The sequence below is a fragment of the Heterocephalus glaber genome, unplaced genomic scaffold (assembly GCF_053883595.1).
Source record: "Heterocephalus glaber isolate CG9 unplaced genomic scaffold, H.glaber_assembly_v1.0 deba00001504, whole genome shotgun sequence".
In the NCBI taxonomy this organism is placed as follows: Eukaryota; Metazoa; Chordata; class Mammalia; order Rodentia; family Bathyergidae; genus Heterocephalus; species Heterocephalus glaber.
The window spans coordinates 22,929,142-22,987,025 of record NW_028258324.1 but is presented as its reverse complement, the minus strand read 5'-3'; the positions used below and the strand labels follow the sequence as shown (position 1 = coordinate 22,987,025).

The 57,884-nt window shown below is 36.0% G+C and overlaps 2 pseudogenes; both read left to right on the top strand.

Moving 5' to 3' along the window:
• The first annotated feature begins 10,684 nt into the window (after window positions 1-10,684).
• LOC101701747 (phospholipid scramblase 2-like) lies at window positions 10,685-30,462 on the top strand (annotated as a pseudogene).
• Window positions 30,463-37,903: 7,441 nt separating this feature from the next.
• Window positions 37,904-42,818, top strand: LOC101701399 (terminal uridylyltransferase 7 pseudogene; annotated as a pseudogene).
• The last annotated feature ends 15,066 nt before the right edge of the window (window positions 42,819-57,884 follow it).

Below are 57,884 nucleotides of genomic sequence, written 5' to 3'. Positions count from 1 at the left end.
CTAACTCCTTACTTTACCCACACGGAGTTTTAGGATCTTCTCTTAATTACTGCTTCTAAAATATAAGTTTATATACAATTAAGCTGTTTTATATATTAGAAACTTTCAGTTACTTCCATTCTATTTAGAAAAATTCATTTGATCATGATCATATGACTTCAGTTTTGAATATAAAATTATATGTGTATATATACATATATGCTCATAAATAGAAATAAAATATGTAGATATATGAATGAATATGCCTAGAACGTAATATTATATATTTATACATTTGAAATGTAAAAATAATATAGCTTCAAGGCAATGTGATAGTCTTTTGCTGTGTATAAGCTGTTTTAAATTGCATTTCAAAAATATAGAAATTTATCTGTAATTCTTAAACTATATGTTCTACTTGAACATCTGCCTGTGCGCTTATTTTCTCTTTGCAAAAATCCATCCTGTAATCTCTGAACTATGATCATCGTTCTGATACCCAAATCCAGAAATTATGAGCTACTGATTTATTGCTCTGTCTGCCCCTGAATATGTGTGTGTGTGTTGCATGCTAATGGTACCAATTAAGAGATGCCAAAATGTGACATGCCATTTAAGGGTAGAGCTGTGCGCCTGGAAGTGTGTTTTCTTGGGATCTGTTCTGAATCTAATCTTGTTTTTAATGTGGGTTAGTGAATGTAGGCTGTAGGCAGGTTCTTAACAGCTAGAAAAATCAAGACACACGCATTTTTAATATACAATTTATTTAAACATATTTATATTTTATTGAATTATAGACATACAAATGGATATTCCTCATCCAGAAACAAATTTTCCAGTTGGATATTCCCCCTTACTGTCCACCATCAACATCACAAGGTAAAATATGTGACAAAAAAAGTAAAGTTAACAGTAATCAATTGATATTCCCACTTGCAACTGAGAAATAGGCAAACATGATGTGAATCAAATGGCCTGTGATATTTCAGAGAATTGTGATAATTTAGGGTGTCTTTTAGTGTCTGTTCAAGGAAAACCTAATTTGAGTAAGGTATTCTTTGTTACCTGAATTTCTAGTTTGTGTCGACTTAATTTTGTTAAAGTTACTATTAAATAGCTGAAAATCAGAGAAAGGGAAAGGGGTTGCAATCCAGCCTTTCTCATAAACCCACATGAATAAATGAGTTGAGTGGTCTTGGAAAGTTCACAATAGACATATACAGAAAATATCAGATTGAAAGTTTAAATAAGATAATTTTCTATATTCATGTCATGTTGCCATAATATGAAAACAAATGATTTTATATGTATAGCTAGAAAACCACAAGGATAATGTTAAGTCTAGTATCTACTTGACCATAACTTTCATTTAGACAAAGCCATTTTAGCCCAGCAACTACAGCCAGGGTGACACAAGAGATGTTCAGTACATATTTATGCACTGGTTGGTGTGGATAACTAAATTACTGGAGAAACATGAATACGAAGAAGTAGGAGGCTGAACCAAAATTGTTCATGCATTAAGAATTATTCAATTCACATTAATTAACAGATAGCAAACTTTAATATGTTTAGTGTAATTAAATATGGCTTTCATAAGTCAGAATCCAGTATATTTTAGAAACTTTATATTCTTCAAGCTTATTTGTGTAGATCCAGAGTGAGCACAAAATGATACATACTGAAGTACAAGCATTATTTTAAATATTTTAAAAATAATTCTGGAAATGATTATAGATACTTATCTTTCCCATTCCTACAATTACCATCACATCTAACTTCTTTCATTTATGTCTTGCTTCATAGTTTATATATACTCTCTTTTTTTTGGTACAGGAGATCAAACTTGGGTCCTTGCGCTTGCAAGGCAGGCAGTGGAACCACCGAGCTAAATCCCCAGCCTGTCTATATACACTTTTAAAGCTATCTTTTTTTCTAATACTACAAAATCAAAGCATGTAACTGTATGTCATAGCTATGTTTGAAAAAATTGGAATTCTGTTCCAGTAACTCAGCTATCTCATGTTACTTCAGAGGTAATTTGTTTAGAACAGGATTCTACTGCAAATTTTCTCTGATAATGTAAATAAAGTGAAGGTAAATTACTTATTTCTTTCTTGGTGATATTGGGGACTGAACCCAGGGCTTTTCACCCTGAGTTACATTCCCAGTTCTCTTTTGTACTTTATTTTGAGACAGGGTCTTGCTAAGTAATGAGTTATCCAGCCTGTGCTCAAACTTGTGATCTTCTTGCCTTAGTCAAGCAGAGTGCTGGGCTTGCAGGTGTGTGATACCACACCCAGCTTACTTTGCCTGTTTCGATATAGCGTATCACACAAGTGAAAATTATCTAAGGAAAATTCATTTTCTTTTTAATATATATTGTATTTAAACACATGTATTTATTTCTCCTTGAATTTCAGGCATGCAAATGAATATTCCTCACCTAGAATCAAATTTGCCAACTGAGCGGCCTCCTTACTGTCCACCACCAGCATCACCTGGTGAAATATGTGACAAAAGATGTAAAGTAATAGTAATCAATAGATATTCATGAGAGAGAGACAGAGACAGAGACAGAGAAAAGGGGAGGAGAATGGGTCTTTATTTTAGTGTTTCTTTTTCTTAAAATTATATTAAAAAATGTTGGCAACCTAGTTACTCCCGGTTTTCTTTTACACTATGTACATTCCATAGAAGCAATATTTTATTACAGAGGATAATAAAAGTATAAAGGAGAACTGATAAAGTCCATAATGAGTTTACACTTAGGAAATGAAATAGAATTCTGCATATAAATTCAACCTCAAAACAAAGATAATAAATGAAATATTGTACTCATCATTTCATTCACCTATTTTGAAAATTCTGATCATGTGATGACATTTAGGTGATTTAGCCCTGGATGTTTTTATATTTGGAGAGTGTTCAATGAGAACAGAAGAAAAATGATAAAGCTGTTTAAAACTAGAAGTTTAAATCAATAGAAACATGGAGATGAAATAAATGTATATGTTACATTTCTAAGAAAAGTAGTTGAAGCATATCACTAGAGAAAAAGCCAATGTAATTTTCTTTAAAATCTCCCAACAGGTACAAGTATGCAGAAGAGTATCCTCTCAGGTTCCTGATGTTTGCAGTATAGGTCTCAATGTTTGCAGTTAAAAGGTTATGCACAAAATAGGCAACAAGACTCTAATATAGTAGTTTTCTTTCATGCCTGCTCCTAAGTGTCACCCAGAAATGCTTAAAAATGCTACTAACAGAGCACCAACCTAGAAAAATTAAATCAGACCTCTGAACTCAGAGGCTGGTAAATTTTTAATGCCCCAAGTGATTCTAATTTGCAGCCAGGATTGAGAACCTCTGCTGTAAACTCTTATAGGGTTTGTGTTCAAAGAGCTACTAGCAAGTCTGTAATATTCATCCAAACCACTTAGTGAATGATTTAATCCAACCCATAGCTAACTAAAACTAGGTACCGAAAATTAAATTCAGACCTAATGAGACTTGAGAGTTTGTTAGAAATGTAGATTTTTTTTTTTTCACAAGACCAAGCCCACATATGTCGGTGGTATGGGTCTTGATGTGATAGTGACGTTAACAATAACAATAGCTTAAAATTGAGAGGTCACTGTGCTATAGGTATTGTTCTAAATATTTATGTGAAGTGGCTTATTTAAAATCAAAACTTTTTAGGAGGTAAATATTTTGTGCCTGATGTATAAATTTTCTCATAAACAACTAACCATAAATTAAAATACTCAAAAATTAAATTTTATCTGCATGGAACATGTATAGACTTTTCACTTGACATTGTTTCCTAAACAATATACTATAACGACTATTTAGCATTTACATTAGGTATTATAAAGGGTCTAGATATGATTCAAAGTATATAGGAGAGTATACATAGATCATATGTATATTTGAATCTTTTATTTGTATATGTATTTATATATGTATTTGAATCTTTTATATAAAGGTTTGTTCTTTCTTAAGTGTTGGCACCACAGGATGTCCTGACCAAACTCCTGTAGGTACTGAGGGACCACTGGACTACTAAATATCCCCCATGATTTATGTAGAAAAACAGAAGATTTGAATCAGGCTTCAGGTTCTGCATTCTTTACTTAGTATTTTGTGTGGTTTATCTTGAACAAATTACAGCAGCTCAAAGCCTCAGTCTTTCCATTAGCTCATTCTCTGCAGTAGGTCAGTCTCAGTTATAATTGGGGATAACATGTTTCAATTTATACTGAGTTGGAGATTAAATGAGACTGTCTGGAAGATACCACAGAACTTTGCAACTAATAAATGATACATACTTGCTAGGGAATGAATTAATAATATATCATCAATTCAGCTTTATAAAAATGAAATTGTTACCCTATTTCAGGTAATTCAATATGCTTAATCCATTGATTTGAGAAATAAGCAACCATTTTCCCTGTCTCAGAATCTTGAGACGATCATAATGATATTAATCATATATCTAATTAAATCACATCTTCACATCCACATTGATTTATCTACTCTCTGGTCTCTTCCTTGAGGCCAGTGATCTTTAAAATATAAATCTTTTCATACCAAAGTTAGTGTTCCATCTTTATTTCAACACTTTTAGGATAAAGGCCAAAACAGGTCCTAGGGAACCTTTACCCTCCTTTACCTTTAACTGGTGCTGAAGGCTGACTTGCTACAGTTCAGCTTAACAGGCCATTTTTCAGATTTGCTAAGGCCTGTGTATGTCCATAAGCCAGGATTTTTGTGTGAAATGCTCTTTGCCCTTGGCCTATTCAGATTTTAGCTGAAAGGTGAGCTCTCTTGGGGAAGCCCTTCTTATTCTCTTGCTTTCTCTTTCTGTGCTAGCCACTGTTCAATTCCAGTGGCAAAATATCTAAGAAACTCAGCTTCGGGGAGAAAAAACTGTTTTTGGCTCTTGGTTTCAGAGGCTCCAGTTTGTGGTCCATTGGCTCTGTTACTTGGGGGTCTGAGGCAAGACAGAGCACCATGGCAGCAGGAGCATGGAGGAGGAAAGTTGCTCATGCTGGCCAAGAAGCAGAGGGAGAGAGGAAGGAGTTAAGGACAAAATATGTCCTTCCAGGTTACTCCTGCAGTGACCTACTTTCTCTGTGACGCCCCACCTCTTAACAGCCTATTCAGCTATGAGTTCCTCCATGTGTTAATTCACTGAAGTGGCTAACGCCCTCACCATCTGATCACATTCCAAAAGCCTGCCTCTGATCACCTGAGCCTTTTGAAGGACAGTTTAGATCCAAGTCATAATACTTTTCCTCTCCCCTTCTTAATAGCTACCTTTAACATCATAAACAACATCATCAAAGTCATAAAACTTTGATCCCTGCCATGGCCCATGTGGCTTAAGGGTTCACAGAGTAAGTGTAAGACCGAGGGCCTTACCAAACGCTCCGAGGAGATGACTGCAGCGACGAACACCCGGGAAAGAACACACCGGAAAAGTTGGAAAATAAAACAGACCTTTATTAGTCTGGCCAGACGGCACTCCCAAAGCAAAGTAGCTAAGACAGGCAACTGGCTCAGAGTCCGAGGCTGTTTTATAGGGGGTTGAGGGGGAGGTTAACATGTAGATTTACGGGAAAAAAAGGAACAAAGGTTAGTGGTCGACTGTCACGTACTGATGGTCAGCAGACACATTGATGAATTGTTCTACAGGTAGTGGGCCGGGGAACATTCGTTCTCCGGACAAACAAGGGGTTGAGCAATTTTATTTAGGAACTCTGTTTCATTAAAGATTCTATTATCCCAGAACTAACAAGCACATTTTAACCATTAATTTACAAGTACAATAGAGGCTAGGGGAATAATTGATTTTGGAATCATGCAGTCCCACATAAGAACCAAACCAAAGGTGAGAGATTAAGAAACTTAAAGAGAAAATTAAAAAATTTTTAAAAAAAGAAACTTAAAGAATAAGACAAAGTAGAAGACTAAGACAACAGTAAAATTTACATAGCTGAGGCCAGGTGGAAACTGTCCTGATGAGACAGAAAGCTTGGCTTGCATCCTCAGCACCATAATTTATAGTGTAGATAAGGAAACCAAAAGGGGATACCTGACTGGAGCAGGGAGAATGGCTAGGGTCTGCAGGAGATAATGCCTATCGTTTCTCTGGTGAATGGGCGGGAAGGAAGATGGTTTTCTTCTCAGCCAGGCCTTGCTCCACCATGCCCTCCACAGGAGGTGGCGAGTTAGGCCTGGCCATAGTGATCTGCAGTGCATTGTTCCCAGCAGATCCCTAACTTCAAAGTATTTTTCTCCAATTCTAATTTAAAAATCACACTGAATTTTATGGTCTGTGTATAAATGTCCCCCCAAAGCCTCATGCGGTCATAGGGCTTTTTCAGAGTTGGCTGAATCTAGAGCGTGTGACACTGGGATTAAGGGTGTGTGATTACTAAATCAGTCCACTGATTAGTTTGGCACTGCCCTAATCCTGATAGTCTGAATAAAATAAAAGGGGCAGAAAAATGCTGTTAAGGGCCTGTGTTGCTTTGTTACCTTTGGTCTTCCGTGAACTGTTCCCCCTGTGCCATTAGCCACCCTGCCTTGGAGCCACTCAATTATGAACTGAAGCCTCTACAAACTGTGAGCCTAATAAACCTTTCCCCTTTTAATTTTGGGTTGGTGTCAGGTATTTTATCTCAGCAGTAAGAGAAAAGTAACTAAGATATTGATATAATACCACCCTAGAATAAGGGTGAATATAATGTCTCTCTGATATGACAGGGAGAACAGGGATTGCTTTTGTTTCTCTCATCATTAATCACAGTGCTCAGCTATAGGGAATGGGAAAGGGAAGTTACCAGAAACTCCTGCAGTGTTGCAGGAGTTGCCTCCTATGAGGCAACACAATACAAGTTAATAAGAATAAAGACAGAAAACAAGACAGAGAAAACTGGGTCTTGGGCTGATCTAAGCTCCTCTGGGCAGCAAAGGCAAAAGCCCCCAAGGACATCTAGTATTTATTGATTACACATGTGGAAAGAAGGTGAGCTGAAGACATCTAGTGATATATTGTGAAACATCTGGTATGATATGGTGCCAAGCAGGGCTGTAGATGAGAGGTGCTGTTTGTCTTGCTTGGAGAAAACAAACAGGAACTGGGCCTGGGTCGCAATTAACCAGCAACCCATCAGGTCAGTGAGAAGCCATAATTCAGAGGAAGGGATTTTAATTGGAGTCAGGCTGACCTCAGCTGCATGTAACTCAGCAGAGCCCTGCCACTTCACAGGCCAGGTGTTAGGTCTCCATGGCAGCTATTAGGGGAGAAGCTATACTCACCCAGTCTGGCATCTGAGATGCCCATGTGAGTCAGACAGGGCTTTCGTCTGACTACTAACAAAAAACAATATAGCCAAATTATGGAAAGCAAGAAGCAAGTACCACTTATATTGTGATAGTACTGGGCAGGGATGTCAGCTACACTCTACACTCAGCACTTCCAAAGACTTTATAGAATGTAAGTAATGTGGAACTCATTCTTCTGCTCAGAATCTTCCAATGCCTGCTCATCACACTTTGGAATAAAATACAAACTTCTTCCCAATAGATGAACTATTTCCTGTTGCTTTACTGAGAGCCATTCCTAGTCTTCCCCTCTCTTGTGATGTTCCTCACTGTTTCCTAACATGCCAAGTTCCAAAGTCAGGGTTTTATATTTGCTCTTCCTTTTTTCCTTCTTCCTACAACACTGCTTACCAGATCTTTACATAAGGCTCTTCCTCACCATCTTTTCAATCACAAGATAAATTATTTCCATCTAAAATTACTACTTCCTACTCAGTCATCTCCCCCATATATTTTCTCCATTGCATCAATATACATTTTTTTTTGTTTTTTGTCTAAGTTGACTATGAGGTCACTGAGAGAAGATTCCCTCATTGCTATAACTATAACTCCTAATTAGAGCTATAACTCCTAATTCTATAAAATTAGTAGACACATTGAAATAAATTAATGATATATTATCATTATAAATATTTATTCAATGTAGAAGGAATAAATTTAAAAAGTTAGGACCTGAGTTCGATCCCCGGTACAGAAAAAAAAAAAGTTATTGAAAAAGCATTACTGTACAATTCAGTGTTATTATCTTTAGTTCTTAATGGTGTATGAATTTTATCAGATGTGTCCCATTTAAAAGTATATGTTGCCTATTTTAAATGTTATTTATTTTCATTAGTACATGTTTATCATACATAATGTTTACATTCTTATTTTAAATTTTGCATGGCTTTCAATGTTAAAATATTTGTGGAACACAGTTTTTAAAATGTATTCCATTCCTATGGAATTACTACTCTAAAATAAGCTTATGAAGTTTAACTGTAATCACACATTCACAGAGAAATATAAAGCATGTGCTTATTAAATTTTTTCTCTATTCTGCTTGTTAGTCATTAAATTTTTTTGATTCTTAGCAAAAACAATAATAGGCAATAAAGACAAGGTAGGGGGTATCACAATCCCCAATTTGAAACTATGCTACAAAGCTACTGTGATAAGAACAGCATGGTACTGGCAAAGAAACAGGCCTGAGGACCAGTGGAACAGATTAGAAGATGCAGAAACAACTCCAGACACATTGAGCCATCTCATCTTCAACAAAGGAGCTGAACACCCTCACTGGAGGAAACATAGCCTCTTTAATAAATGGTGCTGGAAAAATTGGGTTTCAACTTGCCAAAGATTAAAACTAGACCTATATCTCTCACCGTGCACTAAACTAAAACCAAAATGGATTAAAGATCTAAATATTAAAACAGAAATGCTAAGCCAGCTGGAAGAGAGGTTAGGAAGAACTCCTGAAGACATTAGTGTAGGAAAAGATTTTATGAACAAAGCCTCAGTTGCCTGTGAACTAGCACAAACAATCAACAAGTGGGATCTCTTCTTACTAAAAAGTTTCTGCACAGCAAGAGAAACCACCAACAGTATGAAGAGACAACCCACAACGTGAGAAAAAATTTTCACCAGCTGTCCCTCAGACAAAGGTCTACTATCTAGAATCTATAAAGAGCTTAAAAAAAATCAGACCTCTCAAATTTAAAGACCCAATCCAAAAATGGGCATCTGAAATGAACAGACATTTCTCAGGCAAAGAAGTAGAAATAGCAAATAAACATATGAAAAAATGTTCAACATCACCAGTCTTTCCAGAGATGCAAATGAAAACAATACTGAGATTCCACCTCACTACCAGAAAGAATGGCTGCCAGGGCTGGGGATTTAGCTCAGTGGTTTCGCCGCCTGCTGCGCAAGCCAAGGACCCGAGTTCAATTGCTGGTACCAAAAAAGAAGAATGGCTGCCATCATGAAATCCACCAATAACAAATACTGGCAGGGCTGTGGGGCAAGAGGAACCCTACTCCACTGCTGGTGGGAGTGTAGACTAGTGCAACCACTGTGGAAATCGGTATGGAGATACCTCAAAGAACTAGGACTGGAAGTCCCATTTGACCCTGCTATTCCACTGCTGGGTATCTTCCCCAAAGAATTAAAAGAATCATACCACAGTGATATATGTGCACCCATGTTCATATAGGCACAATTTATGATAGCTAAAACTTGGAAACAATCCAATTGCCCATCAACTGGAGATTAGATAAAGAAAATGTGGGGTTTTTTAATTAAATGGAGTACTACTCAGCCATAAAGAATGAGAAACTAGAGACATTTAAAGCTAAATGGATGCACATTGAGGTGATACTCTTAAATGAAATAAATAGGACACACGTGTAAATACCGAATAGTTTCTCTAGTGTGAGAAACTGAAAGTGTAAATAAGGACTAAAAGGTATAATAGATAATGTGAAATAGGAAGAAAAGGGGCAAAGGGGAAGGGGAAGTGGGAGGGGTAGGGGAAAGGAAAGAAGAGAATGGAATTAATATGAGAAAAAGAAAAACTGGAAACAAAGTTTTGGTAGATAGGGAGGGGTGGAGGGGTTGAAGGGTGGGCAGGGGGAGGGGGAAAATATAAGAACCAATGCTGGGGATTTAGCTCAGTGGTTCTGCTGTTTGCCTCGAAAGCACAAGGTCCTGAGTTCAATCTCTGGTACAAAAGAAAAAAAAAAAGAACTAAGATATATCATGTAAAGGTGCATATTTCCAATGACGAATGTCCTTTTATTCTATACTTTAAATGTACCAATATAATTAATAAATTTTTTTTTATTCTTGTAACATTTTCCTTCCTTGTTTCTCAAATTTTGTTTTCCAAGCTACATAGGTTGCTAAATTTTGAAACTGAAACGTCTAATCTAAATATCATATTGGTTTCTTAATGGGTAAGAGACATAGGATAGGAATACAGCAAGGGATAAAATCCCAAGCAAGCCGAGTTAAATGGGATATGTCTTTATTTCCAGCAACTCCGGATTTAAATTATTCCCTCATTCCCATTTCCAGGTCTCCAAGAAACACTGGCTACTCCACGTCCCAGAATGCCTGTTGAGTTCCCCAGCCTGGTGACTCTGAGCCCCAGACTGCACATTTAGGTCTCCAGTCTGCCTACTTTGGTCCCCATGTTGGTTACCTTTGCCCATCTGGGTCTCTTAGCTGGCTACTCAATCACAGTAGCTAGCTCTTCAGGTACTAGCCAAGCTTGTTTCCAGTCCAAAGCCAGTCAATATATAATTGTTGAAATGTACTTCCAGGAGTATACTGGATGCCAATACTACTACCTCCATTGAAATGCCCACCTGGACTGGAATATTTAAGTCAGGTAATGTCAAATACATAAAACTTATAAATGACAGAACCGTGCTTCCAATTTACTTAACTAGAGTAACAAAGGAATAAATCATCAATATCTGAAATGGTATAACATTATCTGCTAACAGATTTTTCTAATTCTTCTAGGTCATGTTCATTTTTTAAGCACAATGCAAATGTATGAGATCATTGTATTTTTTATCATCTTGATTTCCATTTGTGATAATAGTCAATACAGAATATTCATTAAGCAATATTTTCCAGTTTTTGGCATGAGCGCAATACAATATTATCCCACATAAACCTTACATAAAATTTCTAATGCTTTCAGGATATTATCACCACTTTTCAGAAGAGAAAATTGAGGTCAGGAGACTTTACATATCTCACCCAGGTCAAAAATCTAAGAAAGTGAGACTGGATTTTTAATCTGGGCTTTGGAACTGAACCCAGTGCTTTCATCCCCAAACTGAATAGTTTTCTGGGAATTCAAATGGAACTTATCAATTAGGTTCAAATAGCAGTACCCAAATAAGAGTTAATATTTTATCTATAAATTGACTCACTTTAATAACCAATAAAATGACGTATTTATAATGTTGCTTTTTTCCTTAGAGCATTACATTTTATAAATATCAAAGGGGGAGTGAAAACCACTACTTTCCTATACTAAATGATAATGAATTTTGGCATGAGAGGTTCAACATTTATTTGGTGTGAGAAATGAGGTAGGTAAAATAGGATATAAAGTTCTATGTGTCCAATCTGTATGGATATAAAAAAATTTTATGATATGTATCTGGTTTTCAATAAATCAGGTGGTCTTTGGCATACTGTACTGACTTAATTTTCCACAATGCACTTAAACAGAATAAAATATAACAGTTTTAGCCATAATTATATTCTTTAAGGAATACTCTGAAATACACATTTTTAAAATCTGGATCTCATACAATACCTAGAGAAAATTATTACCTATTGATAATTATTACCTATTGATAATTAATTATTACGTATTGAAAATTATTACCTACTTGATGTCATCAAATACATTTAACATTTGGAACTTGTACTTAGAAAGTTTCTTCCATGAGTAAAAAAAGTTATGAACATTTTTGAAACTCTTCTAGAAAGAACACTGTTTAGTGAATTCTGGTGTAAATTAGTTTTATTGATTTAAATTTTCTTATGTTAAGTGAAAATTTTCAATACATATTTTATCTATTAAAATATTAAATTTAATTTTCACTGAAACCTGATATAACATTAAATATTGATAATGTTAAGTATTGATAATTGATAATTGATTATATGCACTTAATTTTCATTTTCTTGTAACAGATAGATCTGGTTCCGGTTAACCAGACATTTCAACTTCTGGAAAGTATGTACCCAGTGTGTTGATGATACTTTTAGAAAGAGATTTATACAGGCAAAGGCAGATATGTGGGACAGTTAACAAATGTCTGTCTTCACAAAAACAAAAATGTAAACATTATCAGCAATTTACTTCTGAAAATTAGGAGTCAAATTCTAAAATACTCATTATATTGGGCATGTATTCTCAAGATAATGACATTAGCTTAGAAGAAAAACAGTTAAAACTTACTTTTGTTTTTCTCCCTCTCAACAATCATTTTGAATTATTCTATCACTTTACCTGACTTCTACTACTTTAGCTTTGGATTTCTACTTTGTGGTCAACTTGAAAATGGCATAAAACCATATGGACTAGTTTAACTAATAAATTTCCAAAGAGACTGAACTTTTTGAATCAATAGGGTTTTTTGGGGTGTTTGTTTTTTTGGGGATGCAGGGATGGTTCAATATACGAAAATCAATTAATGTAATACACTATATCAATAGAGCCAAGGACAAAAACCATATGATTATCTCCATAGACGGAGAAAAAGCATTTGACAAAATCCAACATGCATTTATGATAAAAACCCTACAAAAAAATTGGAATAGATGGTCTCTACCTCAAACTGATAGAAGCCATCTATGAAAAACCAACAGCCAAAATCATACTAAATGGTCAAAAACTGAAATCCTTCACACTCAAATCAGGAACAAGACAAGGATATCCACTGTCACCACTCTTGTTCAATACAGTTCTGGAAACATTAGCCACGGCAATTGGACAAGAGAAAGAAAAAAAAGGAATAAAGATAGGAAATGAAGAAGTCAAATTGTCATTATTTGCAGATGGCATGATACTCTACATAGAAGACCCCAAGAACTCCACCAAAAGTCTTCTAGACTTAATAACCAAATTCAGTCAAGTAGCTGGTTACAAGTTCAACACACAAAATCAATAGCTTTCCTCTACACCAATGACAGACTCACTGAGAGAGAAATAGGGCAATCAATTCCTTTCACAATAGCATCCAAAAAACTGAAATACCTAGGAATCATCCTAATGAAAGAAATCAAAGACCTCTTCTCTGAAAACTATGGCACTCTGAAAAGAGAGATTGAAGATGATAACAGAAAATGGACAGACATCCCCTGCTCCTGGGTAGGAAGGATTAATATAGTGAAAATGGCCATACTTCCAAAACTGCTATATAGATTTAATGCAATTCCAATTGAGATCCCAGCAGCATACTTCATGGACCTTGAGAAAACAATCCAAAAATTCATTTGGAATAAGAAGAGACCCAGAATAGCAAAAGCAATTCTAGGTAACAGAGACATGGCAGGGGGTATCACAATCCCCAACCTGCAACTATACTACAAAGCTACTGTGATAAAAACACCATGGTACTGGCAAAGAAACAGACTTGAGGACCAGTGGAACAGATTAGAAGATACAGAAACAATGCCAGACACACTCAGCCATCTCATCTTCGACAAAGGAGCCAAACACCCTCACTGGAGGAAAGATAGCCTCTTTAATAAATGGTGCTGGAAATATTGGGCTTCAACTTGCCAAAGATTAAAACTAGACCTCTATCTCTCACCATGCACTAAACTAAAAGCAAAATGGATTAAAGATCTAAATATTAAAATAGAAACTCGGAACCAGTTGGAACAGAGGTTAGGTAGAACCCTTGAAGACATTGGTGTAGGAAAAGATTTTATGAACAAAACCTCAGTTGCCCGTGAACTAGCACAAACAATCAACAAATGGGATCTCTTCTTATTAAAAGGCTTCTGCACAGCAAGAGAAACCACCAGCAGTGTGAAGAGACAACCCACAATGTGGGAAAACATCTTCACCTGCTCCCCCTCAGACAAAGGTCTACTATCTCGAATCTATAAAGAACTTAAAAAGATCAGACCTCCCAAATTTAAAGACCCAATCGAAAAATGGGCATCTAAAATGAACAGACATTTCTCAGACAAAGTAGAAATAGCAAATAAATACATGAAAAAATGTTTAACATCACTGGTCATTTGAAAAATGCAAATGAAAACATCGCTGAGATTCCACTTCACTCCAGAAAGAATGGCTGCTATCATGAAATCAACCAATAACAAATGCTGGCAGGGCTGTGGGGAAAGAGGAACCCTGCTCCACTGCTGGTGGGAGTGTAGACTGGTGCAACCACTGTGGAAATCAGTATGGAGATACCTCAAAGAACTAGGACTGGAAATCCCATTTGACCCTGCTATTCCACTGCTGGGGATCTTCCCCCAAGAATTAAAAGAATCATACCACAGTGATATATGTGCGCCCATGTTCATAGCAGCACAGTTTGTAATAGCTAAAACTTGGAAACAGCCCAAATGCCCATCAACTGGAGACTGGTTAAAGAAAATGTGGTTTTTTTATAAAATGGAGTTCTACTCAGCCATAAAAAATGAGAAATTAGAGACATTTATAGCTAAGTGGATGCACATTGAGGCCATACTCTTAAGTGAAATAAATAGGACACAGATGTGTAAATACCGAATAGTTTCTCTGGTGTGAGAAACTGAAAGTGTAAATAAGGACTAAATGTATAGTAGGTCATGTGAAACAGGAAGAAAAGGGGCAAAGGGGAAGGAAGTAGGAGGGCTAGGGGAAAGGATAGAAGGGAATGGGATTAATATGAGAAAATGGAAAAATAGGAACAAAATCTTTGTAAATAGGGAGGGCTGGAGGGGTTGAAGGGAGGGCTGGGCAAGGGTGAAAAACAAGAACCAAGAGAGACTATGTAAAGGTGCAAATTTCCAATGATGAATGTCATTATATTGTATACCTAAAATGTACCATTGATTAGAATGAATAATTGATAATGTAAAATAGGAAGAAAAGGTCCAAAGGGGTAGGGGTAGTGGGAGGCACAGGGGAAAGGAAAGAAGGGAAAGGAAAAAATGATGAGAAATGGAAAAAATGGAAATAAAGCCCTTCAAAATAGGGAAGGGTGGAGGGGGTGAAGGGAGGGCTAGGAATGGGGAAAAAATAAGAACCAAGATGCATTATGTAAAGGTACAATTCCCAATGAGAAATGTAATTGTGTTGTATACCTACAATGTACCAATAAAAGAATTTAATACAAAAAAAAAGAAATTAGATCATAAATTGTACCAGCTGAGAAAGGGATTTTTATTTGTCACTCATTATATTAGAATTTTATAATATAAAATTTTGAGCATGTACACAATGTTGTTGATTTTGTTTACCTTCTCTAAACTAGCATTTCTTTGGTAATGAAGCCATTATTTGATAATTTGTATTCTAAATATTTGAATATGATTTATTCTGATACGGTATTTATGTCATAAAATCCAAATAGCCAGGTACCATACATACAACATATTCTGTATCTCTTTAGATTTATAAACTTTATAAATATGAAATATGTGTTTCTTTGTCATCAATTATAAGTAATCTTCAATGTTATTATTTAATTCTTCAGTTTTTAAAAGAGATGTCCTAAATTTTCCTGGTTTTTTCCCTATTTTAAAGTCTATACTATTTTTTTATGAGTAGTATAAAGATGATTACTCAAGATTTTATACAAGCTAAGCATAAAGCATGCACTTACATTTTTTTCTCAATTCAAAGCTTAATAGATCTGAAAGACATAATTATGGAATTTTTTGGTTTTATTTTCACTTTTTAAGCACCCAGAATAAAATGTTTAAAACTCATATTGTTTTAAAATTTTCTGAGATTAAGCTGAATGAAACAATCACTTAGGTAATAAATACTTTCAAAATCAGTTGAATTTTTTTTCTTACCAAATATATGACAAGTGTTGAGGTCAAAGGTCATCCTTTTAACTGCAAAGCTCAGGTCTGTCTAAATCTCACCAAAGACATTTAAGAAAGTTCATAGTGATAGGACTCCTGCAGGCTTCATCTACCAAACTAAAATTTCTTCCATATATATACACATAGGGTGTAGTTTTGGCCTCTTTTCTTTTAAGCTCTTGCTATTTTGCTAAGTCTTCTAATAAATTATAAATCCAGTATCTGAAGGCTATTCACGAGTTTGAATATTAATTGCTAGTTTCTGGCTATAAAAAGTAGATTTTCTAAGATGTTGACTCCTTTCTCCTATATAGGTGTTGACTCCTCTCTCCTATATGGTGAGATACCATATATTATATATATAATATATATTTCAGCACTTGCCATCATTCTGTTTCCTCAAAAAAAAGATGAGCCCTCATATAAGTGCAGAGAGATCTCTTAGGCATGGTCCATGTAGTTCATGAGTTGAAACATGTTTCCAGACATCTTCCCCCCTTGGCTAACACCATCCCCCACTTCCAACTAGAGCTGAGCTCAACAACTGTGCTCTGGGCCCAGTGTGATGTTTGTCCATTTTACCCTTTAAATACCCTTCCATTTTCACTCCCTTTTCACATGTATGCATTGAGAGTAAACCTTTATTACCTTGCTCAAACGTGGTACAAGAAAATAAGACCAAAGTATAGTTTCTTAAATGTCTCAAGCCAATTTATTTAATACAAGATTTCATAGAATATAAATCTAGCAAAACTTCTATAATTCCTCCATAATATATGAATGGTCTACCAAAAGTGGGCATTTTATTTATACAACAGGAACCATGGAGACCACCTGTGGCATTATGTGAGTCCTCTGAAGCAAAGTCTGTCTATTGACAGTCTATCAAATAAGGAGATATGAATTGTTTTTCATGGTTTACATGAGGGCTCAATTTTTTACTTATGGGAACAGTCTCTCCTATTTTCTTTTTGCCTTTGTTCTCAGTCTGGATCACTTGTAAACATCTTTCCTTTTTCTCTTCCTTGTGCTGCTTTGACTATCATCCAAAGTTGGTATAGTTAGATGTTATATAATATAGGAGAGATTCACTATTCTCAACAAAATGATGATTATGAATTTCCCTTTATGTTTTTAGTTTTACTAGGCATTGAAAGTAATAGCAAATATGAATTCAGAACAGACTTGAACAGAAAGTTTACTTGGCAGTGGAAGATACTAGTATGTTAATGCAAAATTTCTGTGGAAAATATAGGCCTTTTACCATGAGGATTCTTGATAATTTGGGCTGAGAAGTCGTAAGTATGGAGAGACCAGTGAGATGTAGCATCTGTTCTTTCTCATGTTCCCTTCAGGAAGTCAGTGTCCAATTACCAGGGAAGTTTGTAAAGTGCTTCAGGAAGAATCTTCACTTTTTTGTTGAGCATAAATATTATAATTATTATTACACTTACTTATGTTCCTTTGCTATTATAGATAGAAACCCAAGCTCCTCCTGGTGTTCCAATAGGTTATGTTATTCAGAAGTGGCACCCCTTCCAGCAGAAGTTTACTGTTCAAAATGAGGAGCAAAAGGATATACTAAAAATTATTGGCATTTGTGTTAAGTGGACATGTTGTACAGATATTGATTTTGAGGTAAGAAATGTCATGATGTTTATAAGATTTGCTTTACTAATATATGAAGAATATAATTTTCCATAATGTTATGAATACATTAAATAAGTGTTTTATACTGATATTTCAAAGAGCGAGAAGGTACTACCATATTTAACTTTAGTCAAAGTGATGGCCACTATTCAGATTAAGGTCAGTATTGATTATGCTAAATGGAAAAGTAAAAACTCAGCTATGTAGATAAGTATACTGAGACAAAATATCTGGCACTTAAGCATCTAGCACTTAAATATGGTGGTTTCTATATGGTGACACTCCATATTACCAGTACTGAGGAGGTTGAGGCAGGAGTGTTACCAGCTCAAGAACAGCCTTGACTACATAACAGATCCATCTCAAAAATGCAATTAATAAAAAATTGAAAACAAACAAATAAACAAAACAAAAAAACCAAAAACTAGAGCACTAACTTATTCACCAAAATCTGGTTGCACAAGCTCATGGAGTCTCCCTTTATCTGCATTCCAACTATAGGTTCTCTAGGTCATATAAAAGGTCTGATATCCTTTCTTCCCACAAAAAGTACAATAACTCAAAGATAGTTTTACTGAGGTTGTGGTGATTAGGGTGGAGTGTCAACTTGATTGGCCTTTGGGCTCTTCCTTGGGGAATTTAGGGAGCACACTCTGGGTGTGTCTGTGTGGGTCATGAAAGCATTGCCTTGGGATCTATATCTACTACCTCACCCCTTCTTGTTCGGCCCTGTTTCCCTACTCTGCTTCCCAGCTGCCATGAACTAACCATCTTTTCTCCATTATACCCTTTCACCATGATGTTCCTACCTTGGATCTTGCACACCGTGTACTGAATTTACTGAAATTGTGAGCCAAACTAAATGTCTCCACCTTTAAATTCTGGGTGTCATGGATTGTGTTCCAGCAACAAGAATGATAACTAATACAGAAAATGTATACTGAGATTGGGGTCAGTCCCCCAAAAGAGTCCATGTGAACTTCAAAGAGCATAGGGTTAGGTCCACTCAAGCCCTCTGCAACTGACATCTCACCACCATGTGTCCTGGATGTGGAACAAGGAGTTATAAGACTTAATGTTTGCCCTGATGGGTTTCATTCAGTCTTGCTTTGGCCAAATTCTAACCTTCCAATCCTCCCATTTGGAAGGAGAGTGCTTACCATGCCCCATTGTATCTTGAGGTTGTGTAACTTGTTTGTGATTTTTAACAGAGATTCACAACTATGAGTTTGCCTTGAGTCTCAGAACAGACATTGACTTTGAATTTTGAAAAAGGCTGGAACTTCTGAGAGTTTGAGAGACTGCTGGATTTCTGGCTGTATGGAGAATAGTTGTTCTATGTTGGCAAAATTATGAATTTGCTATTCTTTTTAATATGGGGATTAAGTATGGTTTAATCATGTTACCCTGAAAAGGGGTAGGATGTGGTGGTAAGGTTGGAATATTGACTTGATTGGTTTTGAGATCTTTCTTCAGGGCATTGATGGAGCACAATTCTGGGTATGCGTGGGTGGGTCAAGGAGGTGTGGTCTTGGAGTCTATGTCTGGTATCTTGCCCCTTCCTCTCTGATGCTATTCCCTTGCTATGCTTCCTGGCCACCATGAATTAAGCATGATGTTGCTACCTTGCAGCCTATTGACCATGTAGTGTATCTCCTAAAACCTTGAGCTAAATTAAACTTCACCTCTTTTAAATCAGAGCTGTCCAGTATTGTATCCCAGCAATAAGAAAACTGACTAATAAAAGGTTAATAAAAAAGTAGCTTCTTTTACAATTTTTCTCTACTTTCAGTTATATATAAAGTATTGACATGGAAAAGGAAAGTATATAATGAAAGTCCAAAAGTATTTTATGAAAAATTCCAGAAATAAACAATTTATTAAAATTTAAATTGCATACCACTCTGAGTACTGTGATTGAATCTTTTGCCCCATCCTGCTCCTATTGCCTGAATATGAGTCATCCCTTTTTCCCCTATAATATCACTGTATATGGTACCTGCCTAAAAGGTCAGCCAATTAAATAATATTCTTGGTAAAAACTGGTTATTGGATCAACTATAGTGGTATCTTACTACTGGTGTTCCAATAACCCTTAGGGAGAAGCCTAATGCTGAGGCACAATGCTTATAGGAGTTACTTCCTTATATCTCACCACACAGGCATTGTATCATGTCATATCATCAGAAAAATTTTGAGTATACTACAATAGATATTTTGAGAGAGTATATAGTATATTTGTTGCAATTTTTCTGTTTAATGATTAGTAATTTTTGCTAATCTTTTTCTGTGCTTATTTATATATTAAGCATTGTCATAGGTATGCATTTATAGAAAAAAACATAGAGTTCAATACTGTATGCAGTTTCAGGCCCCTACCAGGGATCCAAGGATGTGGGGGAACTACCTAATTATGCTTCTCTGTCATCTTTGCTTTATCCTTGTATTAAATTAGGTTATTGTAATGAATATATCTATTTATTACATAGAATTCTATTACTAAAGAATTCTAATAAATGCCCCAACCTAATAAACACAGTTGATTCCATTGTAAATGTTTAAAGATAGGAAGATTTTATAACTTAATCCTGATCTCTTGTTTCTTTTGGAAAGTTATACAACCTGGTAATTTGGACCTACTTTTCCACAGAGGAGAAAGAAACATCCTAAAGCTGAGTAGGGCTATTCCTTTATGGAAAGATACAGGTATTCTGGCAGTCTCTCCACTTCTTTCCAAGATTTTTCACTGTCCACCTTTATTCTGTCACATCATCTACCTGACTACCCTTTATATGAACTTTTATTATTCCATTAGCATCTGATTATATGCAAGTGAATCCTTCCCCTTATAGATGTATACTAAAAGAGTTAGACAGTCTTAAGAAAAATACATGTGGTATAAAGATGTGTGGGTAATATGTATGTATAAACACTTTATATGAGGGTATACAACAATTCTCCATGTAGGGAATGGCATACCAGTCATAAATCTAGAAAGGTTTAAAAAATTAGTTGATTTCAATATTTGAAGAAACTAATATTCCTTTGAGGAAGAATATTGTCAGAAATTTAGCTGACATGTTTAATTTTTGGAAAATAAGAGAAAACACTTCAGAAGCATTGTGAATGATTTTATATTTAATGTTTAGAAATTAATTTTTATCTAGAAAACTTTCTCAATGTATGTCTTAGCATCTGTTATAATTTAGATATGAATTGTCTTTGAAACATCCCATATGTTCAGATGTTGGGCTCTCTGAAGGTGACACAATTATGTCAGTGGTGCTATAGTCATCAGTGGATCCATCCATTGATGCGCTCATAGCTAAATGTGCTCCTAGGATTTGGGGCCCAATTGGAGGAGGTGGCTTACTGGAGGCATGTTTAAAGAGGGAACCTCCCTCTCTCAGTCTTCCTGCCCTCTGTACTTCCTTGCGGCCGTGGGTTCAGCAGCTTTTCTCTACCAGGCCCTCCTGCTTTGCCATTTCTGCTTTGGAGCCAGCTAATTATACACCGAACCCACTGCAGCTATAAAGCAAAATAAATCTCTCCTTTGTTAAGCTGTTTATGCCACGTTTGTTCCAGAGACAAGAAAAGTAAGAAGTCCAGCATCATTTGACTGTAATGATTTAACTTCTTTCTTATGCATGTGGAATGATAATACCTGGAAACCATATCTAATAGTTTTGAGAAAGTCACATGGTTCATTTTCTACAGCATTTATTATGGAAAGGTTGACATTTTAAGGCACAAATGAACTCAGTTAAATAACTTAATGCAGAATCTCAAGCTCCTAGAAAAAGAAGAGCATAACAAACCCAAAGCTCATACAAGAAAGGAAATTATAAAGATCTGAGCAGAAATCAATGCAATGGAGACTAAGAGAATGATACAAAAAAATCAATGAATCAAAGAGTTGGTTTTTTGAAAGAATAAGTAAAATCGATAAACCTTTAGCCAATCTTACTAAAAAAAGGAAAGAAAAGGCTCAAATCCATGCAATTAAGAATGAAAAAGGTGAAGCCACAACAAATCCAGCAGAAATCCAGAGAATCATCAATACCTACTTTGAGAACCTGTACTCTAATAAAATGGAAAACACAGAAGAAATGGATAGATTTCTAGATACATATGAATTGCCAAAGTTAAATGAAGAAGATATAGAAATTCTAAACACCCCAATTACAATGAATGAAATTGAAAATGCAATAAAAAACTTACCAACAAAGAAAAGTCCAGGTCCTGATGGCTTCACTGTTGAATTCTACAAGACATTTAAAGAAGAACTATTGCCATTACTCTTTAAACTAATCAAGGAAATTGACAGGGAAGCAAGGCTTCCACATTCATTCTTAGAAGCAAGTGTGACTTTGATTCCAAAACCAGGGAAAGTCCCAACCCAAAAAGAGAACTACAGACCAATCTCCCTAATGAACATAGATGCAAAAATCCCCAACAAGATACTGGCAAATAGAACACAGAGTGTCATCAAGAGGACCATACACCCTGACCAAGTCAGATTTATCCCAGGGATGCAAGGATGGTTCAACATCCATAAATCAATAAATGCAATACACTATATTAACAGAGTCAAGGACAAAAACCACATGATCATTTTAATAGATGCAGAAAAAGCATTTGACAAAATCCAACGCCCATACATGATAAAAACGCTACAGAAAATTGGAATAGGAGGTTTTTATCTCAACCTGATTAAGGCTATCTATGAAAAACCAACATCCAATATCATGCTAAATGGTCAAAAACTGAAAACTTTCATGCTAAAATCAGGAACAAGACAAGGATGCCCACTATCACCAATCCTGTTCAATATTGTTCTGGAAACATTAGCCATAGCAATTAGCAAGAGAAAGAAGTAAAAGGAATAAAGATAGGAAAGGAAGAAGTGAAACTGTCATTATTTGCTGATGATATGATACTTTACATAGAAGACCCAAAAAACTCAGTCAAAAGTCTTCTAGACCTAATTGACAGATTCAGTAGAGTAGCTGGATACAAGGTTATCATTCAAAAAACAATAGCCTTCTTATACACAAATAGCAGATCCCTTGAGAGAGAAATTAGGGAAATAATTCCTTTTACAATAGCATCTAACAAAATGAACTATCTAGGAATCAACCTAACAAAGGAAGCAAAAGACCTCTACACTGAAAACTACAACACTCTGAAGAAAGAGATTGAAGAGGATATAAGAAAATGGAAAGATATCCCTTGTCCCTGGGTAGGAAGAACCAATATAGTGAAAATGGCCATACTTCCAAAATTACTATATAGATTCAATGCAATGCTGATTGAAATTCCAACAATATACTTCACAGAACTAGAGAAAACAATCCAAAAATTCATCTGGAAACAGAAGAAACCTAGAATAGCAAAAGCAATTCTGGGCAACAGAGATATGGCTGGGGGCATCACAATCCCCAACTTGAAACTATACTACAAAGCTACTGTGATAAAACAGCATGGTACTAGCAAAGAAACAGACCCAAAGATCAGTGGAATAGATTAGAAGATGCAGAAACAACTCCAGACATACTCAGTCACCTCATCTTTGACAAAGGAGCCAACCACCCTCATTGGAGGAAAGATAGCCTATTTAATAAATGGTGTTGGAAAAACTGGATTTTAACCTGTCAGACATTAAAACTAGACCCATACATATCACTGCACACTAAACTAAGATCGAAATGGGTTAAAGATCTAAATATTAAGTCAGAAACACTAAACTTGCTGGAAGATAAGTTAGGTAGAACTCTTGATGACATTGGCATAGGAAAAGACTTTATGAACAAATCTTTAGTAGCACGAGAGCTAGTACAAAGAATCAACAACAGGGATCTCATCATATTAAAAAGCTTCTGCACTGCAAGAGAAACTACCAACAGAGCTAAGAGCCAACCTACAATGTGGGAAGAAATATTAGGCTCTGTACCTCAGACAAAGGTCTACTATCAAGAATATATAAAGAACTGAAAAAAATCAGACCTCCCAAATTCAAAGACCCAATTCAAAAATGGGCATCCAAAATGAACAGACATTTCTCAGACAAAGAAGTAAAAACAGCAAGTAAATATATGAAAAAATGTTCAACATCACTCGTCATTCGAGAGATGCAGATGAAAACAACACTGAGATTCCACCTTACCCCAGAAAGAATGGCTGCTATCATGAAGTCAACCAATAACAAATGTTGGCAGGGGTGTGGAGAGAAAGGAACCCTTTTCCATTGTTGGTGGGAATGTAGATTGGTGCAACCACTGTGGAAATCAGTATGGAGATACCTCAAAGAACTAGCGCTACAGGTCCCATTTGACCCAGCTATTCCCCTGCTGGGTATCTTCCCCAAAGAATTAAAAGAATCACACCACAGCAATATATGTGCACCTATGTTTATACCGGCACAATTTGTAATAGCTAAAGCTTGGAAACAGCCCAAGTGCCCATTGACTAGAAACTAGATAAAGAAGATGTGGGGGTCTTTTATAAAATGGAGTACTACTCAGCCATAAAGAACGAGAAACTAGAGACATTTATAGCGAAATGGATGCATATTGAGGCCACACTCTTAAGTGAAATAAATAGGACACACGTGTAAATACCGAATAGTTTCTCTAGTGTGAGAAATTGAAAGTGTAAATAAGGATGAAAATGATTAAAATCAATAATTGATAATTTGAAATAAGAAAAGGTCCAAGGGTTTTTGGAAGGTGGAAGGGAAAGGGGAAAGAAAAAAATTATGAGAAAAAAAAAATAGAATCAAACTCTGTGTAGATAGGGAAGGGTGGAGGGGGTGAAGGGTGCACAGGTAATGGGAGAAAAAATAAAAACTAAGATGCATCATGTCCTGGTACAAACACCCAATGATAAATGTAAATGTATTTTATACCTAAAATGTACCAATAAATATATATATTTAAAAAATTAAAAAATTAAAAAATGAAGCACAAATCGGTATGATGTACTACCCATATGGACATAGGAACTTATAGTAAAAGAAGATATAAAGCCATGAACCACAGCAAAAATGGACATCATTCTAAAGGAAAAACTAATTCAAGAGACACTTCAGATGTACCGGGGGACCGATTCATTCATTTGATGTTGATTGAAGATGAAAAAAAATTGGAAATAATTATCATGCCTTATTATTCAGCTGTCACATATTTGAGAACCTAAATAATAATATTATTGGCCAAGTTAAGAATTTTAGGGGTAAACAGTTGATACATGGGAAAGTTAGTGATTTCTGTTTCAGTCATATTGGATTCGAGTCATGTAGTCAAAATGGTTAGGGAATTTTCTTATGTATGTTGATGCTGTGAGATAATTTTCCCAAGGATGAGTAGAAGAAAGCCAAGTAAACCTTCAATCCATGTACATGGTAAATGAGTCTTTCTCCTTCCAGGAATTTTGGTAGGGGAAAAATCTGCACATTTGAAACTGATATCCAAAAGCAGTCCTGTTTGAAGCAGTATGTTTAAAATCTGTTTTCATACCCTTGTTATTAGGGTTAAACTATTAACATTGAAATGTCTTTATATGAGATGAATATATTAAGTGTTATATAAATGCTTCATTAGGAAATAAATCTCAATAACTGTTTTAAAACTCATATACTACATTTTGTTATATTCCTTTGATATGTACTTAGATTATATGTGCTACAGCTTTAGTTTCATTTTTATATTTATATAAACTGAATTCATTCTAAAGATTTATTTTTAGAATATTATTTATCAGTTCTTGGTATTAAATTATTAAATTTATAAGTTAGAAAATTTACCATTAAGTACTGGGGATGTCCTTCAGTAGTGGAATGCATATGGCCCCCCTACCTTCAGTCCCCAGCACTGCAAAAAAAATTAACATTAATAAACTACCATCAAATTGTTATTTCCAGTTGAAATTTTATGATTGGGATAATGTATTTTTAAATGTGATTGAGAATTTAGCTAGAACACTTCTAACCTTGCTGAATTTTGAGTGCAGGTCATTTTTCACATTTTTGATCCCTTACAAAAAATTACATTTTCTACTTCTGGAAAAATATTTGGCAAATTTTTAATTATTGCAGTAGTAATCAGAGAGTTAACTTTTAATACTTCTATCAACAGAGTGCTGGGTTCATAATAGTTGCCAATTTGTTACCTGCAATTTTCATTTTAAAAATTATATCAAAATTAAATTTTTAAATGTAAAGATTTCATAATGCCTTTAAAAATTTAATTGTAGGCAATTTCAGATAACATGTTAATAGTGGGAGAGAGGATTTGTATTAGCCTAGTTCACCAGAGTAGTGTCACATGTCACATACCCATTGGAACTCACTGGCTTCAAGCAAGAAGCTTTTATTCTCATGTGTCAGAGTCTGCAGGTCAACTTTCTTTCAGAGGATACACCTGGGCACAGTTAGATGGCTCTGACTGAGACTGCAAATGGGCCTGCAGTCTCATCCGGGTATATGTATTCAAGGGTTATAATAACAACAACTTATTGGAAGATAATTTTCTAGCAGTTTTTCACTGGGCAGCAAGAGTCACATTAATAAAATTAGCCACATTGAAGAATAGTATTCATGCCACCTACTTTAACCTTTGACAAGTCATATGGCCAAACCCAATCATGAATGAGCAGAAAGTATATTGGGCCTACAGTAAGGAATGGAATGAAATGAATATTTGATAGATAATAATCCATTCCATTACAAATTCATATTAGAAGCATATTTCAGAGATTTTAGGATCTTATCTATGTCCATCCAAATGAAATGAGTCAAATTTTTTATTTCCTGACATTCAGTGGGTCCCAGGCTAAGGGAAGTGTTACAAGCATGTGTTTTACTGTGCACATTTGAAAAGAACACACTTCCTCCACATTTAACACAATCCTATCTGTACATAACTCCGTGACTGTTGGCTACACTCAATCCCTATGTGACCACTTGAGGTGTGGCTTTAGTGTGGGTACAGTTTGTTCTGCTCTGTATAATGGCCCTGGATATTTCTCAGAACTACAAAGTCCAAAACATTTTACTTTGGAACTGTTTTTATACACCTTTGTTCATACACCTGTCTTCTTTTATTATTTAAAAACACTAGATAACTAGTCTTTCCCAACCATTGACCAAGAGATATCCTACCAAGTTGTTTACTGGTTACTTCCTTTGCTCAAAACTGACAATATTCTTTTCTAGGCTGTAAGCATTTCCTGTTTCCCTCTGGCAGTTGGTAGGAATGATCCCTCCATCATTTTTAAACTTCCTGCCTATGTAAACTCTCTATGCTTCTCTTAAAATAGATATATAATAAGTATTTTGTTTATTATCTTTCTTATAGCTTCTAGAAATTTTATTAAATATTGTAAACCTTTAGCTTTTGCTTCTTAGATTTTGTTTGGGATCAATTAAAATAATTTATTATTCTCTGTCCTAATGTAAAATAGAAAATGTGAACTATTTCAGCAAAACTAATTTCATGTCACTTATCTGTAAAATGAAAGTTTTTCATATAATAAGAGCAAATGTGTGCATGTGTGTGTGCACGTGTGTGTGTGTGTGTGTGTGTATAAAATGAAAAATATAGGACTGAGGATGTAGCTCCGTGGCAGGGGTGCCTGTCTGGCAAGGACAAGGTCCCGAGTTTGATCCCCAGTATTGCAAAAAATAAAAATATAAATAAATTAAATTGAAATTATAGGTCATAGTTATATATGGGCATAATTTTAGTACAATATTTTTAAATTTCATTCTAACATTGAAAGTAGATTTGATACACTTTTTCTAGACATCTTTCAGACTCTATTTTTGCAATATAGATTAAATCGCTGGATGAAAAATCTGTAGTTGGCAAGATTTCTAAGCACTGGACTTGCTTTATCCAAGAGATCTTCACAAATATTGATAACTTTGGGATCCAGTTTCCTGCAGACCTTGATGTGAAGATGAAAGCTTGATGCTTGGTGCATGTTTCCTCATTGTAAGTCCACTCTTACTCATCTTGTTTCATAGATAGTTTCCCTGGTGTCATTCCAAGGAGATTCAGTAATGTATTCCAAAATGACTCTATGAAATGATTTTGTGTTACAGAATAGTTCACTTTTGTTCCTTGTTCTGAAATTTCATTTGATACTGATACTCTAGACTCACAGATAACCAGTTTCAGTCTGTAGTCTGCATTTTCACAAGACAAGAGGACTTAATCTTTTTATGCAGAATGTCTTTTCTTAAAACATTTATTTTAAAATACAAAATAGTGTTTTGGGGGAAGTATTGAGTCTTAGCTTAAATCAAAAAGAATCTCAGGGAAACAGGGATATTTCATCCCAGTTCATTATTAAATCATCTAGTGTACAACTACAATAAGAGTATCTATACATCAGACCTCCAGGTTTAAAGGGTTATAGGAAATATGTAAGTTAAAACAGTGATTCCAAACTTTTAAAAACCCAAGTGCCATAAAAGAATGAAATCATAATTTCCAGAAAAATAGAAGGAATGGGATACCACCAGGTTTAGTGAAATAAGGCAGACTCAGAAAGTCACATTTTCTTTAATTTGGAAAATCTAAGGGGAGAAAGAAAGACAGGGAGGGTGAGAGGGAGAGAAGAGGGACCGAGGGAGGAGACTGGAGGGAAAAGGGAAGGGAAGAAGGAAGGGAAGGGGAAGGAAGAGAAGGGAGGAGAAGAGAGAAGAGGAGGGGAGGGATGGGAGGGGCCAGGAGAGGAGAGAACAAAGTAAAAGAAAGACTTAGAGGAGTGGAGAAAGGGTGGAGGAAGGGAGGACAAGGGAGAAGAAAATGATCAAAGAATATTGTATACCAGGGTAAATATGCTAAAATGAAATCCACTAGGTTGTATAACCTATACACTAATAAAAATAAAACCATAATTATTAGGCTATATCCCAGTTTAAAGAAAATAAATCAGAAAATTGTAAAGCACAAGTTGATTCCAGTGTGCAGCCAAAGTTGAGAATTACAGGAACAGCAATGGTTTTTAACATTAGCTTCCCAGTAGAAATACCTGGGTAACTTTTGATACACACACACACACACACACACACACACACACACATATCTGTCTGTTTTGATTCAGAATTTATTGTATCAAATCACTGTAGGTGGGTCCCAGCCTTAAATCTGTGCAGAGGTCATAGGTGATTGCATTGTGCAGCTAAGTCTGAAATACTGGAGAAATATCTTAAACGCTGATTTGTGGATGCAATCAAAATGTAAAAATACACAAGAAAAAGAACTCAGTTCTTTCAATAAATAAATTGCAAGGAAAATAAAAGTCCAAAGATAAAATGATGTGAGAGACTTATGAAATACTAACTCAATGCAGCTTGTAGATGATGTTTGCATATTAGTTCAAACAAATTTGTTTTAAAATTGATTTATGAAACAGGGTAATTGCAACATTGACTTACTATTTGATGGTTATACAGGAATTATTAGGAATTCCTAGATAATATAAATATTATAAGAATCATATATGATAAATATTATATGAAAAGATAATCCATACGTTTTAGGGTCACGTATTTAATTGTTTCTGTATACAGTGGCTTAATATCAAATATTTGCATTTAAATAATGGCAGTGAAGGAAGATGGATGAATCTAGGGAATGAAGTAATGGATGAACTAGGATTAGTCATATTAAAAATTATTGACGTAGATGATGGGAAATGGGGCTGGGAGAGGTGGAGGAATTGTTAAGAAATGGTTATAGTCTTCTTTGAAGAACATTTAAGGATATAGCTACAGGAGAGAAATATGTTCTTATGTGCTATTGCACAGTAGAGTAACTCTACATAAAAATAATGTACTGTATATTTTTTTTAAAAGCCTGAATGTTTTCATCACAAAGAAGTGATAAATGTTTAAGGTGGTGAACATGCTTAACCTGATTCAAAGACTGCACAATGTGTATACACGTGTATTGAAATACTCCATAAATGCATATAATTTATGTGTCAATTCAAACAAATTGTAAAAGCACTTTTGAAGATTAGGCAGCTTTTGTAGACATAGTTTTACGCATTGAAAATTATTTAATTAACTGGTTGGCTTAAAGCTAGGTAAAATAAAATAGGTGTAGATCCAAATTTCAGAAAATAAATCCTGGTTAGCATGTGGGAAATGGATTGAAGAAAGGTAAAATTACAATAGTATAATGCAAGTGATTGACAAAAGTGTTAAATTATTATTGTTGAGGGGATAAAGAACATAATAGATGGGAGAGATATAAAATCCATAGGATTTCATTGAATTCAAAAAACCAAGGTTCTAATTAAATAGTGATGGAATGAGCCAAGTTGGGGCACAGTAGATAAGTTTATAAGAGAATTGATAATCCTGAACCAAAAAAGTTCTGTCTATACTGTATTCTTGCTCTAATATGGCTGTCATTATCCCCCAAAATTACTTAAACCTGTAAATGGGATTCCAGTCACTAGAGAAGTTATATGACTAGAGAAGAACCACAACAAATTGAGAAGGAAAGAATGAAAGAAAAGATATCAAAAAGTGATATTAGAGCAACTGCCAAATTTAATCACATAATTAAATTTATACATGTATCAAGAGATAAATAAAAGCACAGAATTTAATTGTTTAAACTGGAAAGGTGAAGAGAGAGCTTATATAGCTCTAGACTTTTCCCAGATTTACATATTTAATATTTTGTGTAACTGGAACGTTAGTGTGTGTGATCTGTTCTCTTAGCTTTCTCTATCTGAGAATTCATCTCTGTTGTGTTACTAAAAACTCACTTCTATATTTTTGTCTTCATCCAGGACTTCATGAATTTTGAAAAGGTGAGTATAAGAAATAAAAATAGGAATGTGGTGTTGGATTCACGAGAATAGCCTCAGAAAATTTTAAGTCTGTACTTTGAGCTAACTAAAAGTAAAACTTGATGTTTTTGTTTTCTTTGAGATCATTCATATCAGTGAACAGGGCTGTGATGTTTGTAGCTTCAGTTGTACAATTTAGCTTTCAAATTATGGAGACTATTTTGTGTATCTCTGGCATACACATATTTTTACATATTTACTGTGAATTTGGAAAAAGGACATAGCAGATTTTACATTTAGTAAGGAACCTTCCTATAAAAACTGGTTCAAATTATAATCTTTGACTTATTTTTCATTTTAATGCCAAAATTAAAGCCTCATTAAAGATAAACAATATAAAAATTAATTACTTTATTAAATTTAGTTACAATTTATTTCATACGAAAGGCTTATTACTATTTTGAAAATACAATGTGTTGAAAAGGTTGTATAGAGCCAGTTTTTATTTCCTTTGCTAGTATGATCTAATATTATTCAATGTAGACATTTTTAAGTAAAATGTGTTTGTTTTCTCTTTGGGAAATCACACTACATTTAAATAATCTATTACTATAAGTGTTATTCTTATACTGAAAAAAAGAATGAACAGCCAATTTTAAAAGATTTTCAGTGAACAAAGGAATGATTCCCTGCCAAAGAAATATTTATTTTAAAGATTCCCTTTCTCTAAAAGTTTATTATTGGTATAATATTTGAAGTTATTATTTACACATGAAATGTTTAGCTCCTGTAGTCTAATAATTTTAGAATATGGTAATGATGGATTATTCAGGCATCAATTAAGTAAAAAAAATTTGTCCACAGACTGTGTAAACTTCAACATTAGTTAATCATGTTTTAACAATAATCAAATAATTAATAAAATTGTTTGTGCATTATTTCTCATTTAGTTTTCATTTCTGATCAAAATGTGGTGACTCGATTAAGGTGGTCACCTGACCCCTCATTTAGTTAAATAGGAGCATATTTTACTCCCCTTGCCATTTAACATCTCCTTTAACAAGAGCACAGGCATATGATGCCTTGTAGTAAAACCAGTGCTACCAGCTGGGATATTTCTCTGTCCAAAATTAAAGGAATTCTGTAATCTGTTTTATAGGAAAGACTGAATTAAGAAAGGAAATGCCCAATCCATAATCTCTCTCATGCTAAGGCAAAATGGCCTTAGAAAATAAACTCTTGTGGGAGACTCCCTTTCATTCTCAGCAGAATTCCACCAGTAGCCACTATTCTTACCATACGAATGAGGGCCAGCAGCACTTCACAACTCCAGTATATCCAAGTGGCAGTTAAGGAGAAAACTGGTAGGGCAAGAGAATGGGAGAAGCAAAGTCATGTGACCTCCCAGCAGCTTGAACAATTCATCTGGTGCCACATTCCAAAGATGAAATGGAACAATGGAACTTACCTCTAGCTTATTCTGGGAAGGAAGCATGCCAAGTAAAGCAGATATACTTGCATAACTGGATCCCAAGACATTAGTTGTGCATTCCAAGCTGGCTGACTGGTTGCAAAATCAACACAAAATGAGGCTTAGAGGTAATGACATCTCTGGGACAACTTTGTTTTAACTTTCACTTCTTCCCTCTTTTCTCCATGTAGAATTATGGATATCTCTTTAAGTGGATTTAAACTACAACTGATCCACACAGTTTCTTCTTTACTTCAACTCTGAAAAGAAGAGTTATGCCCACACAATATCATCGGAGCCTGTTTATTTTCAAATACAAGGCAAACATCTTCTAGCTCAGAGTTCACATTGATAAAACTATCAAACCTGGAAAATTAACTATTAAATGAAGATAAATTCCAATAACTGGAACGTGTTTTAGTGTGTAGTCTCAGTGAGAGTGGTGGTTTATAACATGGCTTGAGTGTGTCCCATGACTAAAGGGCAAGGGTGGAGAGGAAGCACTAGGATGATATTGAATGGAACTTTTGATTTTTTGAGAAGAAAACCCTGTAGAGATAGTCTGTAAATAATAGTGAGAAAGGGGAGGGAGAGAGGAAAATAAAGTACCAAGGGAACCAGTGCTTATCATTAGCACCTCCTTAATGTGGCTAAGATGTTGATGTTGAGTAAGTAGAAGTAGAAACAATGGTAAGAAAGAGAAAAAAAATTACTAGCACTGGAAGTTAAATTGACCAGAAAATCACTGATTTCTGGCATCCCACTACTCAGTTGCTCTATGCAGCCCTGATATTGATGTTTTAACTATGTGTGCCCTCAAAAACAAAGCTACTAGAGTTTTAAAGTAATTAGCAGGAACTCAATCAAGAAATCTTGTCATAACTTGGGTAAAATGTGATCTAAAGTGCGTCAGAACACAGTGCAGTATTCCTGGGGCTACAGAGAGCCAGAGAAGAGCACAGAGGTTGCCTCCGCATCCTGCTACACTGCTGTGCTGTCCCTGTGCACCATGACCTGGCTGCTGCCCAACTTTCCTAGGACAATATTCAGGCACTTGATCTGGTCTCTTTCGATCCCTGTCCCTACCTGTACTTTAATTTATTCATTTATCAATAATACAGCTGTCAATTAATAGTAATATCAAACTCATTGAGTTGGTGTAAGGACTGTGATCTAATGCATGTCAAGGGCATCTGTCATTTCCTGCCAAGTTGAAAATGAAGCAAGTTGTGAGTTGACAATGACAAGTGTTTCCAAACACAAGAAAATGGCTCAAAGCAAAGCAGAAAATTTTTGCTAAATTAGATTTCTGTACTGCACTGCATATAAAACTTCCTTTCAATCCTAATCTGAGCACCGATTCTACCCTTGGGAAAGAGGTTGACTTCAAATGAGATGTCAAATTCAAAGATGATTTTAGAATAGTGACATTGACGCTTAAGTTTGCCTCATATTTTCAAAATGTGACAAGCCATAGAGAGTGTTGACCAAAAATCAGGGGCATGAAAACAGACTACATAGGTAATTCAGGATTTGAACTCAAGGCTCAATTCATAACCAAAGGTGACCATAGAATGGTGGTACACAGAGAAATTGAACACAGAGCTCTGAACTTAACCTCCTCCACACCACACATTCAAGTGTGACTTAAATCTACTTTTAGTGGTTATATGGGCAAAAATATCTTGCTTGTGCTAAGTAGCACCATAAAAATATACACGCTGTGGAAGCTATCTTGTTTTGAAAAGGTATGATGCTTAAAATCAGCTTGCCAACTAAGAGTGATTTGTTTCGGCCTCTGGATTCTGGTTTTCCAGCATTAACATACTGAAGTTATTCGACCTGGCAGGGATAGGAAACAAATACTAGTGTCTTTTTGCATTAGAAGCTTCTTTTGAGAATTGGTTGCTAGAAACTTTAATGATTACCAATAGATTGCCATCGTCTAGAAATAACGCAGAGGAAATTTTCCTTACATGAATTTTACAGAGTACATAGTAAACCTACTATATACCTACTGTTTCAGTTCCTATACCTCTGAAAAATTCCTTAGGCTGAGTAACTTACAAAGAAAAAAATTTTACTTCTTAGAATTTTGTCAGAAGTATAAGACCCAAGGCACTGTCAGGTTCAGTGTCTGGAGAGAGCCACTCTACTATCAAGATGGCACACTGTTGTTATATCTTTCCATAGTAGAAAGGATGGAAGCATACAAGAGGTCTAATTATGTCTCTGGGGTACATTATAAGGGCACTAATCACATCCATGACTGTGGAATCTTCATTTCTTAATCACATTCTAAAGATTCCACCTCCTCAGATTTTTTAAATTACTCTCACTGGTACACATGTTAGATGTGCATAATGACCACATTCATCACAGGGAATTTGTACCTGTACCTGATATATCTTGCTTCTTGTTTTCCTCATTCCCCTCCCCTCCTTTCCATCCTTCTTCTCCTCATTTACAAAGGCTTTGTTACCATTTTTTCCTTCTAGTCTCTTTTTTGTTCCTTTTCCCTTCCTTTCCTTTCCCCTTCCTCCTGCCTTGTTTCCTTTCCCATTTGAATATTTTCTTCCTACTTCAAAATATCTATCACCCATTTTAGTCCTTATCTACCCTTTTGGTTTCTCACACAAGAGAAACAATGCAATGTTTAAACATGTGTGTCCAATTTTTTTTTTTCTGGTACCAGGTTTTTTTCTGGTATCAAGCTCAGGACCTTGCACTTGCAAGGCAGGTGTGGCGCCACTGATCTAAATCCCCACCCCCATGTGTATACATTTTATTTCACTTAAAAGTATGATTTCAAGATGCATACATTTACCTAAAAATGTCTCACGTTTATCTTTCTTTATGGCATAGTAGTACTTCATTGTATATAAAAACCACATTTCCTTTATCTTCATCATCTATGGATGGGCATCTGAGCTGTTTCCAAGATTTAGCTATTACAAATTTTGCTGCTATAAACATGGATGTGCATATATCACTGTGGTATGATACTTTTAACTCTTTCAGAAAGATACCGAAAAGATGAATAGCTAAGTCAACTGGAACCTCTAGTTTTAATTTTCTAAGGAATCTCTTTACTGATTTCCACATTGGTTGGACCAATTTAGTCTCCCACCAACAGTGGAGAAGGGTTTGTTTATCGCCACAACCTTGCCAGCTTTTATTATTTCTTGATGATAGCCATTCTTTCTGGAGTGGGATGGAATCTCAGTGTTGGAGGTTTTGGGGGTTTTTTGTTTGTTTGTTTTTTGTCTTTTTGGTTTTGGGGGTTTTATGCAGTACCAGGAATCAAACTCAGGACCTTGTGTTTATGAAGCAGTTGTGGTGCCACTGTGCTAAACCCCCAGCCATCTCAGTGTTGTTTTAATTTGCATTTCCAGAATGGCTAGTGATGTTGAACATTTTTTTCATATATTTATTTGCTTTTTGTACTTCTTCATCCAAGAAGTGTCTATTCATTACAAATGCCCATGTTTGGAGTCACTTCCTCATATTTTTATGATGTGTTTCAGGTTTCAACAAATAAATTGAAAAGAAGGCATATTTATTGAAACCATAGCAGGGTTTCAATTCTTGTCTTTCCTACATACAAAATATGTTCATTCCCTCCATATAGTCCCAAACATCTCAACTCATTTCGGCATCAACTGTGAAATCTAAGTCCAAAGTCTCATCTAAGTATCATATACATCTGATATGGGTGACTTTAAGTATGATTCATCCTGAAGAAAATTCTTCTCTGTGAGCCTGTGAAATCAAGTTATGTGTTTCTAAAATACAGTCACAGGACAAGCTGAGGACAGGCATTCTCATTCTAAAATGGAAGATAAGAAGGCATAAAGGGATAACAGTTCCTAAATAAGTGCAAAGGCAACAAGACAAACATTAAGTCTGGAGGTTGAGAATAATCTTTTATGGCTACATGTCCTCTCTGCTGGACACACTGGGTCAAGGGTGTGGTCTCTAAGATTCCAGGCAACCCTGTCCTTTTAGATTTATTCAGACCAGGTCACACTACTGCTCACAATGATTTCTTGTCTTATGTCTGTGGGTATCCCACCATGCCTTCCTGAATCACAGGTGGGCAGCCAAAGAACATTGCATCAGAATTGGGGAACAGAGATTTGAGTACTGCTAGGCTGCAAACCCCAGGATCCCACGATTTCCCTAGCTAGGCCCATTTCTTGAAGTTCTGCCCTCAAGGACCTGGCACTCTAGGCCTGTAACAAAAGTGGCAGCCCGAGAAGTCTATAAAATGAAGTGAGAGTAATTCTTCGTTGTCTTTTAAATAGCACCTGGCTTCCTTCTGGCCATACTGATCATATCAAACATTCCTTTGGCCATGCCCTTGGTGTTCTCTCCAGTTACAAAATTTCATGATTTTTTTAAAGCTGGGAATTTTTCTAACTCTAAAATTCTGCCTCACTTTTGTTTACAATTTCTATCTTTAATTTGTCTATTCATACATTTTCCTATATACAGTACAGAGAAGCCAGGCATATCCTCAATGCTTTGCTTAGACTTTATTCACAGAATACTCCAGTTTTTCCCTCATATGTTCTGCCTTTCATAAAGTAATAGGACACAGACAAAGTTCAGCCATTTTCTTTGTCATTTTCTTACCAGAAGATGGGCCTTCCTTGGTTTTATAATACTAGTTTCTCACTTTTGTTGGATAGCTCACCAAAATTGCATTTACCATCCATATTTCTTCTACAATAAAGTTCACAAACACTTAAGTAATCAACAAGAAGATTCAAGACTTCCCTACAGCTCTCAGCAGAATCACCCTTGTAGTACAACCTGTACTTATTATCCAGTTCTAAAGCTATTTTCATGTGTTTTACCGTTTCACCTGGTACCCCTTACCAGTTCCTTTGTGTTCATGTGTACATTGTCGGTAAAGGACAGAAAATGATGTGATCAATGAAGGAGGGCTAAGTCATATGATGTCTCACGAGATCCATAAAGCAGCTCAGGTTACATTCTGGGAGTAGGGTTTGAAGAAGGTGAATGGAAATACACCTGCTGCTGTGGTACAATATCACCCAAGTCAGATGGAAGCTCAGATATTTACAATAGAATTTTTCATATGGTGTGAAAGTAAGGTAGTTCACTCCATGACTCTTACTGACTTTTTTTTGGAAAGGTGTGTATGTTCTTTAAAATAAATTGAGAGTAAACCTTACAGTTGGTGTAGAATTTTAAGAACTGATTGTGACCGTTAAAAAGGATTGTCAATTTGATTGGCTTTAATATTGACCTATAGGATTAGTAATGCATATTTCTTGGTGTGTCAAGGTGGTTCATGACTTTGGATAATATATCTGGTTTCTCGCCCCATCCTTTTTGGTGCTGTTCCTCTTCTCTGTTTCCCTGCCACCATATGTGAGCAGCTCTGCTCCACAATGCCCTTCTGTCATGATGTTTCTGTCATGGAGACAGCTGACCATGGACTGAAATTTTGGAAAGCATGAGGTAAATTGAATCTCTTCTCCCTTAACTTATGGGTGTCAAGTATTTTGTACCACCAATGGGATAGAAAATTGGTTCCAAGAAATGGGGTCATTGCTATGCTCACCTGACCATATGGTTCAGAAGTCTTTGTTTGTGGAAGAAGTTTGGAAAGGTCTACTGAAATGGGCTGGAGAAGTCCTAAAATGGTATAAGCAGAGCTTGATGAGCAATTCTGGATGGGGCTTGAAAGACTAGGATATAGACACAAATAGATACAGTGAAGGCCAGGCTCATGAAGTTTAATATGGGAGTGAAGACTCCATTGGGAATCAGACTAATGGCTATTTGTGCTTCATTCTGGCAACGGACTTGTTTACAGTTTGAGCATGTCCTTACCCTTTGTATAAGGCTGAATTTAAAAGTGGTAGATTAATAAGCTTTTGGATAAATTTCAAGGGTGCTCAACAGCAGGGTCTGGCACAGGTACTGCTGGATGCTTTTATCTAGGTATACAGTGAAAATCGGGAGTACAAAGGAGACCCAAATGACTTTGCTGGGGTGAATGATAGCATGGTTGCTGAAGAGATTAGCATATTAAAAGGTAATACTTATGGCTGGGACAAGAATAAAGATAACTTGAGGGCATCCCAGGAATCAGCAAGACCTGACATACTGCAGGCTCAAAGGTGTAAATGTGTAAATCTTTCATTTGTGGAGAAAGACTTGGGGCCCCTTCCTGGAGAAGAGCTATGTATGGAATTGGTTCCTCTGGATTCATTTCAATATGCTTAGGCATTGCAGTCATGGTCCAAGGGGACCTGGCTACTGATTGAGCTGGAATTGCCCACATGGTGCTGATTTTTCCAACATCTAGAATGCAAGACTTGTGGGTTCATGGAGGCTTCCACCTAGATTTCAAAGGAAGGCCTGCAAGGGCAGGCAAAGTGCAACCTAGGAGGTGGGTGCATGAAGCTATAGCGATGAAGTAGAAGATGCAGTGGAGACAACAAGAGGTCAGCATGTCAGAAATGTGAGATGTTAGCCAAGGAAAACTACAAGCAATAAGCAGAGCCAGCCCAAGAAAGAGATTATGTGGCCTGTAACAAGCAAGGTCATAAGAATGGAGCTATTCAAGCCCTTTGGAACTAATACTGCATTATTTCCCTGGGAGGCTGGATGTGGTGGTAAAAGACTTAATATTTGTTTCACTGGGTTTCGGTCTTGCTTTTATCTGATTCCTTTATATCCCACCTATTCCTTCCTTTTTGCCATTGTATCTTGGGACTAAGTAACTTGCTTTTTCAATTGTATAGGGGTTCACAACTAAGAGTTTGCCTTGAGTCTCAGCAGAGATTTTGACTTGGAATTTTGAGACATCCTGGAATAGTTGAGACTGAGAGTGTATTAGGACATTTTTGGTTGCTTGTGGGAAAATTATGTCATGCCAATGTAATTATGATCTTGTGATTATTTAGAGATTTAGTGTGGTTTAAAGAGATGTGTTTGGGAATCAAGTTGAGAAGTGGTTGAAAATTGAAAGTTAAGTTGGACTGTCAATTTGATTGGCTTGAGAGCTCCCTAGTGAATTTTTAAGTATACTTTTGGTGTGTCTGTATGGTCATCAGGTTTGATTTGGGGTATTATATTATATATGATCCCTGGTACCTTTATCTCTGATGCAGTTCTCATTCTCTGCTCCTGGCCACCATGAAATGAGTAGCTTTGCTGTACCACACCCTTCCATCATGATGCTTGGAGCCAGACAAGTCTTTTATTTTGCCCTTTATTTTTACTCTGGGTTTCTCATGTAACACCAACTGCCTTACAGCAAAGTACACCTTCAAACTCTGCGATGTTTCCATTGTAATCTGTTATATTTGCCCATTAGCATATCAAAGAGAAGAGGAAAACATGAAGGAAAAGCAGGAGGAAGAGTTGCTCACTATGTTACCCCCACCAACACTCTCTCACCTAAATGCAGTTGGAATTGCCATTGACAAAGTGGTTCAGGAGTTTCGCTCCTGTACACAATGAGAAATTGGAACATAGGCTAGAAATTAAACCCATCATGGAAAACGTGTTCCAGCACAAGTTACCAGATTGTTCTCTAAGATTATATGGGTCTTCCTATAGCCAATTGGATTTCAGAAACTCAAAAGTAAACACTGACATTCAATTTCCAGTCAGTATGTCTCAACCCAATATCTTCTTACTTGTTCAAGAATGTTTAAAGAACAATGACTCCTTCATTGATGTTGATGCTGATTTCCATGCTAGGGTACCAGTGGTGGTATGCAGAGAGCAAAGTGGTCTCCTTTGTAAAGTTAATGCAGGAAATGAAAATCCTTGTCTGACAACAAAGCTCTTACCTGTCCTTGGAAAACTAGAAACAAGGATGGTTCCTCTGGTGATCAAATTTAGGTACTGGCAAAGCTTTGCAGTACAGACTGCCCTGAAGAAGGAGGCCACCTGCCTTAGTGTTCACCCTGATGGCCATTTTCTTCCTTCAGGAGAGGAAAGAACCTCTTCTGCCATTTTATCTAGGATCATGGATTGAAGAATTCTCATTAAACAACCTTAAAGACATTCAAGAAGACTTTGCAATCTGGGAATATACAGATAATGCTGCAGGGACACAAAAAAAAGAGGCACAAAAGAAATGCTGGTCAAAAGGGAACAGGTATCATTAATGTTTGACATAAAATACCAACCATCAGTACCAGTTGGGCAGCTCTGGATGGAGTTGCTAGGATCCTATGGTTTAGAATTTAATCTGACTGATTTAGTGATAAGTATCCCTGTCAAAGAATCAATATCTTGGGACTCAAAAGATTGGCCCAAAAGGCTCATTATCATTGAAGATCCCTACTCTGTTAAGAGAAATGTGGCAAGGACCCTAAATAATCAACTTGTGTTTGAATATATACTTCATTGTTTGTAAATATTTTGCTCCTCCACACAAAGTTGGAAAATACAGTCTTCCAAAGCCTCTGAAGCCAATTTCATGTATTTCAGAACATTCTAAAGAAGTAGTAAATTATGATCCAGATATACAAGCAAAAGATGATAAAGCTCAGAAACTCAGTTTTGGTTCAAACTCCTGGTGCTACTACCACTTCAACTACAAATACCTGAAAGGCACAGCCCCTCTCTCTTAAAGAGATGGCAAAAAGCTTTGGAAGCCCACCACCAGAGGAAGTGGGAAATGAGCACATCATCCTTCATCTAGAATATTCAAGCTGTGTCCAGGCACAAGAAGAAAAAGGAAGTAAAACTGAGAAAGACAGAATTAGAAGAGAGGGCAAGGGTCCTTTGTGCACCTTTAGAGTTAGAGTAGTGTGGAGAGCTGGTAGCCTGTGGCAGTACCCATAATTATGAGACAGAGGGCGCTTTGGAGTTAGAAGTCTCCAAAATCATACCACTAAAAATTGTGTTGGATTGCTACTTTAGATGACAAGACCAATGTTGAAGAAAGTATAGAAGGTACCAGTGAAGAAGAAGACTCTGTAAAACACGTTGCCCCTTTAATCCAAGGGCAGACATCAGAAATCATTCTGTTTGGTGAAGTGGAGAAGAAGATGAGGAAGAGGAACCCAGACTCAACATTAACCGAAGGAAATTTGAGGATAGCACTGCTAACAAAGATGAGTTAGATGACACCTATACTGGATCAGGGGATAAAGACACCCTGTCTGAAGAAGAGGATGAATTAGTTGACCCTACCAAGCATGAAAACTTGAAAGAATGTGGAAAACATGTAGATAGAGCTCTACTTGTGGAATTTAAAATAAATCTTAAAGAGGAAACTGTCCAGGAGGAAATTTCACCTGTAAATCAGTCTAATATTATCTATGAATTTAGTAAACTTATCTTCACCAAGGACAAGTCTGCCACAATAGTGTGCAACTTATGTAAACAAGAAGGCCATCTAATAAAAGGACTCTCCTGAAGAGTTCAAAAGAATCCAACTGGAGCCTTTGCTACCACTAACACCCAAGGTTTCATATATCTTAAATCAAGTTTGCATCCCATGTCACAAGGATTTTTCTCCAGACACTACAGAAGAGCAGGCTCATGAACAAATATTTCACAAAACCTAGAAAGTTTCATGAAACAAGACTTTTCAAGAACTAAATTGAGCTTGTTTGGTTCCTCCAAAAATAGATTTGCATTCAAACAGAGTGACTTTGAAAGCTGCACGACAATTAATGGACTTGAAACTGCTGAGAGGTTAGATTGTGTAAGAACTATTGAAGAACTGACAAGAGTCCTCAGAAAACCTTCAGGTTTGAGAAATGTCTTATTTATTATAACAGCAGAGGTGCCAATTGTGCAATTCTTCCATTTGAGAAGTGGTCTGGAAGTGGGTATCAGTTTGTATAACACATTGGCCCTTTATAACACAAGACTTTTGTCTGCTTATTCAGCCATTGATCCCAGAGTGAAATATTTATGTTATACTATGATAGTATTTACAAAATATGTGATATTGGCGACATGTCCAGAGGCAGCCTATTGTCGTACACATATACTCTCTTGGCACTGTATTTCCTCCAGCAGCAGAGCCCACTGTCATTCCCATCCTCCAAGAGATGTACAAAGGTGAAAAGAAACCTGAAATATTTGCTGATGGCTGGAATATTTCTTTTGATCAAATAGATGAACTGCCTACCAATTGGCCAGAATAAGGGAAAAATACAGAATCTATTGGGCAGCTATGGCTGGGACTTCTTTTCTACACAGAGGAATTTGTCTTTAAAGAATATGTTATTAGCATCAGGAGGAAAAGTCTGCTTACAACTTTTAGCAAACAATAGACCTCAAAATGCATTGTTATTGAAGATCCCTTTGATTTGAACCATAATCTTGGAGCTGGATTATCAAGAAAAATGACAAATTTTATAATGAAAGCTTTTATCAATGGTAGATTATTTGGAATTCCAGCCAAAGGATTTCCAAAGGGTTACCCCTCAAAAATGGAATACATTTTTTTATTCAGATGTACTAATTGAAGGAGACCTGGCCCCAAATGATAGATGCTGTCAAATCTGTGGGAAAGTTGGACACTTCATGAAGGACTGTCCTATGAGGAGAAAACTCAGGAGACGGCAAAATCAGAAAGATAGTATGCGCCAAAGATACCCTGAGAACGAAGACAGAAAAGGCAAAGGGGAGAAAGAAATTCAAAACAAGTATACAGAAAGAGAAGTTCAGCAAAAGATAAGTCTGCCCCTGTGCCACTCAGAAAGCCAAGACTGTGCAGGCAGCTGTCAACCTGGGAGGGAGAAAATTCTGAGGTCACCCATGGGAAAATGGAAGAGGCAAGACAATAATGACTTAAGAAAAAATCACTGTTTCATTTGTGGAAGAGAAAGGCACGTTAGAAAAAAAATGTCCACCGTTGAAAGGCTCTCAGGCAGTCTTTCCAGTAAATATATGACTCAGGGAAAAGGCCTCAGAGAAGAGGACTCCACAGGAATCCTGAGGGAAGGAAGACACAGCACTCTAAATGGCACTCAGGCATCCTAATTCACTCAGAAATTAGGTTCATTTCACAGGACGTAACAGCATAGATCAGGCTTCAACTTCACATTCTAGGGAAAGGTCAAATTTGTTTTTAATATAATGAAATTATTAATGAGAAAAAAAATTTAATCTAGTTTTATCTACTACCAATCCCCACAGATGTAAGGATTTAATAGAAAGCCATATGGTTTATGTATTTGAGCCAGGTTAAAAGAAAAAAAATGTAACTGTGGGCCAGTATTCAATGAATACAGCTTCAGGGTTTTTAATTCTTTCAAAACACACTAAAAACGGTGTGCTGATAAACTCCAAGTACATTAACTCCTTCTTTCCTATCAATCCCTTTTTGTTTTGCAAATGGAAATTATATTTATTGTTGTTTATTGAATTCTTGTGTGGAAGGTATCAAATATGTGTGAACTGCTACTGCTGTACTTAGTATTTACGAACACTCATTTTATTGCTCCGTGTAGAAGTAAACACATGAACTGAGTCCTCTTCATATGAGCCCTAGGTGGATGCGCATGCGCAGTACCAAGGACAGGGCTCAGTGTTTCCTGATAACTTTAAATTAATCAACACAGACCTACTACGCTCGGAGAACAAATGGCCCTGTTTGCCGGTAAAAACATTTTAAAAGAAAAAATGACAAAAGTACTTTTTACTTTTTATGATATTCAGAAATTAGGGTGGAGAACTTTTTTAAAAACCCCAAAGATCAAAGAGACTCTCTCAGCCAATCGCGAGTGTGTTGCTCTCCGGGGTCTGCCCGGAACCCTCACGGAGCTGTTTCTCTAACTTGACAAGCTTTTCCAAAGTACTACGTAGTCAAAACTATGCCTCACTTTATCATTTTGAAATAAAATCAAAATTTTAACCTGTTAAAAATTTTTAAAAGGGAGCCAAAATAAAACTTCAGTGATTCATGAAATTTTGTAATTAAAATAAATTTCATTCTTCAAAATTTTGCATTTCATGTGCACATTTATAAATCATTAGATAGTAAGAGTTTTAAAGAAAAACTCATGTAAAGCTGAAATTTCGAGAGTGAAATATGAATGTTTTGTGGGCTTAATGAATGATTGCTTTATATGATTCATAGAAAAAATTATTTTACAGTCACAGCTAATGAATGAAACCTTTAAAAATTGCACGTTATAAATAGTATTGGTGGAAGTGGGCAAATTCCTACTGGTTAAAAATAGGGTAGGTAATCAGTTTTACTAGTAAATTAAACTAACTTTTATTAAACAGTTAAGTTCATATTTGAAGTGAATGTAGCCAGGGAGAAAGGTGTTCCTGTCCCTGGGGTGTGCAGAAAAGTAAGCATGTTCTGCATTCTGCTGGCAATATAATCACTAAAATCTATGTGCACCTAACTTGAGAGGATTTAGAGGTGCAGCCATATGCGGACTTTTTAGTGAGCCATTAGAAGGGCTTAGGACAAATTTATGCCAAAAATGAAAGGAGCAAGTAAAGACTGAATTTGAGATCTGTCAAGTACCTGTATCTGCATGCATACCAGTGTTTCTAAGTATTTCAAGACTCTTGTTTTCCTTGCTGACTTGAAGTCAGAATCAGTGTGGCTCATAAATCATGTGGCCTGCTCCACCAGCATGGAAAAACAGGCTGGGAATGATGGAAGGTTATTTCCTGATGACTTGTATAAATTGGCTACAGTAACGGTCACAGCAGGAATTAATTAGATTGCTCTTCCTCTTCTTTCCATTTACCAGGAGCTTGATGACCTCTGTAGGTTATGTAAATGCAAAACAGGGAGTATCAGCTACCACAGATAAGTAAATTACTGGGGGAAAAAGCTGCATGAAATTTGCATCAGCTATTTTCATTGGCTCATTTGTCAATCTGTGAGTTAAACTCAAAGTTCGTGCCTGGGAACCTGAATGCTCAAGCAATTCGTGCTCATTCCTGGTTTTTGTTGTTGTTGTTTTTTCATGTTTACTGCTACTCATGACAGATTATATTCTGACTTGAAAAGAGGAGATAAGACTCAAATAGATAAAATTAAAGATAAAAATGAGACATTACAATAAATACTACAGAAATACAAAGGACAATCAAGAATTTTGAAAAGTTCTATCTATCAAACTGTAATACATAGAAGAAATAGATACTATTCTGGACATATGGATTAATAATGCAGCAAAATTGAGGCAAAATAACACAAAATACCTGAATAATATCAGTAACAAATAATGAAATCGAATCAGTAATAAAAGTCTTCCAGGAGAGTAAAGGCCAAGACCAATAGGCTTCACTAATAAATATTAATGAACTGTTAAAGAAGAAATAAGACAAACTTTTCTCAGACTATTCAAAAAAACCAGAAAGGGATGAAACCCTTCCAAGCTCATTCTGTGAGGCTAGCATTAATTACCCTGTAACCAAAACCAGACATGGAAGGAGCAAAAAAAAAAAATTATTTATATCCTGGTGGATATAAATGCAAAAAATGTCAATTGTCAATAAAACACTAGAAAAGTCAACTTAATAGTACATCAAAACAGGATCAAGCAGAGTTAATCCTAGGGATGAAAGGATAGATTAACAGACACAGGTTAATAAAAGTGAAGAATCATATTCATGTCAACAGAATGAAGGATTAAAATCATAGGCAAATCTCAATAGATACAGAAAAATCATTTGATAAAACTCTGCATCCTTTCATGTTACAAGTCCTGAAAAAATTAGGTGTAGAAGGGTCACACCTGAACAGAAATGGCTATCTATTACCAATCCATAGCTAGCCTTTCACTGAGTGGAGAAAACCAGAAAGCATTTCCTCTGAGATCAGAAAGAAGACAAGGTTGTCCACGATCACCTCAAACATCTAAAAATATGTAGTTATTTTAGAAAGCAAAATTTCACACATTTAGATAAACAAGAAAAAAGTCTAATTTTTACACAGGATTTAAAGTTTCTAAAGACTTAAGTGGTAATATATATACACATACATATATATATAGTCAAATAACTTTTGTGTCCATACCAAAATGTTCTTGTAAATATGAGTGACTTTAAAGTTTGTATTCCCCACTACAAAGGTAAACAGTCTTTTAAAGTTTTTTTCTAGTGTATAGCACAGTTCTTGATTATAGTTGAAACCTGAAAAATATTGCCTGAATATAAATCAATCATAACCTAATCTCCAGAATATATATATGTAGATATGTACCCACATATATTGACATAAATTTTCTATGTATGTCTATGCCATGAATATCAGTGAAATAAATCCCACCCTTATCTGAACTACATATTACTGAATAATATATCTTGTAGCTCTCAAACGATTCTAAATACCACTGAATAAATTCTGATTTTTAAGATTTAACAAGGCTGTTCCTATTAAGAATTATGTATAGGGCCAGGGATTTAGCTCAGTGTTGCCGCCGCCTGCCTCGCAAGCTCAAGGTCTTGAATTCAATCCCTGGTACAAAAAAAAAAGAATTATGTATGTATTAAATCAAGTTACAGTTATTTTTAGGACTTCTTCTAACACAAAAAGGCAATTTAAAATTTCCCTAGGCTTTTAGCTTGGCTTAATTAAAATAAGTACACTTTTAGCCATTGATTTCTTAACCATAATAAAACAGAGTACATAATTTACTCTATTGTTTAATAGAGTAAAACAAGAATAAATGTATTCATGTTTATCCTAAACTATTATCAGATTTAATAAACTCATTAATGAATAAAAATCAGAAGGAATAGATAGAATCTAAACAGATAAAGATAACTATGAAAGACAAATCTGACATTACTTACAAATTCCCCCAATTTTTAGCATTTAAAAAGTGCCCGTCTATAGTACAGCACAGTGATGTCCCATTTAGGGAATTGGTACTTGTATAGAACATATCTTCCTTATTATCAACCCCTTTATTCCCCTTTTTTTTAACACATCTGTCCTCTGATCCCCTCACCATCTCCAAGAGTCTACCCTCTAGTTTCTTATCACCTCTCCTTTAATTAATTAATTAATATTTTAGGTCACTCATGTAAGAGAAACCAGGAGATATTAAACTTTCTGAGCCTGGTTTATTTTGTTCAGCATGATGGTCTCATGTTTATACGTTTTCCTGCTAACTACATGATTTCAGTCTAATTTATGGCTGAAAAATATAACATTGTGTATATACACCCTCATTTTCTTTAGCCATTCATATGTTCACAGAAATCTAGGCTGTTTCTAGACCTTATCCATTGTGAATTGTGCTGCTATGAGCATGGTTATCTAAGTACCAGCATAGTGTGAAATCTTTAAATCTTTGAGGAATATACCCAGAGATTTATAGTTGGGTCAGATAGTTTCTATTTTTTAGTTTTTTAAAACAATCTCCATACTGATTTCCACAGTGGCTGCACTAATTTACATTTCACCAACAATGTAGAAGGATTTATTTCTCCACAACATCCTTGCCATGATTCATTGTCTTCTATGCTCTTAGTGATACCCATTCTGGCTGCAATAAGATGTACTCAAAGTAATTTTGATTTAAATTTTCCTAATAGCCACTGTTTTTGTTACTTTCTTTATTTCTGAGACACAATACTGGACACCTGCAAACTAAGGGAGAATAGGTTTATTTTGGCTTGCAATTTGTAGAGATTTTCATCCATAGTCATCTGGCTCTAAGGTAGGATAGTAGCGTAAGAGAGGGGCATAGCAGAGGAGAAACAGATCATGGAGTGGTGGTAGGGAAGCAGAGAAAGAGACAGTGAAGGGAGAAGGAAAGAAATAAGCCTTTCTAGGCCATGCCCCAGATACCTATCTCCTAATAGCAGGTCGGCTATAACCTCATCAGTGGATTAACCCACTCATGATTATCATGGATCCATGATCCAGTCACCTAAAAGCACCACCTAGTAGCACATGAGGCTTTGGGGGGACATCCAGGTATAAACCATACCAGACAAAAATGTTGAATTGTTTTTTTATATATAGTTATTGTCCATTTTTACTTCATCTTTTGAGTAGTGTCTGTTCAATTTAATTGCCTGTTGTTGTTGTTGTTGTTGTTGTTGTTGTTGTTGTTGTTTGGGTCAATTGTATTTTGTGGGTTCATTTTTTTCCATCTTTACATTTTGAGATATTAATTCTTTATTGGGAGTGGTTAGCAAAAACATTCTCTTATTCTTTAGGTTGAATCTTCACTCTCTTGGTTGATTATTTTACTGTGTAGGAGCTTTTTAATTTGATATAATTCCATTTGTTGATTTTTTAATATTTCCTGTGCTATCAGAGTTTTATTCAAGCAGTCTTTGTTTGTGCCTATGGCTACAAGAGTTTCCCCTATTTTATTTTCCATTAGTTTCAAAGTTTCTGTTTTTCTATCTGGTCTTTGATCCTTTGATTTTAATAGAGATAGGGATATAGTATCAATCTTCTGGAAGTGGATATCCAATTTGGCTGTTCTCTAACGTATGTTTTTGGCTGAATTGTCAAAAATCAAATGGCTGTAGGTGCATAGGGTTAGTTCTGTGTCCTCTATTTTATTCCATTGATATTTTTATGTCAATACCGTACTGTTATTGTTACTCCAGCTTTGTGCATAACTTGCAATGCTTTATTTGGTCCCTCTGTCTTTGATCTTTTTGTTCAGAACTGCTTTGGCTATTTTTTTTCTGATTCCATAAGAATTTTAATTATTTTTCATTATGTGAAGAATGTTCTTGTGTTTTTGATATTTTAATAGAGATTGCATTAAATTTATAAATTGCTTTCATTAGTATTGCCATCTTCATGATTTATTTTCTTAATCGAAGAACAAAGGGTGTCTTTCCAATTTTTAATGTACTTCAGGGTTGTATAACTTTCATTACAGAGGTCTTATACCTCCTTGGTTAGGTTGATTTCTAGGCATTTAATTTTTTTTCCTTCCACCGGGGATCAAACTCAGGACCTTGAGTTTGTGAGGTAGGTGCAGTGCCACTGAGCTATATCTCCGGCCCTTCTAGGCATTTAATTTTTGAAGCTAACTTTAAATGGAATTGTTTTCCTGGTTTCTTTCTTGGTGAGTTCATTATTGATGCACAGGAACACGATTGGGACCCCAGCTACTTGAAGGTCACTTTTCATGCCTTCATTTCCAGTCTTTGTATGTCTTTGTAGATGAGATATGTGTCTTGCTGGCAACATGTAGATGAGTCTTGCTTTTTGATCCAATCTGTCTGTGTCTTTAAATTGAAGTGCTAAGATCATTTACGTATTCCTGATGAAAGATGTGTACTAATTCCTGTTGTTTTTGTTGTTTTTACAGTGTTTAATTTCTCTTTCACATTTACTTGACTACTCTCCCAGTGAAATTTATTCTTTCCCTTGGCCTCATGGTTTCTATTTTCCTCATTGTCTCTATTTACATATTTTCATATGTATCTCTAGTGCTGAGTTGGTGGCCATGAATTTCTTTAGTTTATCTTCATTAAGGAAGGTCTTAATGTCTCATTCAATTTTGTAGTATAATCTTGCAGGATATAGTTACCTAGATTAGTAAACATTTCCCTTCAGAGACTGAAAAACTTCATTTCAAGCCCTTGTCACTTTCACAGTTTTTGTTGAAAAATCTAATGCTATTCTGTTATTCCCTTAAAAGTAATTTGGAGCTTCACTATAACAACTTTTAATATTCTTTCCTTGTTCTCACTTTCTGGAATTTGACTACAAAGTGTTGTGAAGAGGTTCTTTACTAGTTTCCTTTCCTTGGGCATCCATCTTATTCTCAAGGTTTGGGGAAATTTCAGGAATAATTTCAGTGAGTACATTTTTAAACCATTAGCTTCTGCTTGAGACCAATTTCTGTTAAAGGTGTCCTTTTAGAGTTGCATAGGAGCTCTTGGATGGTATTTTCATTGTTTCTTTTTCTGTTTTCACTATTATTGACTGAATGTTCTAGTACATCCACCTTATCTTCAAGCCCTGGCATCCTTTTTTATGATATATCATATCTACTGAAAGGGCGTTCAATTGAGTATTTTTATTTGACTTATTGACATGGTCATTTATGGGATTTCTGCTTGGTTCTTGTTCAGAGGCTTTGTATTTTCTTTGATCTCATTAATCACTTAGTAAATTATGTATTCAGCTGCTTCTCTTTGTTGATCTTGTTGATCACTTTACCTATCATTCTTTAAAATCCTCTGAGATTTCATCCACTTCTCTATCTGTGGGATCAGCTGTTGGAGTTAGGAACTTTTGGAAACATATTGTTCCCTTATTTTCCCATGATTCTTTTGTTGCTGTGGTGAAGTTTGTAGATTAGTACAAATTTCAGCCATGGTGTTTTTTTGTTTTTGTTTTTATTTTTGTTTTTTGGTACCGGGGATCAAACTAGGGACCTTGTGCTTGCGAGGCAGGCCACAGCACCACTGAGCTAAATCCCCAGCCCTCAGCCATGGTTTTGAAGTCCTCTTCAGTGACTTTCTCAGAATTTTCAGTGTATTAGGTTCAATACTTAGCACTGCATTGTGAGAGAAAAACTACCAGTGGCATCAATATCCAAATAATCAATCATTATCATCATATAATTTAAAACTTTTTGAAAAAGTTCTCTACTGTTTCACTAAGCCAAGAATATATATTAAAAAAAAGTAGTAACATAGGATAGGCTAAGCATGAAGAGGGAAAAAAAGAAAAAATTTTGGGGAAAAAAAAGGAAAGAAAGAGAAAGATAACCAGGTTTTAATGATAATATTTACATACTAGGAAAGAAGAGGGGAAGTTTAAGAGATTATGTGAGGGGAAAGAAAAAAAGAAGGGCAGGGAAGGATATATAAATACAAAGTGAGAGATGATATATTGAGATTAAATTCAATTAATAAGAAATACAAATGGCAGAAATACAAAGTTAGAAGACACAAGAAACAACCATTGGTGGGACAGAATATGAACAATCAAGGTAAAAGAAATACAGAAGCAAAAGCAATAACTAACACTGATACATAGTTAAACACACATATGCCCACTATATACACAAAGAGAAAGAAACCAAAAAAAACCCAACATGATTTAGTATTAATATTCGTATATAAGAATGAAAACGAGGGGAATTTGAAAGTGTCTGAGAGGAAGGAAAGCAAGAAGAGAAAGAGAATATAAATGAAAAATGAGGGGCTGGGGATTTAGCTCAGTGGTTCCACCACCTGCTTCGCAAGCACAAGGTCCCAAGTTCGATCCCCGGAACCAAAAATAAATCAATAAATGAAAAATGAGACTAAATATAAGGAGATTGTGGGATATAGCCAATCTGGCTCCATTTGTGTAAAATTGAGTGCTTCGGGGTGGTCGCCTTTCCCTTCCCCCTTGGGAGTCCCCTCAGTTAATGCAAAACAGACCACTGCATCCTGTGTGAGTCTGCAAGTATGTTGTATTTACCACCTTGTAAACAGAAGACTCCTGCACCTATGTGATACTTTGTTTTAACTGAACTGTGTGAAACTGCCCCTGAACCCCACTAGTTTAGCAAAGTTAAATTCTGCTCCTGTAAAGTTCCACTTGTGCTCCCCCACTCCCTGAGGCACCCCCCCCAAAGAAAAGAGCCCTAAAAAGGACACTGCAAACTGCCTTTCCTTTGTCCAGAATTTTTAGAGGCCTGAGCCCGGTTTGGACCGCCGGCTATGATAATAAAAGATTCCATTTAATCCAGAGTCTGGCACATCTCTATAGTTCCAATTCACCTGGCCCTATAACAATTGAATCTAATTAATGAACTAACAGAAACACAAATTTAGCAAACCTTATAAAACAACCTTAAGAATCTGGGAACATAATGTGAACATAATGGCAAGACACTTAAGAGAACAAAAGCAATAACTAGCACTTTGTGAACACACACACACACACACACACACACACACACACACACACACACAGTCTCCCGGGGTACATAACAGAAAGAAATACACATATACATAAAACAGATTCTCCTTGTGGAAGTATTTATACTGGAGTGAATTCTTGGATGCTGCCTGATAAAAAGGTGCAATGTGAAATCTTTTTTGATTTTTTAGTTTAGAGTTCTCCACTTTTGTCCAAGTAGGCAAGGTCATTTAGACCAAGCAGGACAATTGTTGTGCCCAGATCGTGAAGTCCCCAAAAACCATCAAGGAGCCGATTCCGATGTAAACACACGAGGGTCGTTTATTCAAGCTCGAGCAGGGGCACTCAATCATCACCGACGCAGTGGATCAGGATTGAGAGCCCCGAATTCCAAATCAGCAGGGTTTTTATTGTGGCTACTGCAAGGTTTGGGGATGTTCCATTTAGCAGTTACATGATTGGTTGATATTTAACAAGCATGGGGGGTTGAGGGGTGGCTACATGTAGAGTTTATGAAAAAAAGAAACAACACATTGACAGAATGTTCTATAGATAATAGGCCCGGGAACATCTGTTTTCGGGGCAGAGGATTGAGTTAAGAGCTGTGTCTTTTTTTTATCTGTTGTCCCACAACAAAGACATTTTATCATTAGTTTATGGACACAAAGGAAACTAGGGAAATAGTTGACTTCAGTAAAGTGAAATTTATGTCAAGGCCATTTTACTGTCTTATATTTAAGATAGAGTCAAACTTTAAAATGGAATTAGGTCTCACACGATGAGCTCCCACACTCTCTAGGTGTGCATGAATACTCAGGAAGTTAACCACGGCATGGGATGGCTCAAAGCCATTGAGTTAATCTCTTTCATACCTGGAAATGACAGTGCCAGAAAATTCAAGCTGTCTGCTGACTCTGTCACTATGTAGTCTGTGGGCTTGTCTGAGCATGGGCTAAAATGCTTTGAGAGGTAAGCCTAGCCAGTGTCTGTATACTACTGTAATGAATGCCTCTGAGCAGATCAGAGGGAAGGTACACATGTTCTGTCTTTAATATCAGAAGCCAATGGTGCCCAGCCTTCCACTGGTCCCTACAGGGCCACCCCCAGACCCCTGATAACCTCCCATCACAAAACTCACTGCCTCTCATTATCTTCAGACTGCTGCTGTTTTCTTCCATCTATGCTGCTGAGTTCTTCCAGCCCAGAGTCTGCTTTGTCACAAGGCAGGCACTGTGATCTTTCTCCCAATCTCTTGATTTTAGTTTTACCATTTTACAGTCAACCTTTTCCTGAGTGCACACTATTAGGCTGGATGTCTACTTCTTCTCTTTAGTATGATACCAGTTACATCTTGAAGTTGTAGGCCATGTCAAGAATTTCTGCACCTGGGCAGAGGGAGTTAGTTATGCTTTAGGTTTCTAAGAGTAGAAGAAAATGAGCATTTTAAAATTTAAAGAAGTAAATATATTACTGCTGAGCATAAAGAAAAACTGCAGATAGTATAATTCAAATTATTACTGAGGAATGTTGTTAGTGGATACATTCTATTTTTTTCCTTTTGTGGTTATAAATTTATTTTCTAATTTTCTATATAATTGTACTTTTTCCCACTGATAAAAGATATTCATTTAATCTGAAATACCTTATTTCTAAACAGAAGAAAGGATGAGAAACTAAAAAGGCTTTAGTAACAAATCAAAGCACATTTACCTACTAGTTATATATAATAATTATCCCAATAATGAATAGCACTTGTTATTTGAAAGGAAAATACTAAGCATCATATGTTAGTTCCAATATCTTTATTATATTGCTATCTGCACTTAAGAAATGAGATAACAAATAAGGAAACTGAGACAGAGTGGTGGCAGTGGCACCTGATATCATCTTTGGAGAATTTACAACATATTGAGTACTGAGCCAATTGATGTTTATATGTCATATTTGTATTTATGGGAATATGTAAATGCTATAGCATGTAAACTTTATGTAGCTATAAATATGTGTTTATGTTTGTGTATGCTCATGTAGATATGAGGTCATCAACAGATTTAGTTTGAAAAAGGCAGTGGAAGCACTAACAGTACTATTTCTGTGGTCTGATTTACCAGACATCGCTGATTTATCAGTCCTCATCTATTCCTTTCCTTTTCTGTTTGACATGCTCCATGTACCTAAGCAAAGGGCAAAACAACTATTCAGATACGTAGGACTGTGTTTATCTTATATAGAAATTATTATCCCACTGGCATTATGAAAAATGATCTTCCATGTTTTGTTGCAGGATGAGATTTTAAAGTCATATGCAGAAACAGTGAAGAATTTTATATGTTGGGATTATAGCTATATTCTTTAGTAATTTTTTATGTTGGAATCATAGCTACAAGGCTTTCCCTATTTTCTCTAGTAAAAGAAGGGAAAGTTGATCTAGGAAGTCCTGTAATTGGAAACACTTGGCATCATCAGAGCCAAGAACAGTGTATCATAGTGTTTCAGCCTATTGGCCCTGGAGGTAGAAAACCGGATTCTGCCAGCTGTGGTAACATTCTTCAACTCTGTGAAAAACGTACATCATCTGTAAAATTGGGATATAAATCAGCCTAAAACACAGTCAGCCACACTCTCACACACATATTCTCCACACACACACACACACACACACACAATCACAGCACAAACACTATATAGAACTCAGATCAAGACTTGGCATATGAAAGTGTTTAACTGATGGGATTTTTGGTTATTTTCATAAAACCATGCAGACTTCTTCTCTTATCATATTTTAATCCCTTAATACTTGTAAGGGCTCTGATTTTCACTAAGGTGGACTATAGAACCTTCTATATCTAGAGAGTTTTTAGTGGGAAAATATGAAATGATGTTTTATTAACATTCTAAGTTTATTAGGGAGAAATTAAGTTTGAAACTTTGGAAATCATTATAAATTCAAGTAGTTTGATACTAAGAATAAATAACATATTTAATTTTCTACTAAACTAATATAATAACACTGCTATTTTTCAGTTAGAGAATTATACAGACTACATCTCCATATATGGACTTAATGAATATTTACACTGAGAAATTCTTTATGATATTACTTAGGTAACCTGAGAATTGTTAAGGAATAAACTTGAAATTTTCAAAAAATCTAGTAAGTCCTTTAGATCTATGTGTAATTTTCATTCAAAGTGAGGATCATAAATTACAATTATCTACCAATTTTAAATATTTAAAATGTCTCTAAATTGAAATTACTCTGTCCCAGCCCACGGGTAAGTCAACGGAGACCCTAGAGGGGGAGCGAGGATGAGAGGGGACAGGGGACACGAGAGATGGAGACAAGACAGGTTTCTGATCAAGTCTCGTTTATTGCGGAAGCTGCTACAACATATATACCGTAGGGCGAGAGGGGAGGAGCAAGAGGAGTGTACTGGGGCTACTTCCTTGTTGCCGGGTAGATCTGCAACAAGCCCGGGCATGTCCGTAATAGGCACTCAAGAATTCCAGCGGGGGGGGGGGGGGGGGGCAAGGCCCCCCACATTACTCCACATTAAATACATCACTCAATGCACATTTCAGTGTTAAGGCATATATGAACATAAACAATATGCAACATAATACAAAGGAAGTAGGAGATTTCAAAAATGAACCAATGAGGGCCGGGGATTTAGCTCAGTGGTTCCGCTGCCTGCCCAGCAAGCACAAGGTCCAGAGTTGGATCCCCGGGACCAAAAAAAAAACCCCAAAAAACAAACAAAATTGAACCAATGAGCCCTTGTTCAGGTAAAATACAACAGGTACACTCTATTCTTTCTTCTATTTAATACCAAAAAGAAAAAAGAAAAAAGGCCTGAACAGGAAATAGAGCAGCTATTTAAAGAATCTTAAAATAGAAGGCATGTTAGTCCATCTTTCATTTCTCTATGAAAAGTCACAGGAGTCTAGGGATGGAGGTCAGAGCAAAAGGAGAAACCCCCACCCCAGAGCATCTGATCCCTCTCCAATTAATAACTTTCCCAGCGGTGCCCACATCCCAATCACCAATGCCTTTAATAACAGGGCAAACGTTTCCACAGCCTCTCCAAGGAACAAGAAAGCGGCTGGCCGGTTGGGCTGGAAGCACGTGGAGGGCATCCGGTCTCCAGCTTGGCCCTCCAGTAGCAGATATGCAATACCCCAGGTATCAGCATGGGGCAGGGGAAGGGTAACCATTTTACAGGGAGGATCAAGGAAAGGAAATCAGGAGCCATGGGTTGGAGAGGCCACTCCGAGGCCCCTTTCCAGTCTACCACTGGAAAGGTTGTGCAACATCTGTGCCCGGCAGCCTCGAGGCTGGGATTCACGGAGGAGCTCAGCATCCATAGGTGGGCGGGCGGCTTTCTCCTTTGTCTCCTAGAGGCGACGCGGTTTGTGCAGGGCCTGCAGGGTTTATACACAATGGGTTTCAGCCAGCTCCTTGTGCTTGATTCACAAGCAAAAACTCTATGACCACAACAACAAATCGAAATGTAAGCATTTTCAGTATTGCATAGAAAGGCAATTTTAAGATAGTCTTTAACACATTTTCCCAAAAGTTGGAAATTTGAGAGTAGGTCTTTTGTTTTCAGTGGACACAGGTGCAAATAACTCCACTCTGGAATCAACAGTCATATAATTAATGATCTGGGTAGCATTAAGTAATCACCTTACCTTTATAGGATTACTGTTTATTTATAAGTAAGAAAGGAAATAACTCAAACTTAGGACACAATACTGATTTGTCCAGAAAAGCTTTCTGGGAATAATATATCAATAAAATGAGAATAATTGACTTTACAGATCAGTTTTTGTGTCTTTTGTGTCTTTGTCTTACTTCCTAGCTTTGTAGAGCCCTTGGCCACTACAATCTCAGTTTGTCCTAGTTGATATGCGAGCTACACTTTAATTCACATTTCACAATAAAATTCTAGATGATGCTATTCCAGATTGATACTAAGCATAGGTTGTTTTGTTGTTGTTTTCTTAAGCCTAAAATACAGAGATGGATTCTTAGAGGAACACTTCCAGTTACCCCAGCCTTATTCAGAGAACTTCCAACTCACCTTTTACAGGTATGTGCTCCTGTGAACCCAAAAGTTTACCTTTTTCTGGCTGCATTCATGAGTGTAAATGTAAGTATTCTAGCTCTGTTTAACTGTTACTCAAACTACAGTCCAACAGATGAAGTATTTTTCTCTTTAGATGTTAACAAAACCATTTTAATCACACACCATTTACTGAAAAACAGTCTTCACAATAGAGAAATCATTTTGTGACCCACCTCAACAAATATTTGGCCTGCTCCCAATTGTGTCCTCCCCCCAATATAGTGTCTCCTTCTCTCTTATTGGCAGGAAATTAGAGACCTAGAATTCTGCTGATTGCTTTTACAGCAGCAGAATTTTGAGACTTCAGAACATATATTGCCATCTTATGGCTTAAGGAGAATACATATGCTCTATCTTTTGTGTGACTGGGGGTAAATTTATGTTTAGGAAATTAACAAGTAAATTCAGATAAATTACCTCCATTTGTATTTTAGATATATAAAATTTATGTATATTTGTGCAACATATATTTCATTGTGAAATGCGAAGTTCCATATCACTAATTTTTATTTAATTAAAAAAAGAAATATCTTTCATTTTCTTTTTTTCTCAATTGAAAGTCTACATTTTTTTTTTTTTTTTTTTTTTTTGGTGCCAAGGATCAAACTCAGGACCTTGCACTTGTGAGGCAGATGGCAAAATCACTGAGCTAAATGTATTGCTTTTTAATATTAGTAGTAGCATAAAAAGATAAAGATGTTTCAGATTATTTTTAGGATCTGAGACCACTTTAGGCACTAAGTTCCCCCTAATTGAAGATACCAAAGACATAACTGTAGGTTCTACTGCTTTCTTTTCATTTTTCAAGTAACTAGAAGAAAACTTCAATGTTATATAAGCTCATTGACTTCCTTTTACAGATAAACAAGTTTAAGAATGTTGAGGTTAAGCTACCTAACTAAATAACTAATTGGTCAATAGATGTCCTCTCAGAAATTTATTTAATTTTTAAAATTAATTTTTGAACTTTTTCACAAACATTTGGCTGTGACAGAGGTCGAGGGCAAAGATTTTTCTTAAAAGACTAAGTACAGGTCTTTTTGATCCCCAAAAAGAC